Below are 72,089 nucleotides of genomic sequence, written 5' to 3' on the forward strand. Positions count from 1 at the left end.
TATTTACAGTAGCATGAGTTCTTGTGTGAGGGACTAGAGAGAGAGAAAATTCATGCGAAATTTCATCATCAAACCCTCTAAATTTCTCAAAGAAATTCATCCATTTTTCCCTTGTAAATATTTCCACCACTTGAGGATGTGCATGGAGTCTAGTGGAGTTAGTGGGCTCTTTTCTCATAAACCCCCTATGACACTGCCTACACTTCTTTTGAAAAACCAAATATGGAGGTGGAGACAAAGAATTTTGAGTGAAATCGAAAAAAAAAGGGGACTCTGTTTTAAAAAAAAGAAAGCAATTTTTTTTTTTTTATGTATTTCTACCCTCTTAAAGACTCATTTTATCTTCAACTTGAGACCAACTCTTTCAGATTTTGATATTCAATAGAGATCATTCATGAACCCTACCTCTTCATACTTAAATTCATGCTAGCAATTACATTTCCTCCCTTCAAAATGACTCACTGCCCCTCCTGTAGAAGCCCAGTATCCCTCCTGTAGATTTCCTATAGGCGCTCCTGTACAAAATTTCAAGACAAAAAATATGGAGGAAATCGATGGAGGATGGTGGATATGAGGCTGTGGGGGCATAAGAAGAAAATTGTGTGGCTGAGTTATGAGGAGAAACTGAACAAAAGGTGACGAGAATGCGTGGAGAGGAGTGTTCATTACCTTTTATGGCTGTTTTTGGTTATGAGTGCTAAGCTAGCAAGGTGTACGTTGCCCAGATTAGGACCGTTGGTCCCCAATTGCTTGATCAACATGACCCTCCTTGTAATCATCCCCTCATTATTGCATCCAAGTTAACTCTTCCTCCCACTACCTGTCCTTCACATCTTTTGCTTGAGTTGACTGTGCGCACATGTGGGTGATATCTCGGTTAAGTGGAGTCAACTAAATGAAGGTAGCCAAGTTAACTGGACATCTTTCCCTCTTTCAATTTTAACCATCTCATTGCCTTCGTATGATTTCTAATTAGATAAATGTAGATAGAGGAGTGACTTAGCTATTTTCCTGTAATCCAAGTGTATTTGCTGCCATCGACTGTGAGGTGTTGTGGCTTTCTCTGCTGCATGCCTTCATTTTCCTTCTTGCATGTTGTCTCTGCTTGCTGATGTGTTGTTGTGTGTTTTTGCAGGTTCCTCTTTTTCTAGAGCTGAGATGCATGTGTCTTTTCAACCTTTAGAGGTGTTGTCCCTTGCTGTTGGTGCTGGACTTCAATGGGATCAGCGGCTACAGGAATTCCTACAAGAGCTCCTGTAGCTACTTCTCCCCCTAAAACATAAGCTATTTCCTTGTGATTGGAGCTCAAGAATGATGCCAGAGGTGGAGATTAATGATGGAGGGATAGTAGGTAAGATTCAGGTAAGGTTAATGGTTCCCTTTTCCTCCTTTTATTTTTGTATTTTTTCAAAACTGAAAAACTATTTTTCTGTTATTTTTCTTGGAAAGGCAAAAAATAATAATGATGTTTGGAGTGTGATTCAGGCTTGGAAATGATGGAAAGGAGGTTTGAAGATAGTAAGAGGGATTATGGGTTCCTTATGAAGCCTTTATTGTCCCTCAAACTACCTCATGTAGACACTTTTGGCTCTCTGTAATTCTTACAGGATCCTCCTATAGAAAAAACAAAGCCTCTTGTAGAAAATACAATTTTGGAAGAAGAGGTATAGTGGGGTGAAAGAGATGCCGAAAATGATGGAGGAAGGAAAATGATGCCCTTGGCACCTTCTTTTGCTCCCTGTAGTCCTCCTGCAAACCTGCAATGCAATAAAAATTCATTTTTTCTTTCTCTTCTTCCTTTTTCTTTTTTTTCGAAAACAACTAGGTTGCCTCAGAAGGTTTTCACCTTAATTTCCTGCCGTGGGTGCCTCCAAGGGAGGATTTCACCTAGGGATCTTATTCTTTTCCCCTTTTTTTTTTGACATCACTGGGCCACCTCAGGAGAGGTTTTCAACCCAATGATGGGACTCAAGCACCTCATGGAGGTTTGCACTTGAGTCCTTATTTTTCTCTTTTTTCATCAGTGAGTGGGTGAAGTGGAAGCTAAGACATGCTCCACTACCATCACCGTTTTATTCAAATCTTCAATAAACTCTCGTTTGGAGAGGGGTTTCTTGTAGACTTTCAACCGATGTCAATTTACAAGCATGGGGATGGCTTCATCATCAATGGTTCTGATCAGAACTGAACCATTTTCATTACATTTCTCCATAGTGTAGGGTCCCAACCATCTTGTCCTTAGCTTGCCTTTGAAATCCTTGTCTCTTGAATCATAGAGTAGTGCCCAATCTCCCTCTTGGAATTGCTTCTCCCTGATATTTCTATCATGCCATATCTTTCTTTGAAGCTGAACTACCTCTGTATGGAGAAGGGCTTGCAATCTGTATTCATCTAATCCATTGAGCTAAAGTAATCTCTCCTTCTATGCATGGCTAAGGTCTAGGTCTAGCTAAGCTGCCATCATTAGGGTATTGAATTCAAACTATATTGACAACAAAGCCTTCTTCCCATAGACTAGTTCATAGGGTGTGAACCCGGTGGTGGTCTTCCATGCTGTGTTGTAGGCCCATGTGGCCTCAACTAATCTATCCACCCAGTCTCTTCTGCTACTACTCACTACCTTGGTTAGGATCCCTTCCAATGCTCTGTTAGTGACCTCCACTTTCCCATTGGCTTGTGGATGGTAAGCGGTGGAAGTCCTGTGCTTGATCTTATTATGTGTGAACAGGTCTTCAATCAGGTTGGAAGTGAAGCGATTGCCTTGATCTGTGACCAACTCTCTTGGATACCCGAACTTGTAGAATATGTTTTCCTTCAAAAACTCAACCACTTTTCCCTCTGTTGCTGGTTTGATTGCTTTTGTCTCCGCCCACTTTGTCAGGTAGACAGTGCACACAATGATGTACTGCTTCTTCTTTGAAGGGGGGTTGACAGGCCCCACAAAGTCCATGCCCCACTTTTCCAATGGCTCAAACGTGACTTGAGGTTGCATGGGCATTTCATCCTTTGGAGTGGGTTTCCCCATCCTCTGACACTGATCACACTTGCTCGTGTATCTCCTCACATCCCGATAAAGAGTGGGACAGTAGTAGCCTACTTGCAATATCTTGAAGGCAGTTCTTTTTGCTGCAAAATGACTTCCACAGGGCTCGTCATGACATGACAGGAGGATTTCAAAGACTTCCTCCTCCCTTACACATCTTCTCAAGATCATTTGGGCCATGTTTGAAGAGATTTCCTCCAATCCAGGTGAAAGGGGTACTCTTCCTTACTATCTTACTCTTCTCTTTTGAGGATAGGTGTGGTGCGAACTTTGTTGAAACCGGGTAGTTTCCTATATCAACAAGCCATGGAGAGAGTATTGATATAGCAAATATGTGTTCATCTAGAATTTGGGCATCCACCATTCCTTCTTCACCTACAGACAAATTTACTCTAGACAAAAAGTCAGCAACAACATTCTCTTTACCAGGCTTATCAATAATGGTCAGATCAAATTGTTGCAGTAAAAGTAACCATCTAATAATGCGAGCATTTACATCTAGTTTGTTCATTAAATATCTAATTGCAGCATGATCAGTGCGCAAAAAGGTTTGAAAGCCTATGATATAATGTCTGAATTTGTTTAAGGAATGCACAATAGCTAGGAGTTCCTTCTTGGTCACTGTATAGTTTAACTCTTCCTTTGACAAGTTTTTGCTTATAAAGTATATGGAATAAGGTAACTTTTCATCAATTTGTCCTAAGCCTGCTCCTATAGCTTTGTTTGAGGCATCTATGTGAATGTGAAAGGGTAGGGCCTAGTTTGGGCCTCTAAGAATTGGGACAGTCACTAGCTTGCTCTTCATGGTATCTAGGGCTACTTAACAGTTTTCAAACCATATGAACTCAACATCTTTTCCTACGAGGCCAAAAAAAGGAGAGGCTAACTTGCTGGAGTATTTAATGAATCTCCTGTAGTATCCAGCTAAGCCTAGGAAGCTTCTAACATCTCTCACATTTCGAGGAGGTGGGACCCTTTGGATGATGGCAATTTTGTTGGGGTCCACCTACAGTCATTGTTGACCATCACATCTTCCACAATCCCCTCTGGGGTCACTATGGAGCAGTCTGCTAGCTACATCACTGTCATGGTCTTCATTAAGGAACCTTGGAGGCTAAGGTTGAGCATTGTGTTCTTTGTCATCACATTAATGGTAGCTCCCAGATCAATCAAGGTATGTGGGACCAACATTCCATTGATGTGGATATCAACTATTGGGCTTCTAGGGTCGAAATATTTTGGACAGATTATCTACCCCAACATTAGGTCAGACAGTTGTCTTATGACATTGATGGTAGGGGCATTTCTCTTGCGCCTTCCTGGATGCCTAAAGCACTTCTCTCTAATCAACCTATTGTAGATAAGCACATCTTTTATGTCTTGGAGAAATGGTATCTTCACACATAAATGTTTCAATTCTCCCAGGAGTTCAGTCTCCTCTGGGGTAGGCTAGATTGTCATGGATAGTCTCTCAGAAATGAATGGATTTGCTTTAGGTTCGCTTTCCTCTTTATCTTCCTCAACTTCTCTATGTGGAGGCTAGCTATCTGGGAGAACTTTCCTAGATCGCAAGTTAATTTCTTGAATCTCCACAGCATAAGTTGGGCATGATGGTTCCCCACTATACTCTTGTTGAGCCTATTTTTTGTTCCGGTTTAGATTTGGCCGGACAAGAAATTGGGTTGCCTTGGTGGAGCAGATGGTGACAGTTGTGGTTGGGTAGGTGGTGGAGGCAAAAGAGCGGGAAGATAGTTGTATTGGGCCCTCCATCCCTGATGAGATGCATTCCACTGAGGTTGTAGCTGAGCATAGGATTGAAATGAATGGGTGGCTGGTTGGGCATGATATTGAGTTGTGAAGGACAAAGGAGGAGGCATGGACCAGGAAGGATGAGTCGGGGGGGCCCAAGAAGGTACAGAGGTGACTTGGGTTGGGTTGTGGTATGCCTGAGATGTCCCTTACATCCCCTGCTGGTATGGTCTAGGTACATGCGACCTCCTTTGGTTTATGTAACAGATCTGTTCAGTGACTCCTTCAGCCACTTGGTATATAGCTTTAAGTCTGGGAAAGGAAGGGCACTTATCTGTAAAATGATCTTCTTCATAGACTAAACAAACCCCTATAGAGTTAAATGCGCATTCATTCCTAGGATGCCTCTTGGTGCATCTAGGGAAAAAAATGGCCAAAGCCCTCTCTATTTCCTTTTTTTTCTTTTGATATATAAGGTATCCATTTGCATGGAAAGAGTTTGCAGCATCTCACTCTTGAAGTCTTCCAACATGTTTCCAATTTCACCTTTAAGGGATGAATTGGAAGAAAAGGTACTGGTTATGGGTTGACTCCCCCTCCCTTTCTTTCTGGCAGCCCTAGAATGGTTTCTAAAAATAATCTTTACGTCCTCATAAGATAGTTGGTAGATGTCTCCCCCGACCAGTAGATGGAGGGTGTCTAAAAGGTATTCTTGAATTCCCCTAAGTAGGACCAACTTCAGAGACTCAAGGTCAAACATACACCTAGCCCTTTTATAACTGAGTTGGAACCTCTCTTCATAGTCTTCCAGGGACTCATCATTTCCTATGGTCATTCGAAAGATTTATTCTTTAGTATATTTTAACCTACAATACTCTTGATACTTGTCGTTAATGGCCTGTTGCATCTAAGCCCAAGTTGTGATACTATTGCTAGGTAATCCCATCAACCAGCATAGTGTTACATCGTTGAGAGTAGAAGGGAGAAGTTTCAACTTTTGCTCATCTTTTGCATAGTCATAAGTTCGAAAGATGATAACAAAATTGAACAGGAAGGTGTCAGGATCTTCTGTAGTCAGACCATGGAAGTGAGGTAGGGCTGAGGGACTGATATTCTTCATTTTGGTGTCCCCATTGATCTCCTAAATGGGGAAGGTAGCCTCTATTCTCTCTCCATTTCCCCTAGCATTTCTATTTTCAGCCATTGGCTCCAGTGGAATGTTTTCTTCTTCTTCTTCCCCTATAGGTTCTTCAAATATGTCTGGATGTTCACCTGAGGGTTCTTCTTGATTGTAGCCACCGAAGAGGAGAGAAGGTTAGCTATGTGAAGTAGTGGGGGCGTTGGGAAATTTTTTCCTAAGTTATCTCTACTCCTATGAGGCATGAAAGGGAATATTTTTGGTTGGTATTTTGTTTTTTTTCCCCACAGTGAGAGTACCTACAGAAACTAAAATTGTGATTGAACAAGACAAATTGCAACTAGCTGAAATGAGCTTGCTGAATGGAAATTTACAGAATTGAAAAGGAGAGCAAGGAAATGTAGAACCAATTGAAAATAAATGACTAGTCTACTTTTGCGAAATAAACTATTAGCATAATGTTGTAATAGGAAATAGAAGAAAGCAGTAATCACCAAAATAATCTGACGCTTCCCCGGCAACGACGCCAAAAAGAGGTGAGTGCCAGTATTGTAGCAAGAATGCTACAACTCCTGTGCCGCGAACTTTACTTCTATCAACCCAATAATTCATAACAAACTTGGAAGCGTCGGTGCTATATGCACAAGTACTAGTTCCCATTACAGGTTGTCACTTGGTCAGCCGGCGCGAGATCACTAGGAGCTCAAGCCAACTTCTATAGATTTCAGAAGAAGCTTTATGTGTGATAAAAGGAAAGGAAGATCACTCTATAGATGCTATTCTAACTGCAGAAAGGAGAAATATTGGAATGTAAAGCAAAACCCAGTAAACCCTAATTAACAAGCTAATTCTACTTTTGTTAGAAACATTATGAAAACCATGAAAGAAATGCCATTACCTACTCAAGGAAGTAAACAACATCTAACCATGCTATTTCTATAAGTAAATAAGAAAAAAAACTTATTTTTGGATTTTTATGTGAATTTAATATGCATCTAATTTATTGTGTGTGAGTGTGGCAGTGAATATTTGGCATTAGAGGGTGGTTTTGGAGCTTGGGAGGATGTAGGATGGTGTGGATGGATCCTAGGAGGTCTTAGGTAGCCTTCTAGAGGCTTTTCCCACATTTGGACTTCAAAAGAAAGCCTACAGGAAAAACTACATGAGGCCTACAAGAGGATGTTGAGAGAAATTTCGATGTTTTTAGGGTGTGACAGTGGCTGGAAAAGGTGGATGAAGGTTGGAATGAGGTGTTAGGGCTCCTAAGGTCTACCATGAATCACCAAGAGAGAGAAAGATGATTGGGTTTGCTCAAGGAGAGAGGAATAAGTTCTATGAAATATGAAGGAAACTAGGGAAGAATTGAGGTTTGGGAGACCTATAGGGCATGGATCAGATGGAGGGTGTGATTTCTGGTAAGCTGGCCTACTTTTGGAAGAGATCTATTGCATAGAAACTGATAGTCAACCAAGAAAATCAAGCAACCAATGAAATGAGTGCATCCTAGGAAAAACAGAGTTTTGCATTAAAATGGCCTAAACTATGATGTATAGAAGGAAATGCTGGGAAATGCTGTAAGAAAGGAAAGCATGCAAGATGACTATTGCAAATCAAGAAGTGAACATGATAAAGAAGCTCTAAAGGAAAGAAAAACTGGACTATCAACCTACTAAAGAGCCGCAAACACTAGAAGTCCTAGGAATGAGGAAAATCTGTGTTGTTGGGGAAGCAAGAGAGTCTTTGCCTCAAATCATGGTCCCAGAAGGAGAAAGAGAGGCTAAGGAATTGTTTCTAGCCTTTTGAATCTTCTTTGATGACTGCATAACCTGCTACATAAAGCACAAATGGACGCAAGCTACTAAATCATCAAAAGCAACCTATTCTTAACCATAAGACAAATACATCTAACAACAAACTAATCTACAAACTGAAGTAAAGCATACAAATACAAGTAAAGAGAAGCTTGGCTGCTTGGATTGGGCCTTAACCCAAGAGCTTCAGCCCTCTAAGGTAACTCAATGCTAGCTCAAAAAGGATTCCATCTTCATTATCAAGAAATAGCTAGATTACATAAAACTCTCATAAAATAGTAAGCTCGAAATTTGAGTAGAGTTTACACAACAAAAAATTCGACCGTAGTGAGGCCCTAGGCCTCTCTACTTATACATCTGAAGCTACCAACAACTTCCTTAAAATCAGGGAGGCTTGGTTCCCAAAACTCAAGATAACTATCAATCATCTTCCACTTGCTCGACTGCCATCTAATGCATGATTCGGTTGCTTGTACTCCGAGTTGAATGAAGGGGAATTCGAAGTGAGCAGAAATAAATGAGGGAGATTCCCTCTAATAAGTCCTCTCCTCTGTCTACTTTGAGTAATTGTTGTAGTTTGACCACTAGATCGTTGACTTTGACCTCGAAATCCATCAATAATGTACATTAAATACATGTTAGACCACATGGCATAATAACTAGCTCAACTCACCCTATAAGCATAAACATAATCAGAAAATCATAGATAAGCTAAGAGAACGGTTGATTTGACTAGGTTAGGAGGTAAAATGAGCCCATATAATTACCAATTTATGAGGCTCATCACTATGCACATGTTAATTGAATGAAAATGAAGATGATATTGTTATATTTCAATCAGAAATTGAAGAGGTAAAACATGCTATTGTTGTGGGCAACCATTCCTCTTTTTATGTAGTTGATTTTTATTTACTAGTTTTAGGATTTTCTATTCTAGATTTAAATGTATCATATCCTAATTTGGAGAAATCTTTATTTGAGGAGGAAGGGAATTCTCCTACATCATTGTAATAATGACATGGAAGCTTTTTTATATCTGGTGTTTGGGGCCTTTTTCTCTGTATATAGTATGTCAATCTATAGTGTATTATTTTTGTTTTTAATCCTATGCTAGTACTATTGGAATTATGTGAAATTGGTAGCTAATTGGTCAATACGACAATTTTTGTATCTTTGATGTAATGTTATGCCCCCAATGCATAACTTATCAACATAATATTTTTAGTTACGATTAAGAGAAAATAATAGCCATATATCTGTATCACAATCCCAAATGAGATATAGCCTCTTCACTCTACATGCATCCTAAACTATTGAACAACTATATATTTTCCTTTTCATCCCCCTTCACTTCAATCATTTCTTCCCCTCAAAACATGGAATTGTACCTAAAATAGTCTATCCCATTATGATATTCTTAACATGTTCGCTCAAAATTATCTTAGGTATCCAACCACATGGTGACATACATGGAACATAAGCTCTTTTCTAAGTGACAAAAACTATGGTCAACTACTTCAATTCCTAAAACAAATTTAATAATAGAGATGGAAATTATCGTCATCCATACAACTCTACTCTACCTAACCTATCTGATGTGTTCTACACCTACATGAATCAAATATCACATGCCTTTAATAATACACCGAAATGACATTGTAGAAATAACAATTTTATAAGCATACGTTTTATTAAAATACTCTCTTATTTACAATACGTAACTAGGCACAAGAATGAGTTATCTACAGTTCAGATCTATCTCTAGATATGAGCTGTTACATTCATGGAATGGACCATTATTGTTCAATGCACCCTCTTAATGCTATGAATCTAAAATTCAATTCACTTAAACATAACATGATTTCACTGAAAACAATAAAACACTGCAAATCTATTTGAAAACATTTTCTCACCAACAAAAACCTTTGAAATGTTCTCTTTGTTGTTATCAAAGTTAATGGTATAATTTGACAACATTTGGACATGAAATGTGTCATAGATCTCTTATAAGTACAATGTTAAACTAGAATTTCGTAAATCTCCCCTCAATTAATTATTGGATAGAAACACTGACATGCATAGGGATCATGGCTTCAATGGATGTTAGTATGCTTTGGAGGAAAAAATAAAATTATCCTACTTGTGCAGGTTGGAAAGGGCTTCCAATAACTCGATGGAAGGTTATGCTCTCCTCAAAGGTGCTTTCCAAGGAATCTCACTACACATCCAAAAGATGATCATAGTCAATAATTTTAAGGTTATAGTTTGAAACATCCGTTTTGGCACATAATCATTTCATTTAAAACTATAGAATCTCCTTAAATGTATTATTTTGCATATATATTTGATGTAAGAGATTAAAATGCATATTTTTTTTCGGAAAAATAATGTTGAAGTAGATTTATTGGTAAGAAAATTATTAATATATGAAGGAAACACCATCTCTCTTGATGATAGGGTGACTGACAACCTAATCCTTTCATAGAAACAAGTGGCAGTGATTGTTAGGGGAAACTAGAAGGTGCATTAGTTATATGAATATGTTCAAGCATGAACTTTGTGTGAGCTATGTTATTTTCAATTTTTGATACGAGGAAAATAGACTTAATTTGTAACGAACATTAGGGCATGGTACCTTCCTATGTAAAGTTTGTTAGGGGAGGTTTTTAATTGCGATGATGCAAGCTAGATGGAATCCCTCCCTCATGGAAAATTGTAGTAAATTTTAGCTCTCAAGGGTGAAATCTAGATATTCCCCATGCAAGGATAACGACTCTCTAAGGCTTGGGACATAGTGTGTGAAATTGTATAAGGGCTCCATCCTTCGATGATGATTTGTGTTCGAGGTTTTCCATGGTGAGTTGACAAATTTTCTCTAGTAATTTTGGTTCTTTGTTAGGCAAGGACATTGGAACTCGATGGACAAGAAGGTGCTAGAGTCAATGGCTCAAGGGAAAGGGTGGTAAGGAATTATTTTCTCTCTACCAGAATGAAGTATTTACTTTTTCTATCTCATTTTTCTTATTATGTTGGAGCTTACACTCTTTCCTCCCTACTATTGGTAGGGGTGACATTCATGGTACTAATGAAGAGCCACCTCTATTTGTATGTGGTACTATTTTGGGGCTTATAAGGGAAATTATTATGAGTGTAGGTGAATTTTTTTTTAAGATATAGGGATGTGAATTAGGGGTTATTGTCATATCTTCGCGCGATAACTTTTCCTCATATCTCTTTATTCAATCTCTTTATATGTCTCTCATGCTCAGCTGAAGAAACTTTTATAGGTGCACCTCTTTGATAGGGGTTTAGGGAAGTGAGCTTCTACTAAAAGTATGCTTTTAAAAGTATCTTCCCATCCTATAGAACAAAAAATTTAAGAAACTTATTACATGTATTACTTCCACTATGGACATGTTAATTAACTAGAAGATAAAAATTTAGAGAGTGGAAGACGAGATAAGTATCTTTCAATAAAAAATTGAAAAGCTACAACATGATACTACTATGGGTAACCATTGTATTTCTATAGTTTGTTTCCATAATGATTTTGGGTTTTTTCTTTCTAGATTTAAATGTATCATCTTCTACTTTAGATCAAGTAGCCTCCAAAGAGGAATGGTATTCTTCGACATCATTATAATCATTGTAAGGAAGTTCTACTCTATTTGATGTTAAGGGTCTTTTTGTTATGTATTCACTATGCATACCTATAGTGTATTCTTTTTTTGTTTAAATCTATGTAAACATTATTGGCACTATGTATAATTGGTAGTTGATGGGTCTATAGGCTGATTTTTGTAATTCTAATGTAAGGCAATTGCCCGAGATGCAAAATTTATTAGTATACTATTTTAAGTTAGGATTAAGAAAAAAAAATAGCAACATGTATGTATCGTAATCCCAAATGAGGTATATCCTCTTTACTCTACATGTGTCATAGGCTACTAGATAACTATCTATTTTCCATTTCATCCATCTGCACTTTAATGATTCCCGCAGGCTGAAAAAAAGCTAATCTACTATGATATTCTTCACATGTTCTCTCCAAATTATCTTAGTTGAAAACTACATGGTGGTGGCTAAGGAACATAAGTTCTTTTCTATATGAGGACAACTTTGGTTTAACTACAATCCCTATAACAAATTCATTAATATAGATAGAAATTACCATCCTCCTTACAACTATACTCGACTTAAGTTATTTAATCATTATACACCTATAAAAAAAAAGCTCACATAATTTTCATGCATGGTGTAATGAAGATAAGAGAAAAATTAGTAATTTATTATGGTGATATTTTTATTTTATTTTTTATAATTTATTTACTAAAATGTAAGTTATGGAAAATATTAGTATTTTGTTAATTGAGATTATCCCACGTTGTTGGATGAATGAATGAAACCTCTAGACCCAAATTCAATTCCCATAAATGACAATGACAAATTTTGATATAATAAATGTAATGTGTATACATGAGTAATTTCAAAAAATAGAAGGAAATAAAAATAATTACTAAATAAATTATATATATAATTTATTTACTTTTAAATAAAATATTTTATAAGCAAACAACCACATCTTCTATATTATAAAATAGTCTTCTAGGAAAGCTCAACAAAGTGATATGAAGTTTGTGAAGTGTGTAGTTGGAGGTTCAAATCCTCCTCATTAGTTGTGTGGATTGAGTTGGGATACATGTTAAAAATGTAGTTATAAATGTGATCGGAGGTTCAAATCATCGTATTAGTTATGTAGATGGTGTTGAGATACACATAAATTCTCTTAAAAATATAATTATAACTATAAAAATTAACTCTATATCAAACCATTAATCTAAATTAAAATAAATAAATTGCAAAATAAATTTGGGTTACATATATTTATATATATAATTATAATTTAAAAAATAAATACATGAATCGTAATCTTACAAATTGTGACATTCACTCAAATGGGCCTACTCATGACATGAAATACGTCAACCGACATGAAATGCGCCAACCTACGCTTGATATTATATATACATAATTTGATTCCCGGGGAGTTACGGAATGTTTATGTTACTTCAAATTGTTCTAATGATATGTTAATTTTGTTTTTTTTAAGATATTTAAAATTATTATTATTATTATTATTTTTTTCTTGAATATAAGTTTGTGTCATCTATATTACATGAAGAAGAGTTTTTCTTTATAAAATTCATATACGACAAAATTTTGTGGAGGCATTTCGAACGAGCTAATATGGTTCATCATTATGAGATGCATAACTAGTGTGGTTCATCATCACTAGATGCAAATTTAGATCATTGTCTAGGCTTAAATAGAGGGTGACATAGAGACCAAAAGCTCATATAACGACTAATTTATGAAAATTAATATTTTAATAATGATAATATTCCTATAACGACTAATATAACATCTAGTTTAAGAATAATAATATTATAATATTTTAATAATAATTATTAAGATCAAATAATGTTCCTATAACAACTAATATAATGGCTAGTTTAAGAATAATAATATTGCTTGATTTTAGACTTTCGTGATCCATATTGATTTTAATAAATTCTTTCGGATTAATCACATCATGAATTTTTGGTCGACGAACCATCTAATGTGGTTCATCATCATCACCTTTGTCTTGATAATGAACCACATTAGATAGTTCAAAACATCAACCAAAAACTCATGATGTGATTAATCCGAAAGAATTTATCAATAATAATATTATAAATTAAGATAAATAATAATAAAAATAACAATAATTAAGAAAGGTCTAAAAACGTAAACATAAATAAGAAACAAACAATCTAAGTCAACCAAATAATAGAGTCAAAAGTAAAAGTAAATAAATAACAAAAATAATAATTAAAGCAGACTAAAATTAAAACAAAGCAACCAAAAAGGGAGGGTAAAATATATATATATATATATATATATATATATATATATATATATATATATATATAAACATCAATATTTTAATAATGATTAATAAGATCAAATAATATTTCTATAATGACTAATTTAATAATAATAATATATAATTTATAATAATTATTAAGAAAATAAAAGATATAAATTAAAAGAAATAATATATATATATATATATATATATATATATATATATAAAGGATGAAAAACATAAACAATAATAAGAAAAAAAAAAATCCAAGTCAACAAAACAAAAGATAGGGAATAGAGTTTATATATATATGATCCAAGCCATGATTAATGAGTCAATATCCTATAACAAAAATAATAATTGAATGAGCCTAAAATTAAAAAAAACAATCGAAAGAGAGAGATTTTTTTCGTAACTTTTTCGTTCTGTACATCACTCTCTATTAACCCTGTGCCATGATCTGCATCACACTGCAAAATTTTCTCCTATATGATTTCTACCAAAAGAAATTTTGTTAATTAAATTATTTATTTATAATTTAAAAATTCAAAAATATTACTGAAATAGGAAATGAAAAATTAAGATGATTCATCTGATTTTGATATGAGAGGGAGGACGGTGGAGAGAGGTAGGGCTTGCAGCAGAAATTAAGCATTGGTGACCATGGAGAGGCGAGAGCGGGGGAGTTCCACTCCCTCCTACAGTCAGGCAATCTCCAATCGATTCAAGAAACATCTGGAGGCTGAAACCAGAATTTTAGGAGGAGGGAAATAGGAAAACAAAGGTACATGGGGGCAGGAAAATACACAGGAAGAAGTCAGAAAAGAAGAAGGAATAGAAGGAGAAAATGAAAATGCGGATACTAGAAATTGAGCTGGACCGTGTAAGCCTAGGGCAACTATGGCACCCAAAGTGGTGTTAGGTGACCTAGCGCTACAGGCGCATAGGGAACACATGGCGACTTACGCAGTCATTTGTAAATTCATGGGGTTATGGCCAATGGAGAAAGCTTTACAGGCATGGGTAAAGAATCATTGGAAACCTAAGGGGGATATAAATATGCACCTTGGATCAAAGGGTTTCTTCACTATAGTTTTTACGAACTTTGAAGATAAAGACAAGGTGTTTGAAGGAGGGCCCTACTTCTATGCTACTGCAGGCCTCTATATGCAGACTTGGGTAATGAATTTTGTCCCGGTTTGGTTAAGTCTCTACTCCTTACCACTGGATTATTGGCAGCCAGAATCACTAAAAGCAATAGGAAATAAACTAGGGCGCTTTGCTAAAATATCAGAGGCCATTAGGCGGGGAAAGTATACCTCCTTTGCCCGAATTTGTGTAGATATGGACCTATGTGGAGCTCTACCGAATGAAGAGATTTTGGAAGTTTTTTATGAAGAATGGGTACAAGTGGCAGACTATGAGCATGTTCCTTTTAGATGTCGCAAGTGCCATGAACATGGGCATCTATTCAGGGACTGCACCTTAAACAAAATGGAAAGCAGAACTAAAGCAACCTCATGGAAAGAAACTGCAAGCTTTAGCAAAGTGGGAAACAGAGGTAAAGGAGGGAGAAAGTACCAAAATAAAATCAATGAGGAAAAGCATCCAAGTTAGTATAGGTACAAGGTATTAGAAGAAGAACAAGAGCATGATAACACAAATCAAACTCTGGAGGTAAGCCCTATGGAGAAGGAAAAGGAAGAGAGTATGGAGGACAGACATGACAACAACCAACAAAAGGAGGATATGCTTAACACTATGGAACTTGATAGGGACCAAGAGATGACCTCGAGCGAGGTTGGAACAAAGGATCATGAACTGCAGGATATTATTGATAGGAAGCATCTAGATATGGAAAAGTTCCTGGAGCAGGGAAACACCAAAGGAATAGATTCGCTACCACAAGAGGCATTCAACATACTAAAATAGTTGTTCCTATGGAGAACTTAGGCAAAAGGTTTGGGAGTCAAAAGAAACCATGATAGTCACGACAATGAACGATTGACAATGAAGGCAGCATCGGGACTAGCTCCTGGGAACCCAGGCAGGAAAAGAGGTAGGAAAAAATAGAACGAGTTGCTGATAGAGTGTGGAAAACGCATGATCGATTCAGGTAAGATGAAAGACCTAACCAGTTACTCATTTACAAATATTTCTTAATGAAGCTCACAACATGGAATATTAGGGATCTAGGGAGTAAAAGGAAGCAACAAAATCTTAGCAATAGAATGAAAGAAGAAAAACAATATATGATTTTTATCCAAGAAACAAAATGTAGAAAAAATAAGAGAAATTCATAGCAAATGGTTGACTAAATATGAATATCTAGAAGTCAAAGTAGAAAAAATAGCAAGAGGAATTCTCACACTTTGGAACCCTCAGAAAATAGGAATCCTATATGTTGAAGCCTCTAGGAACTACTTATCAGTGGTTATTCAAGCTTTGGGGGACGAGGAAGTTTATTTAATCACAAATGTTTATGGTCCACATAAAGCCTGAAGACAAACTAATACTTCTTACTTCACTCGAGGATCTAAGAGACAGACATTTGGGCATCCCCTGGATTTTGGGAGGGGACTTTAATATGATTAGGTCACTGTAAAAAAAAGAAAGGTGGAACCAAATCACTAGGCAGAGACTCCATATCATTTCAGAATTTTATAAACAATATGAGGCTAGTAGACACAGATACAAGTAATGGCATCTTTACCTGGAATAACAAAAGGGGAGGAGAGTCTCAGGTGGCCTTAAAGCTAGATAGATTTATTATCTCAGAGGACCTTATCCTAACGGGCCTTGAATTGTCAGCGATGATACTCTCTTTTGGTGGTTCGGATCATTGACCTATTCAACTTGAAGCGTCCTTTATAGGATCTCGAAATAGACCTTTCAGGTTTGAAAACATTTGGCTCACCCATCCGAATTTATCAGCAATATTGAAAATGGTGGATAGAGGATATGCATGTACAAGGCACTAAAATGTTCCTCCTGCATAAAATATTGAAAGATATCAAAATCAGGCTTGAAGATTGGAATAAGAATGAGTTTGGAGACAATTTTGAAGCCAAAAAAGTGGCAGAATGAAAGCTACATGAAATTAACCAGATCCTCATTACACATGGCTTCAACGGGGAAAGAAAGGAACAAGCTAACTACCATCAACAAGAATGGGAAGAATTATCGAAACAAGAGCAGATATTCTGGAAATAGAAATCAAGGGTAGAATGGTTAAAAGAAGGAGGAAGGAACACAAGGTTTTTTCACAAATCTACCATGGATCACAGGTCTCATAATAGGATCTCAAAAATAAAATATTCTCAAGGGAATCAACTTGATACTCACAAAGATATAGAAGTTGAGCTGGTTAAACATTTCCAAGGCATGGCAGAGGAACCTCTCTTAGATAGATCACAATTTATTAGTGACTTTACAAAACACATTCCTAAGCTTGTGACACGAGAAGACAATTACAATCTAAACAGGTCTGTGAATGAAGAGGAGGTCAACAAAACCATCAAAGAAATGCAAAATGTGAAGGCACCAGGTTCGGATGGTTTTAATATTGACTTCTTTAAAGCATGATGGGGAATAATCAAGCAGGATATCCTCGATGTGGTGGAGGACTCGAGGAAAAATAGAACTATTTTGAAGGCGCTCAATACCTCTTTCATATCCTTAATTCCAAAATAGGATAATGCTATGACATGTGACAGATTTAGACCAATATCATTATGCAATGTGGTTTATAAAATAATTTCCAAAATTATTGCCAACAGGCTTAAACCCCTTCCCCCAACTCTTGTATTTGAGGAACAAACTAGGTTTGTGGAAGGCAGACAAATTCTAAACAATATCATTCAAGCACACGAGGTGGTTCACTCACTTATAAGTAATAGGGAGGCGGGAATGATTATGCAACTTGACCTAGAAAAGGCTTATGATAAGATAAGTTGGGCTTACATAAGGAGAGTTCTTATAGCATATTGATTTGGCCATAACTAGGTAATATGGGTGATGACCCTTGTAACTACCTATGGCTTTTCAATCCTGGTAAATGGTTTACCATCTAGGCCCTTTAATCCGACGAGAGGTCTCAGATAAGGAGATCCTCTCTCACCCTTCCTCTTTATTCTCATGATGGAAGGGTTAGGCAAAGCTATCAAATTTTCCAAAGAGGAAGGAAAAATCCAAGGTCTCAAACTCACCATGAACGGAGATGTTTTGACCCATCAACAATTTGTGGATGATACTATGCTACAGGGAACACCTACAGACAAGGAAGCTCTAGCCTATAAACAAATCCTAAAAGAGTTTGCAATGGCTTCGGGCACAGAGGTAAGCCTTACCAAAACAAAGATTTGTGTTTTAATACTGACATTGTTATTCAGAGAAATATATCCAAGATTCCAAGCTTTTAAAGAGATATGCTACCCTCCAAATATATAGGAGTACCGCTAACTGATAAACCTCTGAGCAAGACTATTTGGGAGCCTGTGATTAATAAGATACAAGACAAAATATGGAAATGGACAAGTAGGTCTTTGAACTTAGCATGATGACTAGTGCTCACGAAATCAGTCCTACAAATTGTCCCCATATTTATGTTTTCAGCACTTCCAACTCCTAAAGGAGTCATGCAACTATGCAGAAATATCCAAAGAGATTTTATTTGGGGCAAAGGGGAAGAAAAAAAGATGGGGCATGGTAGCCTGGGAAAAGATCTGTAGACCTAAGTCACATGGAGGTTTGGGACTGGATGATCCTCAAGGGCTAAGCAAAGTTTTGGGGGCAAAACTATGGTGGAGATGGCTAAAAGATTCAGCTTCCCCTTGGGCCCAAATTTCGAACTAGAAATATGCAAACAATTGGCAAGACAAGGATCACATTAGAATATCTGGGATCATCAAAGGCTCCCACATTTGGAACAAAGCTTGGGAGAATAGAGACATTGTTCAGAAACATAGTTTCTGGGAAATTAGAGATGGAAACCTTGCATGGTTTTGGGAGGATAAGTGGCAACAGGAACCCAAATTATTAAGAGAAGAATTTTCAAATCTCAGGAACGGTACTGACAACAAAAGGTTACTCATAGTAAATGACTTCTGTGATCAGGAAAAAAGTGAGGGAAAGTGGAGGATATGGAAGAACTCGAAATATAGTGATGACTTCCCCTTGAAGGCACAAGCAGAAGCTCTAAGAACTATCATGGAATAGAGAAAGATTATGATATCAATAGATTCATACCAGCTAAGATGGGACAATAATAGTGAAGGAAACTTTAACCTCAAAGAGGCTAAGTTCATAGCCATTGGGCTTGAATTTCCAAACCTTGATTGGGTATGGAAGGACCTATGGCAGAACCAATGTTGGATGAAGATCAAACTGTTCATGTTGTTAGTACAACATAAAAAAATTCTATCCTGGGAAAACCTGAGGAAAAGAGGGGTAGATGGTCCATCTAAATGCCAACTATTTGAAGTACAAGAAGAAACTATGGATCACCTTTTCAACCTCTGTCCATTCACATCCACATTGTGGAATTGGATTGCCTCAATGTTCACAGAAATAGACAGAGACATGGGGAGCATTACCAATACCTTAAAGAAGTGGAGGAAAAATTTCTCTGATAATGAAAAAGTAAAAAAAGCATGGGATTTAGCTCCAAGATTTCTAATCTGGGATGTCTGGAAAGAACGCAACAACAGAATATTCAAAAACAAGAATGGCTCTTCCCATAGCATCATGGAACAGATTTTAAGACAGCTCATTGAGACAGTAGGAACTCATCAAAAACCGCCCTAAGAACCAACCTAAAGATAATGATGTGTAGATAGTAATTCAGTTGGGTATGTAGGGGCTCACCCCAAAGGGAAAAAACGAAATGCAAATCATAGAATTGCTGATAAGGATTTCTAGCAACCTCTCCCTCAAGGTTTTCTTAAATGTAATATCGATGGGGCCTCAAAAGGAAATCCGGGCATGGCTGGTTATGGAGGAGTAAAAAGGGATGAAAAGGGTTGTATAAAAATCATCTTTTATAGTAATTTGGGGAAAGCCACAAACAATACAGCAGATCTCATGGCCTTGGAGCAATGCTTAGAAATCCCGAGGGACTCAAATCTTCATAACGTTATAATTGTACCCGATTCTAAATTGATTATCAATTCGATCAAGAGAATTTTCTATGGCTCAGCTCCGGAAAAAGTTTCGAGACATTGGAGGCTTCTGCAAGTCTATCAAAGGATTCAATCCCACTTGCAGAACATGCGAACCTTGAGTTTCATTATTGTGTGCCGAAGAACCAACAACTTTTTTGACATCTTAGCTAATGAAGGCGTACTCTATGCTAAAAGCAACAATAAATAAAAATGGATAGAGATCCCCGAGGGTAGATTATGGGAAGAGTGTCTCAGACAGGTGAACGTGGACCAAGAGCTCTATCAGAGTAGGGGATACTAGCAGGTTGTAGTCTTCTGGAAATAGTTGAAGGTTAGTCCACATGAAACAACAGTTCAGGGATAGAAACGAAAAGAATGGTCTGTCCTTAGGTCGGAATATGTGCCCAGAATTCTACAATCCCAAGGTTTGTGGGCAGGTGTCAATTAACATCACAAGTATTTACATGAATTTGAATCATATTACAGAAAGCCTTTTCATTGGCTATGCAGGGAGCTTGGGTAAAGTGCGATCAAGTAGGAGAAATAGCAGCAATCATATCAATTCCACGTTGCAAATAGCAATATGGTTACTAAGCCAATCAGACCCGAAGTCAACTTTAACAGTAGCTTTATTAGGCTTTGGGTCCGAAAGAAATGTTAAACAACGAGAAAGTTACAGAGACTGGCGGGAATCATATGCATCTGGTGGATTTCGGGTAGATTTCATGTGCAAGGGTTATCAGCCAAATCGGACCCAAAATTTTTATAGAGCGGTCTCTAAAGGCTTATCGGGTCCGATTCAAGAGTTAAAGGGCTTGTTAGCGGCCCGATACTGTTAATAACTGTTATATCTCTGATGATTGATCAAACGGTCTGGGATTCCGATTATCTTTTGTGGTTGCGGCGTCATGTTTTTGCGGGCCCTGGGCCCGGATAGTGGGCCTTAGGTTTGGTTTCCTAGGCTATAGTAGGCCCACATCTATTTGTACATTTGTAATATGGTTGTATTATCAATTTGAATAGAAGGTCCAATGCTTAATTCAACAAGAAAAGAAATGAAAAATTAAGAAAAGTTTAATACAGAAAGAAATGCAATTTAATTAAAATTTACATCTACGTATTAATAATATAAAATTGAATACACATTACATAAAGTAAAAGTCATTGTTCTAATGAATACGTTGCATTTGTTAATTTATTATTTTTTCACATATTTAAAATTAAATTATTTATTTATAATTTGAAAATATAAAATATTAATGAAGAAGGAAATGATAAATTAGGAATAGCTTTGATATCGAAAGACTACAATTTAATCAAAATTTACGTCTTCTTATTAATAATCTAAAGTTAAATCCAGATTATATTAAATAAAAATCAAATTATAATTTATTTTTATTTATAGATTATATACAATTGAATTTGAGTTACAATTTTTTAATAATTTTTAATAATGGTAATAACATTAGATTTAAGGCATGTGGTTTTTTGTAAGGTGATGATTAAGGTTTGGGGCTATTTATTACTACAGGATAAATTTTGGCAAAATTTATGCCTTGGACATGTTTAGTTTGGTATGTAGAGTTTCAAGTTCATTTATGAGCGTGACAAAATAAACAAAATTGGCTTTTATACGTAATTTAATTGCTCTCATAAAAGTTTTATTCTAGTTTAAATTAATTTTATTTGGGATATAGAATCATTATATTTAAATATTATTTTGGTTTTATATTTTCAATGAAATAATATTTTATAAAATAAAACTACACTCCTCTCCCACTCATTCTCTTATATATTTGCCTCATATATTACCTATATTCATCTTACCTTATCCTATACTCCACCTTATCTTTTTCCATTTGCACCTTGCGATTAAAATTACCATATCCATTAAATTCCCACTTCATAAAGTTTCTTGATGTCTTATTAAAATATCCACCCTACTTGTTTCATTTAAACTCTAAGTAACTCCATGCATGCAACTGACATGGTTTAGGGGTAGAAAAATCACTTTTATTATTCAATTTTGTTGATCGAGTGGGCCTTGCATTTACTTCCCTGTGCAATCATTATTCCTTCCTCGCTTCATTACTAGACAGAGAGGTAACTAGTCAACATCTTCTTATTTCTTTCCCTTTATTAATCTAAAAATCCTGCGATCCTACTTCTCATCTTACTAAGAGCATTCACAAGGAGAGGTCAGTAGTAGTACACGGTTGATCTTTACATCCAGCCTTAGGACTATGTTTATGAACCTATCAATTTAAAGAAAGCATGTGTGGAGAACCAAAGCATTCAAAAATCACTGAGAATAATGAAGATAATTGAAAATTTACACTTGTTGGGGTAAGAACTGAAAAAAATGAAGGAAACTCAAAATTGTTTCTTGATTCTCCTTAAAATACCTGCCAATATTAACATGATTGTTGAAGATAATGTAGAATATCCTAGAATAGGTTGAGTTGGTTCACGTAACCTGAGGATAGGAATTAGTTTCTATTTCTTACGATGTTGTTCTAACTTCCCTAAAACCATGTTTCTATTTAATGTGTAATGTGCATGAACAATGTAGAGTGTTCTGCAGAGCCAGACTCTCCTGGTTCAGACTCTCTTTCGTAGAGCTAACCAGTGGGTTTTATTTTATTAATCCAAACATTGCCATTTTTATCATGGTATCAGAGTGTCAGGGTTGAGGAACCTGTACACTGGCTGGTGGGTGGTTGTTTGAACTAGGATCACTGCAGTTGTGAGGAGGATAACTGTGATAGATTCAAAATCGTCGCTGGTTGTGAGTGTACCTCTGTGATGAGTGCACTGTAGCTCCTTCACGCATATTTTAACCTTTTTTGTCACAGGTATTTTGTGTACAACTGTGACAACATCGCAGAAAAGACAGACATATCTGCGACGATTATGTAAATCAGAGAAGCTGCATGGGGAAGTCAAGAACAAGGTTGTAGCTATTAGAGAAGCTACGTGGGGAAGCCAAGAACAAGGTTGTAGCTAACAAAAGAAGGTTTTTTGGAGGTTGAGAAGGAAGCCACGATGATCTGCGAGTGTGTTGCGAAGAACAATGATCGGTCTCTGTCACAGATCTGGGGTAAATTTAACATCTTTTACCAGTCGATTTTTTTTTTTAAAGCACCAAGATGAATACAAATATGTTTGAAGCATGCTTTAATTAGCATAACAAGCTCGATGGTTCCAATTATGAAAATTGGAAATTCAAGATGCAGACTCTGCTAGAAGTGCAAAGTGCTTAGATGATCGCGAATGGGGATGAGTCAAAGCCTGTGACAGGATCAACATCAATCCCAGATTGGGAGAAGAGAGAAGGTACAACAAGGCCGTTGTTGAAGATGTCAGTGAAAGACTGCATCATACGTCACATTAGAGAATGTAAGACTACTAACTAGATCTGGGGAATTATGAAGGAGTTGTATGAGATCAGGAATTCAAATCGTCTTCTATTCCTCAAGAGTAAGATCATATCCCTGATGATGGAGGAGAATGAAACAATTTCTTCATTCGTAGCAAGGATCAAGGATCTAAAGAAAAAATTAGTAGACATTGGTCATATAGTTGACGATACAGATCTTGTAACCATTACAATGAATGGTGTCACTGATGATTACCAAATGTTCATCACTGGGATAAACGCCAGAGAGAAGGTCTCAAAATTTAAAGAGTTGATAGGAATACTGATGCAGGAAGAAGAAAGAAGATCGACTCGGAAGCCGTAGAGTACCGATCTTGCATTAATGGTGAAGAAAAACTTCTTCAAAGGGAAAGGAAGTTCACAACAGCAAAATGGACCAAGTTCATAGAAATGACCAAATCAGACCCAAGGTATGCATCCCAATAGAAACTACACTAAAAATAAATGTTTTTATTGTAGAAAATTGGGTCATATTACCAGGGAGTGTACGAAAAAGAAATATCATGAAGAACAGCAGAAGCAGAAAAGACATGCAGGTCATCTCGTGAATGGTGATATGGTGCAGAATTTCAGATTGTTCATGGCAGATCGTGACGAAAACGTTGATGCAGACATCTAGTATGTAGATTCAGGAGTGTCAACGCACATGACAGGGAATAAGCATTAGCTCGAATATTTTAAAGAAATCAACGAAGGCGCGCAGATTTGCCTAGGTGATGACAGTAGTCATCAAATCAAAGGATGTGGGAAAGTTTATGTCATTCTACCTAATGGGAATATCATACAAAATTATAATATTATGTATGTGCTTGGTATAACAAAGGACTTGATTTCTGTATCCATGATTACATATCAAGGCCTGAAAGTTGAATTCTTTAAATATAACTGTTATATTAAATATTTTCTATATGACATGAAGACATTTGCTACAAGAATCTGAATAGGAGGTCTGTACAAGCTGGATGTGAGACCTGCACCAATTCAAGCATTGACAGTAGCAAGCCTGACTACAGAACAACTTTGGCATCAGAGATTTGGCCACATCAACTACAGTGATTTGCTGTTACTACAAAAGAAAGAAATGGTAAGAGATATTCCTATGCTAATGCAAGTACATAATGATTGTGATGCCTGTACATTAGGAAAAATGAATAGAGAAGAATTCCCTGTTCAAGTAGAAAAGAAACAAAGGGATATACTAGAATTAGTGCACACAGATCTTTATGGACTCATGCAGACAAAATCATTAGGAGGTGCACTGTATTTCCTACTGTTTATTGATGACTATAAGAAGTTTTCTTGGATGTATTTCTTAAGTAAGAAGAGCCATACATTCGAATACTTTAAGCAGTTTAAAAATATGATTGAAAGACAAACAGGGAAATAGATAAAAATTCTCTGTTCTGATCAAGCCTAGGGAGAATACAGGAAGGATCAGCTTATCAGATATTTTAAAGATCATGGAATGATGCAACAGTTCACAATACCCCATACTCCACAGCAGAATGGAGTAACAGAAAGAAAGAATAGAACACTGGTGGAATGTGTTAGAAGTATGCTAAATGGTAAGAATGTTTCGAATGGTTTTTAGGCTTAAGCAGTGAATATTGCAGTTTATTTGAAAAATAGGAGTCCTACAAAAAGTCTTGAGTCTAAAACTCCTTTTGAAGCATTATATGGATATAAGCTTGCAGTAAAACACTTAAGAATATTTGGATCTAAAGAATTTTCCCACATTGCAAAGGAAGATAGAAGAAAATTATATTCAAAATCCATTAATTGTACGTTTATAGGGTATTGTTCATCATATAATGCATACAGATTATTTAGTCCCTCTACTCACAAGATTTTTGTTAGTAGAGATGTTAAATTCCATGAGCAGGATCATGAAGAACCTGATGAGCATAATAAGGAATGGGACATTCCGTACTTTGTGGAAGAAGAAGCATAGAAAAATTAGGGTCAACAACAAACAAAGGCAGAGGATGAACAACGACAACAAAAATAGCAATAATAGCAGCAACATGAAGAAATAAATGATGATCAAATAAGGTTTGAAACCACCACCACACCACTCACGAGATCAGGTAGGAAAGCTCAAATGCCTGTAAGATATAGGGAAAATGCTTTTATAACTAGTATGATGAATGTTGTTGAACTGTCTAGTTATAAATAAGCAAATGAATGTAGTGAGTGGAAAATAGCCATGGAACAAGAATATGATTCAATAATCAGAAATAACACTTGGGAATTGGTTGAACTTCCTAGAGCAAAACAGATCATAGGTTGTAAATGGTTATATTAACTAAAGATTAATGCTGATGGAACCATAGAAAAACTAAAATCTAGATTGGTAGCGAAGGTGTACTCAAAAAAAGAAGGGATACACTGTGTAGAAACCTTCAACCCTATAGCTAAATTGAATACTATCAGAATGTTAATTGCTCTAGCAACTAAGAAACATTGGATGATGGACCAACTAGATGGAAAGTCTGCATTTTTGAATGGAGAACTAAAAGAAGAGGTTTATCTAGAGAAACCAGAAGGTTTTGTCGAGAAAGGAAAATAAAATTTAGTGTGTAGATTGAAGAAAGATGGACTAAAACAAGCTCTCAAGTCGTGGTATGAAAATATTGATTCATTTTTTCTACAAGTTGGCTATAATAGAAGTAAGAATGACCCTAATCTTTACACCATGAAAGATGAACAAGTGTGTGTAGTGTTGATTTCATTATATGTAGATGATTTGATAATTACAGGTGATGCTACATATCTAATCGATGAAATCAAGCAACAGATGTCACAAGTGTTTGAAATGAAGCACCTCGGTGAACTCATATATTGTTTAGGTCTTGAGATCTAGAGAGATTCAGGTCAAACATTTATGTCCCAAGCAAAGTATGTTAAAAGCTTGTTAGAAAAGTTTAGAATGGATTAGTGTAAGCCTGATGTGGTACCATTATAGTAGAACATCAAATTGTAGTGTAAGGATGGCTTAAAAGCGGTGGATGCAACACTTTAGACATAGCTGGTTGGGAGTCTAATCTACCTAACCACCACTAGACCTGATTTGGCTTATGCAGTCAGTGTGCTAAGCCAATTTATGTCTAAGCCACTTGAAAGCCACTGGAATGCAACGAAGAGTGTTTTGAGGTATCTACAAGGTACTGCAAATTATAGTATTATTTACACTGACTCTTCTGATGTTAGATTTGCAGGATTTGCAGATTTAGATTGGGGCTGGAAATGTAGATGATCATAGATCTATAACAGGTTATGTATTCAGCCTTGGATCCAGGGTGATCACATGGAGCAACAAGAAGTAGAACACAATTTCCTTGTCCTCAGCGGAGGTAGAGTATCAAGTCATGTGTGCAGCAATGTGTGAGGCAATTTGGTTGTAGAGACTTCTCCAGGATGTTGGGGAATAACAGACAGATGCAACAACAATCAGATCCGACAATTGGAGTTCAATCAAACTCACCAATAATCTGGTGTTTCACAAAAACACTAAACATATTGATACACAATTCCACTTTGTCAAGGAGAAAGTGCAATCTAAAGAAATCCATTTGGAATATTGTAATACATGTGATAATGTTGCAGAAATTTTCACTAAGCCTCTTGGAAAAATTAAGTTTCAAATGTTTAGGGAGATGTTAGGCATATTTGTGAACCCATTCTCCATTAAGGGGGAGTGTTGAAGATAATGGAGAATATCCTAGAATAGGTTGAGTTGGTTCATGTAACCTTAGGATAGGAATTAGTTTCTATTTCTTAGGATGTTGTTCTAACTTCCCTAAAACCATGTTTTCTATTTAATTTGTAATGTGCATGAGAAATGTAGAGCGTTCTGTAGAGACAGACTCTCCCGGTTCAGACTCTCTTTCATATAGCTAACCAATGGGTTTTATTTTATTAATACAAACATTACCATTTTTATCACTGATTAGATTTAAGAAATTTATTGAAGAAGATCACTCAACGATTGATGAGATTAGTTTCTGGTATGGACGTGAAAATGGTTCCAAGCATATGGGTTTAGAGCATAGGACTCCTATGATGATTTCCACCCTTTTTAGTAGCCTGGATACATTGAATTATATATTATCAACTTATGCCAACACCTCCATTTAAAATTCACTGGACACATGTAAGATCGATGACTTATATTCAATTTTAGACCCCTTAGGATTTTTTACATTTGACGGAGGAAGGGGGATCAAAATAAGTTGTTTTAGAAAAAACCAAGTCATGATTAGGTAGAAATCGGTGGCTAATTTCGATACCCCCACGTGAAATATCAATTAGCGTTCAGACCCCCTCCTGAAATCTAGTTTTGGTTTCAAATGATAGCGCAGGGTTTAAGGTGGCAGCAAAGTTGTTAAAGTGGAATTTGTGTAGCTCTGCAATTGTTACACCAAATCAAACTTTCATGGAAATCCAACAATTTATATCTGATATCAAGGGGGAAACAAGACCTTTTTACCAGATGCTCCATTGAAACTTCCATATTGTATGATCTCTGTTATAGAAACATTGAATTCATTGTACATTTGTCTCAGTAGAATTTTTATTCTTGAGCATCGGAATCTAAAAGGATTGAATAGGCATATTCTCAGTAGTGAGACATCAAAAAACCTTTTCAATCCTCATGATGATTTGGGTTTCAAAATGCAATATGTTTACCCTTATTTTGACGGTGTTCGAGATCCTCTGAATCACATTTTTCGTGCAAGTTGTTCTAATAATAGGAAATTGAGCCCTATATTTACTCATGGGATAGGGTTTGAAGAGGTTCCTATAGCGTGGGTTAATCAAGCAGGCTTCAAAGTAAATATAATAGAGAATATTACCTCACAAAATAAACTCACATGTGGAGTGGTCATGGAAGAAATCACAACTTATGATCAAATTAGTATTGTATTCACCTATGGGGTTCAAGTTTTGCCAAATGGGGAATGAATATAGAGGCTTACCAATCTTAGCAAGAATGGATATGGAATAGTTTGTAGCTATATTAGATGTTGTTATGTTTAATTATATACTAGATTCCAATTGATCCCATATCAGATTTTGTAATTGATCCGAGTGTACTTCTGATACCTGCTCGCAACTTGAGTTTTGGTGCTAATGTACAACTAAAAAATGCAGTTGTGAACTGGTTTGGATAGTTGACAGACATGGTTAATATTGATGCAGAAGATTCAATTCAAGTAGGTGGTGACCATTAGTATGATAATAATGAGGATGTGGAAGAAACATTCAGATCTTTCTCTCTTCTCTCTTCTCAATGCAACGAGTGATTTATTGATGCTTCCTAAGGATATGCTTCTGGACAAGTCAATTAGAAAAGAGGGTGAGGTAGATTCAACCTACAATTTTCTATTGTTTACTCTTTCCATTCAGTGTTCTTCACCTCCTACAACATCTGTTAAAGATAAGATTGGAGATGTAAGCAACCATATCCACCTTGGAAGAAATGCATTGAATATACTAAGAAAAGGGTACACTAGTGATGATGAATTCGATGAACTAGAGTCCTCCCTCCTTTCCTTAGATGAAACTATGCATGGACATGCACCACAAAAAATCTCGTTATAGAGTAATGGAAAATATAGAAACTACAAAGTAGTCAACTCGCAAAGAAGGGACAAACAATATTTAGAGAAACAATTCAAGAGAATCGTGTTCCAGAAGAAGACCTGAGGAGGTTTTTCTAGGGCGAAGTTTCAAGAGTCCTTTTACAATTTAAATTTGATCAAGAAAAACCTCATCCTTTGAGACATTTTCTCTTTGTGAATAATCTTTGAGGTTAGGAGCATAGGTGGGAAAATTGTCTCCCATTCCCTAGATACAAAATCACGTTTACAGATAAAGGAATATCTCAATTTCCAAATCTTTAAGCACAACACAACAGGGCACCTGTCAACAATTTAGTTTCTTATTCCAAAATTTTAGGATTATAAAATCAAGCATTCGAGGGCATGTTTCTCACATTTCTAGATCCAAAATTTTAGAGATTCAATCAACGTTTGGAGGCATATCATGTGCATTCAAATCAGGAGTCAAAATTATCAACACATGAAGAAAACTTGAATGAGCTGGTAGTTAAAGGTTGGAGGAAAATCAAGGATGGAAGTCCCATATTTAGACAGATTTGTTTCAACAGTTTCAGGTAGAGAGTCCATTTCAGATATGAGATTACAAATGTTCCTAATTTAGCAGGGCAGTCAAAAGTTGAGGCAAAAACTCAACATTTACAAATTTTCAAGGCATAGTTGGTAGCATTAATGACGTAACCAACAACCTCCAACCAATTTGAACTAGTTTTCAATCAATGAAAAATAATCGATTGTTATTTTTATCATTTTATTTAATTTTATTTTCTAGCAAAATGAGGAAGTAGTTTAAGATTATTTTTGTTATAAAGCATGTATTTTTTTAATAAGAAGGGTTGTAGAGTGTGGAGAAAAGGAAATATTTTTCTCATTTGAAAAATCATGGAGTTTAAATACAAGCGATCAATACATAAGTAGAGAGCTTTTTTTCCCAAGGATTCATGTGTCATTAACTACTGGTGATGTTCTTCGTTCAAGTGTTTATGTGTTCTTATCTAAGTTATCCATGAAATGTTTTATTTTTCCATTATTTGAATGAAGATTATATGTGCAAGATTCATCCAATATAGATGCTTTGTTTTATTCATTTCAGATAATTTGAATGTTCTTCTTCTAAAATTAAGCATATCATTCATCCGTGAGATGCTTTATGTTTAATGGGATGTGATCCTTAATTCCTCTACCATATGCCACAAAAGATTCAAAGGTCCAAAAGTATCACTACCTTGCCCTTATCATAAAATTGCTCTATAAACAGTGATTGTTCACTTTCATCAAACAGACTCCAGGCCTAATGAAACTCTCGTTTACCCTACAACCAAAAGTTTAAAACCAATTTCTTGATTGTCATACCTAGCTTAAAAGCCTAAATTGTGATTGATTGAAAATCGAATAGAGAGATCCCTCCCTAAATCTCAAAAGGTTAGATCGGAGATTTGCAAGTAGTTTTGTGGGTACCTTTGGGTTTCTCTCACAACGTTGAGAAATTACGAAGCGATAAAACTATCTATTCACAACCATAACCAATTGTACCAATGGTTTCTTTTCTAAATTCATCAAACCTCTCTATTCAATCCCTTAAGGGAAGTGTTGTCATTTATATAAGTTCCTTGCCATTGAATACTACAACGGTGGTTGCGCTTCTTGGATCTCTTAGAATTGTCACTCTTCTAAATGTTTCAAATAAGCTCGGCTCATACCATTTTATTCCCAAATATGTTCATAAAAGGGTATCTTAATGGAATCCAAATATCCATGGTCAACATGATCCATGAATTTTAATGGCCTTAGTGTATCTTTCTAATTTTTTGATAGATCCCAATAAATAAGTAATGATTATATATATATATATATATATATATATATATATATATATATATATATATATATGTATATATATATATATATATATATATATATATAATTTTGGATTGTTTTAATTATATTTTTGAATGTTATATAGAACCAATAAATGTTTATTTATTTATTTTATTTGAGGGAAAATAGATAGTAAAAATATGTTTAAAAATGGACCAAAATGTATAATAGTAAGACTATTTCAAAATATTAAACCACAATTTTTTTTTTCATTTCCTCTATCTATCTATATATATATATATATATATATATATATATATATATATATATATATATATGACATCAAAATATTTTACATAACATGTACAATGAGATATTTTATGTATCCATTCTACATTAAAAATGGGTTTTCTTGCTATTAATATATTTTAAGTATACATCAATATTACTTAATCCTCCATATTGAAAAATTCGATTGATAACCAACATTTTATATTTTTTTTATTTTTACGAGTATTTTAAATATCACATATTAGTAATATATTAATAATTGAATGAATTATAAATCTACGTCATATTACTCTTATTAAGCAATACTTTATAATTTTTATTTTATTTTTTAACTCTCAAATACTTGCTTTGTTTGTATATTAAATATTTTATTATATACAACATTACAATTTTTTCTTTTAATATTTTCTTTCTATATATGGATATAAATGAAGTTAATATGAACATAAATTAGTTAACATAGATCTTCAAATAGTTTATTGAAATAATGTGTTCAAATATTTTTGAAAAGTATAATCTTTAAACATATTACTCACACTTTTTTTTACTTTTAATTTTTTTATCTATGTTTAAAGTTGATATGAAATTATATTACGTCATATAAATATGAGATGGATATCGAAATAAATACTTTTATTATATTTAGATGCAATATCAACAACAAATTAAACTACAATATTAAAATTACGATTATTCATTTTTTATAATGTTTTTAATTAAACTAACTAAATATACATATTCATTTTTATTTTTTATTATGAACAACATTATTTTTCTACTTAAAAAAATATTTTATTTTTATTTCAAAAATAACATGTATCCCACCCCGTACTATTGGATAAAATGTGCTTATTAACACAACCAGAAATAAAAATTATGTTCTTAACTTAGACCTTGCTTTTTTAGAAATTCCAATTTCTACATTAAACCGTGCATATTAAGCCTTACATTTCATCATTTCAATCTTGAAAGTTGCGTTAGATTCCCTACATATTAAGCCTTACATTTCAATCTTGAGAGTTGCGTTAGATTCCCTTTCTATTGCTCTCATCAATTAGACTTCCTAATTTATCTCTACATTTGTAGGTTTCTGCTCCACTTTATAACATTCAAAAGATTTTAGATATATTTCATTTTAGAAATAAAAACCCCATATTGTCACATTACAATATATGCATGTATTTATCTAAACATAAACTCTAACAATGGTTTTTTAAACAAATTACTCATATCAAAGGTAATACATTCAAATAAATCCCATTAAGCCCTATAGTTCTAAATGGAGTGATGAAAGAAAATCATTCGCTCAAGCTTATTAAAGGTTATGAAAACATCGCCTTTGTATAATTTTTGAAACATAACTTTGTAACATTTATAAAATAAGTTTTTTTAATGGATGCTATGATGCCTCTTCATGATTTCAGTCTTTGGTTTGTTATATCAATATAATTATAATTATATATATTTATTTTCTTATTTTAAAATATAATATATTATATTATATGTATGGAAAAATGTAAAGAGGGAAGTCTATCATATAATTTAATTTAATTTTATGAATTTTATTAATTTATAGCATGTAAATTGTAAAATGTTTCGTGATATTTTTTAGAAATATTTATCATTTTAATAATTTTGTCTTAGTTTATATAAAATTTTGGTGATTTTGGGTTTGTTAAAGTAAGATAATTTTGTATTTTAAAATCAGCCCCGTGCCAATATTAACCTCTAAAGTTTTCCTTGATTATAAGTTTTTTATAATAAATTATTAAGAGAGAGTACATTATTATTTATAAAAGTTTTCTTTTTCTCAATTGTGGTTTAGGGACACTAAGTAACCACTACATCCACCTGCTAACTTATCTCGTCGAGCCTAACTCCAAAGGAATAGAAGATATTTGACCCAGTGACCTACCAATTGACAAAATACTTAACAACAAAAACTAGAACAACTAAACTAACCCTTTAAACAATTATTTATAAAAATTAAAATAATTTTGTAAATAATTATTCTATAATGTATATATATAGAGTAAGTTTATATTTATATTTATATCTAAAATATTTTATTATTAGAAAGGAATTTGGATTGAAATAAATTCAACCTTTTCATTTATATAAAATATAGTGTATTAAAAATGATAGAAATATATAAATACACATGTATAGAGTAAATCATATTTTTTAATATAAAGTTGAAACATCACTATATCAATTGAAATCTATACAAATTAACATGTTTATATTATTTGACACTTTAATAACACTCGTTATTTCAAATAAATAATGTAAATAAATTCTTAAACGTAAAACATGTTATTGCTATTAGAATTGAATGAATGCTTACCTTTAAAATTTATTGTGAGTTTATGTTGATTTTAATGTGAATGGATATTTAGTTTTTTTTATAAGCCTTTATCTTATAGATAATTTTTATAATTTTTATATTTTTGTGGTTGAAATTGATGATTAAAGGAAGAAAATCTATATATTTAAGGATTTTGGTAGAGTTATTAGGCGGCTTTATCATTAATACGTGAGGAAAGCTGAAGAAAACACCAGAAAATAAATAGTATGAACTGCATTTTAAATGTGTAATTCAAAACCCCAAAAAACCATTTAAATAAATAATTAAAATTATATAAAAGTATTCATATATTAATTTTATAAACTATATTGGATAACGAATAATATATTTGTTTTTTTAAATATGATTTTTTTTTTTAAATTGTAGTCACTCTTGTTATCTTATAAGGATGTGAGGATTGGGGTTGCAACATCTCTAGAGAATCATGGAGAAAGATTGAGCAAATCCAGAAGCGTTTTATAATGTATAATGTAAAAATTAAAAGCGATACACCATATCCTATTCTCCTTACAGAAGTGGGTCTTTCCCCTATCGAGAGTCTAGCTATGACTAGGCTTCTGTTGTACAAGCACAAACTCAATAATATAGGTGACCATAAATTTCCTAACCTCGCTTTAAATTCCAGCCAAAACCACCTAAGGACCAAATGAGGTTGGTATAAAGAAACGAGGTCCGCGTTAAACCATTGGGAGATTGATGGGAATGTTGCATTGCAAAACATTAATAACATTAAAAATATTGTTACTTCTAAGTTCAAAGAAAAAATGTGGTGTGAGAAAGATTTAGCAGCTAAAACAAAATTAAGATTTTATAAGGAGGTCATCAACGCCACCTTAGAAGATCAAAAGTATCTCTATGTTTTAACTATCTCAAAGAAGAAAATTAATATAACCAAGAGTAGAATGAACTCTCATGAGCTCCATAGTGAAATGGGTTGTTGGGCAGTTCCTAAAACACCATGGATGGAAAGGATCTGCCATCTCTGTGAGAATATGAACATTGAGAATGAAAACCACTTCTCCTTAGAGTGCCCCACATAAAACCACATTAGATCTCAGTTTCATAATCTTTGTTGCAACACTGACCTTCCTAACCTTTTATGTTGTCAAAATTATAGTGAGCTCGGGAGACTTCTCTCCAAGCATTTTGAGCATAGGGATAAAATCTTAAATCAAACTAAATAATTCATTTCTTTAGGTCCAATAGAATAAAGTTTCGTCTCAATGGACGTTAACCATCATCATCATCAATAAAGTGTGTATATATATATATATATATATATATATATATATATATATATATATATATATATATATATATATATATATATATATATCTAACATACACACACACACATAAGTATTATATTATATTATCTGTTAGATCTATATATTTTAGCAGTTTATTTTAAAGTTAGAAAGAAAATGGAACAACTTTTGAATAATCAATTATAAATGTTATTTTATTTTAACTTACGTGAGTATCATTATTAGTTTTTTTGGATAAGTATGAGACGAACCTTCTATTTATCTGAAAATATTACATAATTTACATAGAGCCCCAAATAGTAGGGGTGACACAGCCAACAAAAATGGGGACGAAGCCCTTAGATAACTAGCAAGAACCACATAGTGTCGATTAGTACAAGCCTCGACCTATTCGCCAATAAGCAATAAGACCGATCAATCTGAGCCGTTGAAATTAGAGTCCCTATCCGATGACCATCCTGGATATCGTGCGGACAAGAAGCAAGGGGGTTAACTGCGCAATGAGAGCAGTTTTCCACCACCTCTCCTTGCCACATGTTGCCTTCTCTATGAATCACGTGCAATTGCTCCAAAACCTAATACCGCCCGTGTCCCACGCGATAAACCACTTGTGGTTTTTGGGTTTTGTGGATCCCACCTTGGTGCCGCTCTGAAACCCATTAGGCTTATACGATCTGTGAACATGGTCTTGTGGGGTGCTGGCCCCGCAGATGGTCCCACCAAGGGCCATGTGGCTCCTGGTGGACATGCCTAGGGAAAAGATATGAGATTTTATGAACAGAGACAGACGAAAAATTAGGCACTGTCTTGCCCCTCTTTGTTACCAGTATCAGCACTGCTCAACCATGAATCCCAGTTTGCATTTGCTAGAGTGCAACAATCCTTCCGTAGTTGCCCGGCAGGAATAAACTCCCGTGGATGCCGAGAATCCCTATCCTTGTTGACCACCCCTTCATTGGCCAACCTGTCTACAAGCATGTTTTCCTTTCTTCTAATGTGCACAAATCTTATTGTTTTAAGGATTTGTAAGTGTAATTGGATACGGTGGAACACCTGCAGTAGCCTCCAGTTCTTTGACACTTTGTCTGGCGAGGTTCCATTTTGAATCTTCTCGGTAGCTTTGACGATCAATTCCAAGTCAGCATCGATTATGACATTCTGTAAGTTTGCCTCTGCTAGGATCTCCATACATTGATCTAATGCCAGAATTTCTGCCATGTTGTTGGTGCCCTTTTCCAGGTGTCCATGGAAGATGTATTTTATGTGTCCCTCAAGATCCCTAATGGCTCCACCAAAGCCAGCTTCCCCGGGATTACCCTTGCTGGATCCATCAGTATTGACTTTAGAAAAACCCTGAGGAGGGGGCTGCCAACACCTCTCCCTTGTGTTCAAGGTTCTCAGATCCCTCTTCACAGCCTAAGGGTTGATGGCTTGAAGATCCAAATTAATAAGAATTTGTATCTCTTGAGGTAAAGGAGGATTCGTCGGTTTCGTTCTCAGAATGCTTCTGACTGTTTCCTTGAGCTGTTTCAAAATCTGATTGATGATAAGCTGGGGTTCTCTAGTTTTTTTTTTTTTAAATTCTTTTGTTTCATTCTTTCCAAATATTCCAGATGACAAAGCCTGGAATTAGCATCCTGGCTTTGTTGATGATTTAATTTTCTGAGAAGGTTTTCCTCCATTTTGATAAAGTATTGGATATGCTAAGCCTGTCCTTGTCAGTCTGTCTGAAGCTTGAGGCCACTTAATCCCGAATTTTGGCAGAAAAGGAGCACAGATTAAGCAGGTGTTCAATCATTTTCTCCCACAAGCCGCAAAGCTAACATTAGAGGGGCCAATGAAACCTTTCTTCATAAGGTTTTCCCAAGTTAGGATTTTCTTTTGATGAGCAAGCCAGATAAATAATTCTATTTTCATCCATCGAGAGGTCTGCCATAGCTCCTGCCAGCCTTTCTGAGCTTTTACCAAGTTAAATCCAGTGATTTCTTGTTTAGCCTATTTGATATTGTAGCTACCTTCATTGTTATTGCCCAATCTTAATTGGTCAGGAGAAGAGGAGACCAGAATCCTTCTTTGCTCTATGTTCTTAGCAAGAGCCTCTGCCATGCCCTTCAAAGGGCTTTCTTCATTGTAACTTATATTCTTCCATTTCCTCCATTTATCCTTGTTCCTCCCATGATCCCAAAAGTCTTTTACTAATAAGAGACATTTGTTGTCTGTGTCCCTTTTGAGGTCTGCTAGTTCATTCCTGTTCAGGATGGGTTCCTGTTGCCAGTTGTCCTCCCATAAGCAAGCCTGATCCCCAACTCTAATTTCCCAAAAACAATGCTTCTCGACAATTCTTTTGTTCTCCCATGCAAGGTTACAGATGTAGGAGCCCCTAATTTGTCTTGTCATTCTAATGTGATCCTGTTCCTGCTAGTGCTTGGTGTACTTTTGAGTCCAAAGCTTGGCCCATGGTGCTTTCAACTCCTTGATCCATTGTTACCACAGCTTAGCTCCTAAAGCCTTACTCAAAGTCTCTGGATCTTCTAGACCCAAACCACCATGGCTTTTGGGTTTGTAGAGTTTGTCACAGGAAACTAGAGCCCACTTATTTTTCCTTTCCCCTCTACCCCAAAAAAATTTCCTTTCAATGTTTCTTATTTGTTGCTTTATGCCCTGACAAGCTAGTATAGCTGCAAACAAAAAAATGGGAATGGCTTGCAATACCGCCTTGGTGAGCACCTGATGCCCTGCAAAGTTTAAAGCTCTGTATGTCAAATTGCTGATTTTATCCTAAAGCTTGTTTAAAATTGGTTCCCATATATGCTTACATAGGGGTTTGTCAGTAAGAGGAATGCCTAGATATTTGAAAGGTAAGTGTTCCCTTTGAAAACCCAGAATCCTGGTGATATTTCTCTGTATTGCAATATTAGTGTTAAAGAAAAAAACCTTGGACTTGCTTTGGCTTACCTCTGTGCCTGCTGCCATAGTGAAGTCGTTTAAGATATCTTTGATTTCTTTTGCCTCCCTAACTGTGGGTACACCCTGCAGAATTGTGTCATCCACAAATTGTTGATGAGTGTTGGCCTCTCCATCCAAGGTGTGCATGATTCCCTGAATTCTACCTTCAGCATTTCCCATTTTGATTGCTCTACCAAGCCCTTCCATCATGAGTACAAAGAGAAAGGGAGAGAGCGGATCACCTTGTCTGAGTCCCCTGGAAGGTGTAAAAGTATTGGAGGGAGCTCCATTAAGCAGAATGGAGAAATTGGTCGAGGTGACTAAAGCCATAACCCATATTATCCAGTCTTGGTTAAAGCCATAGGCTTTAAGAATGGCTCTGATGTAAGACCAACTGAGTTTGTCATAGGCCTTCACAAGATCTAATTGATGATCATACCTACTTTCTTGTTTTGTTTCAGAGAATGTACCACCTCATGGGCTTGGATAATGTTTCTAAGAATCAGCCTTCCCTCCACATAGTCTGTTTACTCCTCTGATATGAGCAGAGGTAGCAGTGGCTTGAGTCTGTTGGCTATCACTTTGGAGACGATTTTGTAAACCACATTACATAAGGCTATTGGTCCAAACCCATCCGGTGTGACACTATTTTCATTTTTGAGGATTAGAGCTATAAATTTTGCATTTAGTTCTTTTAGAACCTTTTTGTGTTGCCTTGAGTCTTCAACTACCTCAAGAATGTCTTGTTTGATTGTATCCTAGCAGGTTTTGAAGAAACTGACATTGAAGCCATCTGGTCCTAGTGCTTTTCCATTTTGCATTTCCTTGATCACCTCACAAACCTATTCTTCCGAGACTGGCCTGTTGAGATTGCAGTTGTCCTCATTGGTGACCAACCTAGGAATGTACTAAGTGATCTCCACAATGAATCTAGATCTGTCTTCCATTGGCTCCTTTACAATGTTCGAGAAGTGTTGTACTAGGGTCAACTCCATGTGCTTGTGAGTTACAAGTTCAAAACCTTGAGAGTCTTTTAGCTTGTTGATTCTGTTATGTGTTGTATGAGCCACAGTAGATTTGTGAAAGAAATTAGTGTTCCTTTCACCCTCCTTGATCCACTCGATCCGGGATTTTTGTCTCCAAAACGTTTCCTCTTGTAGACAACATTTCTCCCATTCTTCCTGCAGAGAATCAGTCAGTTTCTGTCTTTCCTCATTGAAGCCCTCTGTGATATTGATCATATTGACCTCCTGGAGTTTCTGTTCGATACTCATTTTAGTCTTGATGATATCACCAAAATATTTTTTGTTCCAATCCTTGAGTTTGGATTTAATGTATTTTAGTCTCTGTTGGAGCATGTACATCTTAGTACCCTGGATGTTCAAATACTCCTTCCACCATTGGCAATGTTTCTGGTGAAGTTGGGGTTAGAGAGCCAAGCATTTTTGAATCTAAAAGGCATGTTCTTTGGTGTGCCCGTAAAGGAAGCTTCTAGCTATACAGGCCAATGATCCGAGCCACCAAAGGGAAAAAAAGACACTGATATGGCTACTCCGGTGAGGATGAGATCCTCAGAGACAATAAACCTATCTAGTTTTGATGCCACTTGGGAAACTCCACCTCTTTTGTTATTCCAAGGGAATGTCCCATTTGTATTTTTGGTGTCCACTAGTCCCATGTTCATGAGGAGATTTCGGAAGGCTTCAGAGTCTCTACCCAGCTGTTTGGTACCTCCTTTTTTTCCGAGAGATATCTTATAATGTTGAAATAACCTGTTAGTATCCAGGGTGTGTTGTGATAACATGCTTTTGAGACCTTCCAAGGAGTTAAGAAGTTTAAGTTTCTCTACATGCTATTGAGGGACATACACATTAGTTATCATGTAGGTCTCCTTGTCCCCTATAGGCTGGCACACTAAAGGAAGATAGTTCTTGGACGCCTCAACATCCATTATTCTTAGCTTCCATGGATCCCATAGCATGAGGATCCCTCCTGCATAGTTAATGGCTTTCACCTCTAAATAATCATACCTAATTAACCATTTATTATGGATTTCTCTTATTTTTTCCATTGAGCGTTTTGTTTCTTGAATAAAGATCATGTCTGGTTTTTCCTCTTTTAATATGTTGCTGAGATTTCTCTGTTTTCTTCTACTCCCTAAACCTCTAATACTCTAAGTTCTGAGCTTCATTAAGGAAGGTTAGTAAAATAGTAGCTGGTAAGATCTTTCATCTTACCTGAGTTAATCATCAGTTTCCCACATTCCGTTAGTAGCTCATTCTGTCTTTTCCTTCCTGAGTCTTTTGGAGATGATGTCTATAGGTTCTCCATCACTCTGATCCCACTCTGTTCTTGGCTTTTGTGGTTTTTTTTTACTCCAGTTCCCTTTTATTGCGCCCTCCATAGATAGACTTGTTGGACTCGCTCATAATCTTCTTTAGGCAGTGAGTCCACACCTTTGTTCTTCCCCTGTTCCAAAAGTTGCTCTAGATCTAGATTTTCTCTATCTAGTATCTCCTACAGTTCATGATCCTCTGTACCTGCCTCACTTGGGGTCATTTCCTAGTCCTTGCAGATCTCCATGAAACTTTTTAGTTCCTCTATTTACCGATTCTTTACTGGGATATTCTCCATTTCAGCTTCAATATCCTGCTCCTTAGGGATGTTATCCTTGACTGGGTCTATTTCCACGTTCTTCTCCACTTCCTTGAGGATTTTGAAGCTATTGTGTCTTGTCTGTTTGTCTTCGCTTGTCTTCTTATGTGATCTTTTTCCCCCTTTCCCTTTGCCTCCAACCTTGGTAAAACCCTCATGATCTTTGTCCCTGGGTGTATTTCCACTATTTTCCATACTGTTTGTGGGGAAATCTCTAAATAGATGGCCATGTTCATGACATTTCCAGCATCTGAAAGGTATGTGCTCATAGTCTACCATTTGCATCCATTCCTCATCATATACCTCTAATATTATTGCATCCGGAAGGGCTCCAGATATATCCATTTCCACACATATTCTAGCAAAGGAGGTATATTTACCTTTGGGAGTTGCTTATGATATTTTTACAAAATGCCCCAACTTGTTGCCTATGGTTTCCAGTCACCCTAGTTGCCAGTAGTCCAGAGGTAGTGAGTACACTCTGATCCAAATCGATATAGATGTGAATATTTCTCGTTCCAAGACAAATTTCATCGTCCATGGCCGGATGTAAAGTCCTGCTGCAGCATAGAAGTACGGTCCCCCTTCAAACACACTATCCTTGTCCTCTAGGCTCGCAAACACTACAGTGAAGAAGCCCTTTCAACCCAGATGCACATGTATCTCTCCTTTGGGCTTCCAGTGGCTCCTGATCTAGATGTGTAAGGCTATCTCCGTTGGCCATATTCCCATAAACTTGCAGATGATCGCAAGTTCTCTCATATGGTCCCCATGCACTTGAATCGTTGGATCACTTAATATGACCCTGGGGATGATGCTCAATTTGGGCTTGCATGCTCCCGTGGTTTTCATTTGAGGCCTTTTCTTGCTACTGCTTCCCTTCTCCCTTTCTAGGATTGAGTCTTGTTACTCTTCTTCCTGATTCGAGATCTCATTTTGTCCCGCTATTTCCTTTCCTCTTGTTTTTGCAGTCTTTCCCATTAGTATTTTGAACTGTTTCCATCCTGCTTCCCTACCTCCCTCTTGACTGTAGGAGGGAGTAGTGCTCCCTCCTGTGTGACCCACCATGAAACCCTGAAACCAAAACTGGTGCCAACTTGAAGTTTCCCCCAAGTTGCAGAGCGTTTTCCCCTTGCTGGAAGAAACATATCATGAGTATCATTATTAGTTATTAATTTCATATTATTTTTAGTTAAAATTAACAAGCAAGTATTATTTTAAATTGTATTAATTTTATATTATATTTTATTAAAATTACTTATATAAATCTTTATTTTAAATTTATTTTAATTTAATTTTACATTTTGTTATTTTAAACAAAATTTTCACATTATTAAAATTACGTAATGTTAAATATACATAAATGAAATTTTACAAATAAAGATGTTATAAGCATGAGTTTTGAAAACTCAAGGACTCTATTTTTTACTCCAACTAACTAACCACAATCATGAGTTCTCTACACTTCACTTAAATGTCTAAATATTACCTATTACATCTATCTGATGGGGAATTATTGTCCAACATACCTTCATAATGCTATGATACTCAAATCAAAATAACTTGAACATAACATGCTTTGACTGTAAACAATAGAACACTACAAATCCCTTTGAAAAATTAGTTCGACCAACAAAAGTCTTTGAAATAGCATCTTTCTTGTTATTGAAGTTACTATCATCATTGCACACCATTTACACACAGAATGTCTCATAGCTCTCATAAAAGTGCAATTTCAAATTCCCATTTCCTAAATATCCCCTTAATTAATTTGTTGACAACAGTAAATACACGTATAAGTATGGTAGGTAAAGAGGTGTTAATATGATTTGGAGGAAAAATAAGATTATCCTATTTGTGGAGGTTGTGGAAGGCTTCTAATATCTAAGTGGAAATTTATGCGCACCTCCAAGTGGATTTACAAGCAATCACACTACACATCCATTTAGGAACATCTTCATTGTAACACCCATGCTAATGTAAATAACTCTCATTTGTTTTTACTATGCAAAGACTCAGTAAATTGTTTTGGTAAAGACTAGTAAAATAACTTGGACTATAAAATTTGATTGTTTTTATTTTTCTTTAAGTAGCCATGCTGAGTTAGAGAAAATATGGGAAAGACTTAAAGAAAAGGAAAACTAATCTTGAGTTTCCACACAGTTAGACAATTACTTCCTTCATTGAAGACATTAAAAGAAAATATCTCAGTTGGGAAAGGGCATGAGAGGATGAGGGAGGAAGTACTAGGAAATAACTTGTGCTAGGACACTGCCAAAAGGAAGTAGTAGTATTGTTGGAGGGTATTCTTGAGTTGGTCATAGCCATTGGAAACCCTAAAAAGAAATTTTGGACTCGACTAGCAGCCTTGAGGTTTCAAAATGATTATTGTCTTAACCTTCACTAGAAACTAACATGCTTGGGGGGAGATATGAACATAATTTCTAGTCTTATAGGTTGGGTGGTTAAATGAGTCTCTTTCTGTTATAATTTCACTGATAGAGTTAGATAGGACAAATAAGTACTTTATTTAATTTATGAAAGACTATTTAATATATGTAGTGTGTCGACTTGTATGGAGGAACATAAATTTATGATTTTCAAATACATACAAGGATTTTCTATTAGACTCGTATTGTGTAAATCCAAGTAACTTGACACACAGACACACACACACATATATGTATTGGAATTCAGTTATACATCACCTAATTAATAAGAATATGACATACATAGTAAGGATGTATGCGTGACACATTTGTTGGTATTAACATCTAGGAGAAAGTATCGTTTCTATGTTGATTAAAGAAAAAATTCATAGGGATAAATACCAATATGTTTCTTGCAAAAAATATTGAATTCAAACACTAGACAATTCATTACTTTTATTTGATGCATGTGACTTTGGGTACCACACGTGAAGTAGTGTAACTGAGTAAAATAGAGGGTGGATGCCAATAGACCATAATATAAACTAAAAGAAAAATGGTTGTCGTATCTCTCACTATAGTGGGAAGGAAGTTGGTTAGTCACTGTAATCAAACGAAGAGCTCAGACGGGGGACAATCCTTATTGTACTAACCAAAAATTTAAGCCATGATATGGAAGGAATCATATTAGGGTTTGAACTCCATCCTTCAGGTGGTTTAAAACAATTACATCAGAACAAAAGTTTAAAAACACAAATAAATCCATTGATTATGCCTAAGTAAATAACAAGATAAACATAATTCATGCCTCCTTACACCAAAAAAAACTAAAAAATACACATGAAAATATAATTATTTGAATCATGCCTGGTAGGTATTGGACAACTAAACAATAGTACATTTACAAAGACAAGAATTGGAAAAGAGACACCCGCACAAAGTAAGGAAAATATACAAAATATTTTTGAATGAGAATCCCCATTTAAATTACACAATCCTAGTAAAAAAAAATTCAATTCATATGTTCCAAACACTAGTGGAGAATTTCATTCAAAATTTATAACTAAATCGAGAGGAGGGTCTCGATATTATAGCTATATAGCAATTCCAAAAAAGGAAGAGTAACCCAGGTATTGAAGCCATAACATAATTTAACAATGTTACAATTCCCTTAAAGGAGCTTGTTGACTCAGTACCCATTTCACCTTTAAAACAAATCTATAGACTATACATTTAGATTAACTCTAATGTGTAGCCATAAATTTGCAGGCACTCCAAAGTGAGGGTGAAATAACCCAAAAATTGCAAATAGTAAAAACTATGAGAAGATTAGTTGTTGTAGCGACTCATGGCCTGAGGAGAAAGGGGACCATGAGCTAATGCGAGAAAAATCACTTGTAGCATAAGATTTCAATAAGAAAGAATCACGAGTAACATAGATAAAATGTCGTGCCTTGATGAAAACTATATATATATATATATATATATATATATATATATATATATATATATATATATATATATATATATATATATATATATATATATATATATAATAATGATAAGATATAAACCCTTATTGGGAACCCTTATTGGGATAGAAAGTCCCACCTTAAAAAATACACTTAGAAAATGACATACAACCAAAGGAAATCTGGGTACCTGCATAATAGGTGGAATGAGAAACATAAGTGTTTGATGTGAACACAAGAGAGGAAAATAGATAGCCAGGCACATTTAAAAAAAAATGCAAATTGCCTGACAAGACGAGGGTTTGGCCAAATGCTGAAACATGAGAAAAAAAGTCTCGAACAAGCTCTCATGCTATCTTACCTCAACACTAGATAACCTATATTCAAATCTGCCTTAGAATAATGGAGGGAGGAATCAAACTAGCATTTGACTAATGTTAATAGCCTTGAGATTCTAACTGACTTGTGAATGATTGTTAGGAAAATGTTGAAAAACCCTTGGCACCACGAGTTTCATAGTAGCTTGACTGAGTAGAAAAATGATGGTGCTCGATGGGAGCAGGATGCAAGAGCAGTTACGACAACTACCTTGAATGATTTAAACTCTTTGATTAGAACCGTAGTGATGATTGGTACATATTCAACCATGTGTTGAGAAGATAATTAATGCAGTAATGACCATATCTAGAATGTTTTCTCTATATCATAATGTTAATAAAAGATTTAGCAAAGCTCCCTAAGCCTTAACTCTTGGTAATACAGTTGAGATTCAACTTCCTTAAATGATGCTTCACCTAATAAGATATAGTGTTGTATATATGATAATGTATAATGACATGACAATGTCAAGTTTTAAAAACCATGTGCGCTAATGTATTGAAACTTTTCTCGAAAAGATGATGTGTAAACTATTGAAAAGTTAAAATGAATGTTGACCGAGGATGTGTATATTGTCCCAAAATGGTATTTTAATAAAAAAATTTCTTTGTAGTGAGTGTTACAAGTGGTATCATAGCGAGGTTGCAATATTATGGCCTATTTGGGCAATTGATTAGCAAATATATGTTGTGATGATAGAGGAAGCATGATGAGAAAAGGGGTTGGAAGTACACAACTGATAAGATATTACGGGGAATCTGGTTCCATAACCATCTCAAGAGTTAATTCGAAGGTGTGTTTTCAACTAGAGGGAGGCCACCAAAACCCAATTGTGATACTATTGGAAACTATTCACCAGCTAACACCTGAGATGGCTAGTTTTAGGGTAGATAACAAGAGACTCATGCAGGATCAAGAACAGATACCAAAAATCCTATCTAACCATCAAAATCACAGAAACTCTTCATGTAGTTCTACCAATGAAGATAGATAATAGGAGCAAAGGCAGGCCGGTGAAAATGTTCTTGAAGGAAGTCATACCTAGCAGATAGAAGGGGATAAGGGTGGAAATGAGGAATAATATGAAAATGTGTCAAACCATCTGAAAAATAGAAAGCAAAAGGAAAAGATAAAAGATAAGTTCAAGAAACTTAAACCCCCAACTTTTGATGGGGAAGTGGAAGAAGTTGTTTAGGCATGGTTGATTAACATTAATAAATACTTCCAAATTTATGATTACGATGATAATTTGAAGGAAATATTAACCATATATCGGCTACAAGGGAAGGCTACATTGTAGTGGTAGGAGGTTAAGGTCGTTCATGCTGTTGATGAAGAGGGGGTGACTTGGGGAGACTTTTAGAAACATTTTAACGAAAATTATTTGACTCAATGGTTCTATGATGATAAGTTAAAGGAGTTCCATGATCTTTGACTCGGACAACTAGATGGATGAGTTTGTGACCAAGTTTACATTGTTGTTGAGATATGTACTTGATATACGAGCGGAGAAGGCCAAGGTACAACGTTTTATGAGAATTCTACAAATTTTTATGAAAGAACGATTATAATTTGATAATCCAAAAACTATGGTTGAGGTCATCAGGATCTGTTACCTACAAATGAAACAGATAGGAGAATGCAACAAGGGATGGGGTAGTAAAAAGGATAGAAACCATTCGAGAATATTAAATATAATAAAAGTGTAAATACCAAAAACGTACACAAAATCTAGCTCAAGAGATCTCCTGGAAAGTATCAGCAAAAATATAAATCACAAAATGAATCTAGAAAAGTGGAAGTATCTTGTAAACCATAGGTCATCCAATCACAAATACCTCCATTACAGTGTTGGGGCTATGGGAAACCTCATTATTATAAAATTTTCTCTCATCATACTAGAGCAGAGTAGACTGCTAACATTTAGGAGGCTTCTACAGTTGGAGAGGTGGCACAAAGTATACCTAGGATTAATGATGCCTTGGATGATCATCAATCTGAATATCAACCTATAATGATTTAATTTGAAGATAAGATGCATCATCATGCTGTGTCAATTTGAATAAACCTAGAAGCCAACTTAAGCTATGTCAGTCCTAGAATTGTGGAAATGTGTCATTTTCAAACCTATAAATTTAAAGAGTGTTGGTTAGTGGAGCTAGCCATGGGGGAAAAATGGAGGGTGATCGCCAAAATATATGACCATGCTCTTGAGATAGCAAGCTAGTTAATTAGTGTAAACCTGAATTTATTACCCTTAGGATATTATGATGTACAAATTTGGATGGACTAGTTGGAAAGGCATTTGTCGTTAGTAAACTATAAGGAGAAAACTATCTGTTACCTTACCAAGGAGTGGGTCAGGTAAGAAATTCAAGGGGTAAAAGGATATATTAAGCTCCGACCAATTATAGCATCCTAGTCGGGTAAGTGTATTAGGAAGGGATGTCATATCTACACAGTTCAAGTGGCTTTTACTAATTCAAAAGATAAGTCAACCTCCTTGGGAAGTCTACCAATTATTCAAGATTTTTCTAATGTGTTTCTAGAACAAATTCCATGGCTACCTCCAAAGAAAGATATCAACTTTACTCTAGAGCTAATTCTGGGGGATGCACCTGTGTCAAAAACACCTTATCAAATGACTATTCCTAAATTAACTAAGCTAAATATGTAGCTACAAGAATTATTAGACAAAGACTACGTTCGCCTAAGTGTGTCGTTGTGGGGGGCGCCTATTTTGTTTGTCAGAAAGAAATATGGTACTATGAGACTATCTATTGATTATAGACAACATAATAAGCTGACAATTAAGAATAATTATATATTCCAAAGAATTGATGATTTATTCAACTAAGTCAAAGGGGCTATAATGTTCTCTATGATATCTTTATGATCTAGATACCATCAAATAAGATTTAGAGAGGAATACATTCCTCAAGGAACTTTCGAGACCCATTATGGCCACTATGAGTTCGGGTTCTGCTCTTTGGCCTTACCAACGCCCCCACAACATTCATCACTCTTATGAATAGTGTGTTTCACCACTACCTTGATAAGTTTGTCCTAATTATTATTTGTGATATCCTTAGATATTCAAAGAATTTGGAATGACATAAGAATTACTTACATATAGTTTCAAAAACATTACGGAAACACCAACTGTACACCAAGTACAATAAGTGTGATTTTTACAAGGACCAAATTCAATATTTAGGAAACATAATTTCTACAAAGGGTATAGTTGTGGATCTAGAAAAGATCAAAGCTATTATGGAATGTCCTGTCCTTGCCAATGTGGTCAATATTCCATATTTCATGGGTTTGGCAAGGTATTAATATTGGTTCATTGAAGGATTTTCCACAATAGCTTATCCTATAACTTCTTTGAATAAGAAAGGAAATTCCTTCAAATGGAGCATTGATGATCATTGTAGTTTAGAGCTATTGAAACAAATATTAACCACATCATCAATGTTGAAATTTGGAGATCCTAAAAGGGAACTTCTTGTCTACACTCATGCATGTGAGGAAGGAGAGGGATGAGTGTTCATGCAAGAGGGAAATGTTATTGCTTATGAATCCCAGAAAACAAAATAACATGAACAACGATATTCAACTTATGATATAGAATTGATTGTAATAGTACATGCTCTGAAGTTATGGAGGCATTACCTCTTAGGTAAAACGTTTGTACTAATGATCGATCATAGTAGCCTAACTAGCTTATTTAAACAACCTAGTCTTAATGCACGAAAAGCTAGGCGGACACCATTTTTTAGAGAATTTGATTTTGACATTAAGCATCTGAAATGGAAGGAAAATTGTGTAGCAGATTAATTAAGTAGAAAATTTCATCACATATATGAGATTTCATATAGTCAAGTAGAATTCAATTTTTCTAATTTAATTAAAGAGGTTGCGAACAAGGATCGAGAGCATCTCTTTCTGTGCTAGGAAACTAAAGATACAAACCTCTCTAAACAACAAGTTGATTATGACATAAATAAAGATAGTTTATTTAATTTTAAGGAGATAATATATGTCCCCAATTAGATAATTGTCAAACAGTTAATATTAGATGAATTTCATAAGAGACCCTATGCTACCCATCCTGGTTATTAAAGACCATTCATCATTGTTAAGAAAAAAAATTTATGGCCTCATATGAGAAATATATCATTGAATATTTGGCCAAATTCTTGGAATTTCAATCGTTTAAGGCATAACATGAACACCACGATGGATTTCCTCACCCTTTACCCATCATAGAATGGAAATGGAAAGTAATTACTCTATATTTTATCATAGGCTTGCCTAAAACTAAAAAATAGAATGACGCAATTTTGGTGGTAGTGGATAGGTTGAGTAAGGTATCTCATTTCATCCCTGTTCAATCTACCTTTAAAACCATGTAAATTTCATACGTATTTATGCAGGAAATCTTCCGACTACATGGGATGCTAAAAGTTGTGATCTCTCACAGAGATGTGAAATTCACATCAACATTCTAGAAAGCTCTCTTTACTTGTTTAGGGACTCAGTTTCAATTTAGCACTACCTATCACCCACATACTAATGGGAACATGGAGCAATTGAACCAGGTGTTAGACAATATGTTAATAATGTATGTAATGTAATAACCTAGTAAATGGGAAGAATGCCTACACCTAGTGGAATTCACATACAACGATGGTACCATGAATCATCGGAGATGAGAGATTTTGAAGTCTTGTATAGAAGAATATGTCAAACACGTATTACTGGAACAACCCAAAATACAAGTTCTTGCTAGGTCCTGATATGCTGGCAGATATGAATCTAACTGTGAAAAAAGTATGACGGAATTTGAAGGCTACCAAGGATAGGAAAAAAACTTATGCAGATAGGAAAATAACTTAAAAGGAGTTTCCAGTAGGGTAGCATGTATATGCTTGAGTGAAACCTAATAAAAAACCATATAGTGGAAAGGGTGTTCAAAACTCGTCCTTCGATATAGGGGCTTCACTCAATGAACCTCTGACATATCACGTGCATTCGTGGCATACTAAACAATGCCCCTAAATTGACTACATATTGGAAAAGACATATAAAAATAACATTATTTAACCCTCTACCAATACAAACCCAACACACCTTCCCAATTTCAAAAACCTCTTCTTTCATAAGATATCATAGATATCCTTTTTTTCATTAGCCTTTTTAACACCCCTGTATAATTTTTCATTAACTTTGAGCTCCATTTTTTATACATGTGAATATAAATACCCTTTTCCCCCTATTATATGATCAATACAATATGTAATTTTTTCCTCAATATACCCCCAATATCAATGCACGTTGTATGGTATTTCTCCCCCAGTGAATCCCCCGTGCCCCTCGGTATTTCAGACCCTTCCAAATTCTATAAAGCATTGGACATGTTGCATACTAACTTGCATTACCCATCTATAACCAGGTCCATAATGTGTTTCACGTATCCTTTTTAAATAAATATATAAATGACTCTAAACATATTATTAATGGGCAAAAGGTGCACATAACAATATTAATAAATAATTGTTTTGTGATAATTGATGGTGTTTATTAAATATTCCTAATTTAATGACATTTTATGATGTGGTAAAGGTAGAACCAGATAGATAGTTCCTAGTAGAGCCTCTACTTATCCTCAGTCAGAGATAAAAAATTCTATGGAGGTGAGCCATAACCCATGTTAAACTTAAGTGGAAGCACTTAAACCTTGAAGATGTCACCTAGGAGGATGAAATATTGATGCGGGAATCATATCCTGATATGTTTAAATGACATAAATAAACATTGAGGACTTTTTTTTCTCTTATGGGGAGATGTAAGATCCTTGGGCATGTAAATAGTTGTCATTTATTTTTGCTAAGTGAAGACTCGGTAACCTGGCTTGCTAAAGAATGGTAAAATAAATTGGACTATAAAATTTAACTATTTTCATTTTGCTTTAAGTAGTCATGCTCAGTTAGAGAAATTACTTGAAAGACTTCGAGAAAAGGAAAAAAACTCTTGAGTTTCCAGACAGTTATAAAGTTACTTCCTATCATGTAGAGATTAAAGGAAAAAATCTCAGTTGGGAGAGGGCACCAATGGCTTAGGGAGGAAGTAATAGGAAATAACTTGTGACACAATGATATAAAAAGAAAGAAATAATATTTCTCAAGGATCTTCTCGAGATGGTAATAACTAGTTGAAACCCTTGAAAAGAAATTGATGACTGGAATGGAGGTCTTCAAGTTCCATAATGATTGTTGCCTTAACCTTCTCTAGAAACTAAGAGGATCAGGGGGAGATATGGATGTAATTTCTAGTCTCATAAGTTGGGTCGTTAAAGGAGTCTCTTCCTACTATAATTTCTCTAACAAAGCTAGCTAGTACATATAAATACTTTATTTAATTTCTAAAACACTATTTAATATTTGCAGTGTGTCGACTTGTATGGTGGAACATAAATTTATTATTTTAAAATAAATTAAAGGATTTCCTATTAGACTGGTATTGGGTAAATGCAAGTAACATCTGTATATATGTACTGGAATTAAGCTATAAAAAACCTAATTAGGGAGAATAGGATGTACATAGCAAGGATGTATGCCTCAAACATTTGTTGGTATGAACATCTAGGAGAAAGTATTTATCCTAGCTTAATTAAAGAAAAATGTCATAGGGCTAAATAAAAATATGTTGTTTGGACTAAATATTGAATTAAAACACAGGACAATGTATTACTTCTATTTGTTGCATGTGACCTTGGGTACCATAGATGAACAATTGTAACCTAGGAAAATAGAGCGTGGGTGCCAATAGACCCTAATATCAACTAGAAGAAAAATGGTTTTTGTAGATATAAATATGGAGGGAAGGAATCTGGCTAGCCACTTTAATTGAAGGAAGGGCTCAGAAGAGGGACAAACCTTCTTCTAATAACCAAAAATTTAATCCATGGTATGGAAGGAATCATGTTAGGGTTTGAACTCCATTCTTCAGACGCTTTGAAAAAATTACATCAAAACTAAAGTTCAATCGCACAAATAAATTAATTGATAATTCCTAAGTAAATAACAAGATAAACAAAATTGACAACTCCTTGGAGCGAAGAAAACCGAATAATACACATGAATTGGAGAAGAACCACCCGTGCACAGTAACGAAAATGGAAAAAAGATTATTGAAAGAAAAGCCCCATTTAAATTACATGATCCTAGTATACAAAAATTACAATTCATATGTTGCAAACCCCAGTTGCGAATTTAATTCAAAATTTATACTCAAATTGACAGGAGGGTCTCAATATTATAGCTATATAGGAATTCCAAATAAGGAAGAGTAACCCGTCTATTGAAGCCATCACAAAATTTAACAATGTTGTAACTCCCTTACTCTAGAGTGAGGGTGAAAGAATCTAGAACCTCAGAAGAGAAAAAAAAACTGAGAAAAATAGCTTTTGCAGTCACACACAACCTGAGGAAAAAGGGTACAATGAACCAATGCTAGAAAACTCACATGTAGCATAATATTTCAACATGAAATAATCATGAGTAACATAGATAAAATGTCACATTGTGATAAAAACTATATATATATATATATATATATATATATATATATATATATATATATATATATATATATATATATATATATAACCTGAGAATATTAGTTTCTATAGTCACACACGACCTGAGGAAAAAGGGTACAATGAACCAATGCTAAAAACTCACTTGTAGCGTAGGATTTCAAGAAATAATCATGAGTAGCATAAATAAAATGTCACGTTGTGATGAAAAATATATATATATATATATATATATATATATATATATATATATATATATATATATAGATATAGATATAGATATATATATCTTTGTGTGTGTGTACAAAACAATAACATGCAAGAATGCATAGATAGAAACCCTGGCTGGGATAGAAAGTCACAACTTAAAAAAGACACTTATAAAATGGTAGAGAACCAAAGGAACTACGGGTACCTACATAACAAATAGAAGGGGAAACATAAGGGTTTGATGGGAACACAAGAGAGGAAAATCGATAGATAGGAACATTTAACAAAGTGCATATTACCTTGCAACACGAGGGTTTGTCTGAATGGTGGAACATGAGAAAAAATTCTTGAACATGCTCTCATGCTACCTTGCCTTAACACTACATAGACCTAATTCAAAACTTTGTTAAAATAATTAAGGGAGGAATCGAACAAGAGTTTGAATATTGTTAATACCCATGAGGTTCTAATATACCCATGAATTATTGTTAGTAAAAGGTTGTAAATCCCTTGGAACCACCGATTATAGAGTAGCGTGATTGAGGGGTATAATGGCAGTGCCAGATTGGGGTCGGAGCCGAGAACTGTTACCACAAATACCCCAAATGGTTTACATCGTTCGATTAGAACCCTAGTGATGATTGGTAGGGATTTAGCCATATGTCGAGGAGATAATTAATGCAGCTGTTCAAAGGACCATATCTAGAATGTTCGCTCCATGTGATAATATTAATCAAATATTTAACAAATCTCCCTAAGTGTTAACTCTTTGTATGACCTTCAATATTTAGCCTCCTTAAATGATTCTTCACCCATGAACATATAGTTTTCTATATATGATAATGTATAATGTCATGCCAATGTTTGTGTAAACTATTGAAAAATTAACTTGAATGCTAACTGAGGATGTGTTTATTGTGCCCAAGTAGTATTTTGATAAAAATAAAAATAAAAATTGTGGTGAGTTTCACATTCATTTTATTTAAAACTCTACAATCTCCTTAAATGGATTATATTGCATATAGATTTGATATAAGATATGAAACTATTCCATGTTCTTAGGAAAATTAATATTGAATTAAATCTACGGGTAAAGAAGAAATACTGTATGAGGCAAGAACCCTCTCTCTTACTGATATTGTGACTTATCGCCTAATCCCTTGATGAAGTCAAGTGGTGGTGATAGTTAGGGGTTATTAAGGGGTGAATTAGTTATACACTTATGGCCAAAGATGATATTTGTGATGAGCCACTTGAGTTTCAATCTACTATATGAGGTAAATATACTTCAAGTTATAATGAAAATGAGGGCACGGTACCTTGCTATGAAAATTTATTTAGGGGGAATTTTTGTTTGGATATTGCAAGATAAGTGGAATACCTCCATCATGGAGAATAATAGTAAAATAGAGCTCCCAAGGATGAAACTTCCATTTTCTCGATCGGTGGATAGTGACTTTCTAAGACATGGGACTCAGTGCATGGAAATATAGAAGGTATCTATCCTAACATGTTGGTGTGTGTTCAATATTTTACATGGTGGGTTGACTACAAAGATATAGTATTTTGGACTTCATTTTTGGAAAGGATATGGGAACTCGATAAGGGAGAAGGTGCTAGAATTAGTGGATTAAAGGAAAAGGTGTTAAGGAAGTATTTTCCATCTATTTGAATTAAGTACTTAAAATTTCCATGTCATTTTCATTACATTATTAGAGTAACCATTATTTCCACCTTGCTATTGGTAGGGGTAACTTTCATGATGTCTCATTAAGAGCCACATCTAGTTTTCTAGGGTACCATCTAGGTTCTTATAAGGAAATTAATATGGGTACAAGAGGCTATGAATTAAGGGTTGTCATCCCCTCTTCCTAGGGTAGGATTTTTTCCTCATTTTTCCTTATTCGATCCCTCTTTATGTCCCTAATACTAATTTCAAGAAAATTCTTTATGTGCACCTCCTTGAAAGGGGCTTACGGAAGTGACTTTCTGCTGCAAGTATGTTTCAAAAAAAACTATTCCATTCCCCTGGAATAAAAAAATTAGGATATGTACAATGTTATGATGCAATTCTGACCCAAGAATAAATAATTAGTTGGATGCATTACTTATACTATGGGCATGTTAATTGACTAGAGAATGCAGCTTCAGAGAGTGGAGAATAATATTACTGTCTTTCAATCACAAATTTAAGAGCTTCAACATGCTACTACCATTGGTAACCATTCCTATTTTTCTGTAGCTAATTGTTGTAATTATTTTATGCTTTTCCTTTCTATATATATACATATATCATGTCCTACTTTGGAGCAAGTTTCATCCCAAGATAAAGGGAAGTTTTTTATGTCATTGTCTTCATTGCATGGGATTTCTATTCTATGTGATGTTAGAGGTGTTTTTTTATGTATACTACGCGGATCTATATCTATACTGTAGTGTTTTTATTTTTAAATATATGTCAATATTATTGTAACTATGTACAATTAATATCTAATGGTCTACAATCCAAATTTTAGAACTTTAATGTAATGTTATGCCCTGAACACAAAATTTATCAAGATAATATTTAGCTATGATTATGAATAGAAATATCCACATCTATGTATCATAATCCCAAATTAGGTATAGCCTCTTCGCTCTATGTGCATCCTAGACAATTGAGCAAATTTCTATTTTCCATTTCATCTCTCTTCACTTCAATTATTACCCCCCTCAAAATATTTGATTCAGCATCAAAGCCATCTATCTGATTACGATATCCTTCACATGTCTCATAATTATCTTAGGTGTGAAACTACATGGTGGTATATAAGGAACACAAACTCTTTTCTAAATGAGGACAACTATGCTCAACTACTTCAACCCTATGACAAATTCATTAATATTGATTTAAATTATCATCCTCCTTACAAATCTACTCTACCGAACCTATCTTAAATATTCAATAGCTACAAAAATCAATTGTCACATGATTGTAGGAATACATACAAATGAGATTGTAGAGATAAGGATTTTACAAGAATGAGTTTTATTGGAAGATTTTATATTTGGAATAGCTAGCTAACCATAGGCATGAGATATCTAAACTTAAGTAGAATCTCTAAATATTAGCTATTACGTTTATGTGATGGACCGTTATTGTCGAACAAACCCTCTTAATTCTAGGATACTAATATTAAAGTCAATTAAACATAAGATACTTGGACTAAAAACAATAAAATACAAAAATTATATTTGAAAACCTTTTTAGACCAACAAAACTCTTTGAAATAGTCTCTTTGAAATGTCTTGTACCTATCGGAAAAGTACAATGTCAAACTCTCATTTCCTAAATCTCCCCTTAATTAAGTATTGGAGAACAATACCTACATAAAAGGGACAATAGGTCCAAGGGGCTGTTAGTATGCACTCGCGGAAAAAAGTTATCCTATTTGTGGAATTTGGGAAAGGCTTCCAATAACTATGTGGAAGATGATGCTCTCCTCCAAGTAGTTTTCAAAGAAATCTCCCTGCACATCTAAAAAATGAGCATAGTCAGGGATTCTAAGGCTAATATTTCACACATCTATTTTGAAAATATTCATTTTACTTAAAACTCTACACTCTCCTTAAATGGATTCTATTGAATATATTTTTGATTTATGAGATTAAATTGTGCAATGTTCTTAATACAAATAGTGTTGAAGTACATCTATTGGTAAACAAAACAATAGCGTAGGTGGAAAGTACCATCTCTCTTAATGATACGGTGAATCATCACATATTCCCTTGAAGGAGACAAATGGTTGTGGTAGTTAGGGGTAGTTGGGAGGTGAAATAGTTATATGCAAGTGTTGAAGGTTGAAATTCATGATGAGCCATGTGAGTTTCAATTTGCTATACGAGGTAAATAGTGTACAATTTGCAATGGAACTAAGGGTATGTCACCTTTTTGTGTAGAGTGTTTTAGGGAATTTTTTTGATTGGGATGTTGCAAGTTAGATGTAATCCTTCCCTCATGGAAACTGATAGTAAAATTGAGCTCACAATGTTGAAGTTGTCATTTTCTCCTTGGTGGATAGCGAGCCTCTAAAACTTAGGACTTACTGCGTGGAATTTTATAAGTGCTTTACCTTGAGATGTTTTTCTGTATTTGATATTTTTCATATTTTTTTAGGATTGTGCTCTAATACATTGGGGTCTCTATTTGGAAAGCATAGTGTAAATAAATGGGGGAGAACGTGGTAGAAGTGATGGCTCAAGACAAGAGTTGGCAAAGAATTATTTTATATATATTTGAATGAAGTATTTACTTTCTTTTTTATCTTCATTTCATTATTCTGTTCAATTTTCCACTCTTCGCACCATACTATTTGTAGGGGTAACTTCAATTGTATCTCATGAACATAAACCACTAATTGTGTACAACATTATTCAGGTGCTTATAAGGGAATTTTATACTAGTGCATCTAATTTTTGTAGAATTTGTAGGGATTGTGAATCAGGGGATATCATCCCTTCTTCCTAACTCATGACATTTTCCACATTTCTCTTTATTCGAGCTCGTTATATGTGTTTGATTCTCACTGTAAGAAATTTCTCTAGGTCCATCTCATTGAAAGGGGATTATGGAAGTGACCTTTTGCTACAAGTATGCTTTTAACAAAATTTTCACTTTCTGTAGAATAAAAGGCTCAGGATATACAGAATGCTATGATGAAATTGCGATCCAAAAAAAGAAACGGTTTGCATATATCACTTCCAATATGGATGTGATAATGGGATAGAAACTACAACTTTAGAGAGTGGAAGATGATATTTGTATCTTTAGATTAGAAAAATGAAGAGTTGCAACATGCTACTGTTGTGGGTAACCTTTCCTCATTTTTTGTTAATGAATTCTTAAATTTGTTTGGGATTTTCCACTCTAAATTTAAATTTATCAGCTCCTACTTTGTCTGGGTTTCCTCCCAAGAGGAAGGGAAGTCTTCTACATCATTATATTCATTGAATGGAAGTTTTATTCTATCTTATGCTAGGGCTATTTCACTTTGTACTATATGTAGATCTATAGTGTAGTCATTTTGTTTTCAAATCTGTGTTATTACAATTGGCACTATGTATAATTTGAAATTGGTGGATCTTGTTACTTTTCAAACTAGTAGGGGTCATAAATGGCGATCCTTAAAGGGATATTACCATGTTAAGGGAAATAATGGAGAAATAACCCATTGTCACCTCAGCTAAGTCTCCCTACTCTTTATATAATTTCACTAATGGGAGGAGACCCATTATGATAAGGATCACAATATTGATCGATCAATGATAGGGTGAGAGTGATCCCAAAATCTTATTCACAAGAGAGGCTAAAATATGTGGCTTCCTTTCTTCAAAGTGCATGTTTGAAAGGCTCTGTAGGAAGGGCTTAGGATAATTATAAGAAATGGGGTTTTCTTATATGACTTGTAAAGGAGCTTCCTAGCCCCTAAAACCTTTGTGGAAACTCAGATTCCAAGTGGTCTTTGTGAAATTGGCTTCAATAAGTTGGGGGGCCACACGGACCAAGCGAACCTAGAATTAAGTCAAGGGGATGGAATTGATAAACTGAGGATGTTCTTGCCCTAATTGAGGGGGATACATGGATTAAAGGATAAATTTTCTTTGAATTTGATGCAATAATCACAATGAGGCCACTAGCTAAGGGAATCCTGGGACAAGAAACAATCCTCAAGCTAGGGATTGCAATATCTTGAGATCCCACTCTTGGGCTCACTTCAAATTTGGAGGGTCTCTAGAGAAAATTGCAGCGCAATTGTGAACCAAAAATTGAATTAATTGGATGGCTAGATAGTGTTATAAGTAATTCCCTAGGTGACCTATGTAGGCTAGGCCTAGAAAGAGAGAAATAAGGGAAATAAGTTTAAGGTGATCACCTTTATCGTCGACTAGTGCCTAACCCTTTGGAGAGATTTGGAGTCAAGAGTAATAGTTACTATGGACATTGAAGTTGTATGTCAAGGAGGCCTCAAAGACAACTTCACATAACATTAGGACAACAACGAAAATATCTAAAAGAAATTTATACTTCATTTTGAAAAATTGATGTCTTATCAAGATGAATTTCAATGAATAAGCATCTCTAGGAACATCCATTCATAATACATGGCCCATACATGAAGCATCACTATCTAGAAATTGAATTTCCACGACTTTGCATAAATGGATGTAGTAAATTAGCCCTAGTATAGAGAAATCCTAACAACAATGTATGTGATAAAAATAGGAAAGAAGATAACATTAAATCATACTTACGTGTATTAAGAGTATATCCAGCCATCAAGAACTTTCCAATCAAGAAGCTCCAAGGAAAGAGAAAATAATGCAAACATCAAAATTCATTCCATGCTCCAAAATTCATCCTCTAAGAAGGATATTGAAATTCTTAAGAGAGATACAAGTCCAATCCAAGTGATGTTGCTAAAAGGAATTCAAATCAATTTTATTTACACTTATAATGAGTTTGATTTAGCTAATTAGGCATAGATTAACCCTGACAATAAAATAATGTGACAAATAACTAACTTTTGGTGACAATCCCACCAAACTAGTTCATAAACAAAAGAATAAGCCTCTCAAGATGTTGAATGATAAATAATACATGTAGTTGAGCCTTATAATAAGCCTGTTGAAGTCCACAAGTTCCATAATGATGAATAGGACTCCCAAAAGTACTGGACAAGGGGTTGTTCCTTGTTGTCCAAATGATAAACTTGTGGTGCTCCCAATGGGTGTGGGGGCACACAAGTAACCTCATGGGTCTCAAAGTAGATAGAATATGTATGTATACCATTTGTGAGGGATCAAATGGTGGCATAATTGATGGAAAATCATCATATAAGTCCTGGACCATCTGCCAAGTGCATGGTACAATTGTGGTGTCGATTGAGCTTGGTGAACCAGGTGCATATTCCTCATCCAATAGGTGAATCTCCAGCAATACTTGCGTATCCCTGGGGATCTAAGGAGTGGTTCTACTGTCGTGAAGGCCCATAGCTCTCTACACACACCCTACATGTGCCAATGTATCCCTCCGAATAGTTAGGACCATACATAGGGAGACCAAACCCATAATGGATACCTTCTGTAATCCTGCATAAGATCCAATGTGTCCCCTAACCTTCTAGTACAACAAGTAATTTAAGGAAATCAAGTCAAATAGCTTACAAACCATAGACAATAGGTGGGCACTTCACAATGGGATTCCCTTCCATAGTGGGCTTTAGCGTGTTCTAATGTCTTCAAGCTCCAAAGGGGGTTAAACAAGTACCCTATTAAGTGGTTTCTACCTTTAAAGGAGATAGTATGTCTAAGGTACATCCTTCAAATTGTGGTGGCAAGTGATAAATAGATGAATGGAATATGGAATGAAAGGGGCAATCATTGGCCACATGTCAGGGTACAAGGGTGGCTAGCAAAGGGAAGACAACACTTGGGTATATAATATATAGGAGGGAGCAATTGTGGTGCATGAGGTGCCACGACATTGATTTTTTCACTCTTCTTTATATCCCTTTTTTCTATTATGAGTTTTCCTTGACTAACTCCTCAGGGCTCAAAGGATAAGAGCATGATGTGTAAGGAATAACAATGGATACCGCTTTTAAAGTAGGGTAGTTCATTTTGCACTAGGGTTTGGGAAAATCATGGATTCGTAAATGATAAAAGAGCCTCATCTAGGGCATATAGAAACCAGGGTGATGGCCATGGGGATGGAGTAGACCTCATGCATTAGGTTTTTCCCACATGCTAAATGTGTTTGTCCCAACCATCTTTCACATTTTGTGGTACATTTTACTATAGAATATAGCCAATTATGTTTTTACTTTTCCTTTCAGCTACATCAACTTCCAAGGCATCATTTCAGGCCTAACCCAAGGTGTGTGTAAGCGGAAGGGTGGGCCTACCCTATGTGAACCCAAATGGGAGAAATAATGAATGAGGTTGTAATGTATCGAAACAGAGTAATTTATGTGGATGAGGGAGTGGGACCATGCAACCAAAATTTGGGTTTCCCACGTAGTACCACCCTAAAATAAAAATTTCACTAAAGGAGATCCCACAGGACTAAGACCCAGTGGTAACATCCAAAAGGTAACATTCAAAATAGGTCTAGGGGACAGAAGCGTAGACCTAGCCCACTCTTTCTACCAAATCCCCCTATTAATATATGTCGAGAAGTGTCCATGATACAAAAGCTACAATACTCAATTACCAAATGTCGAGGCATATCTTTAGGTTCATGAGGCTCACCTTCACACATACGATCATGACAAATGGGTGAGGGACAACATGGCTAGCTCAGGTAGCAGAAAAATGGCACAACAAGCTAGTTGGTGGTTATAAGGGGCTGATAGCTACCAACTAAGGACCATCTTAGAGAAAACATTCTCCTAGGCATATCACCTAGAAAATGGTGGGTAACATCTGGTTCCTGTTGGTATGTGATCTCTCAAAAAAGTGCTTGAAGCTACTCGAATGGGAGGTCACGAGAACAACAACAAAACCTTGGTTATCATAGACCTGTTAGCTTCACATAAAAAAGACTAAACCCATGGAGTAGCATGTTTTTACAGTGTCTTATGATCATGCATACTAAATGTTAGGTCGTAAAATCAACAAATAATAAAAGTTTCAAATTTTAATCTAAATGAAACTAATGTACAATGATAAATATCATATGAAATTAATTTTAGTGTGAAAATTGACATGAAATGCATCCTACCCTAACATGCATATGGTACAAAACTAATACTAAGTGTAATCATAAAGCCAGTGCAACCAACTTATCATCAAATCAATATAAATATACTAGCCTAAATGACTAATCATGCAGCGAATGCCAAAGTGAATGTGGATAGAATCACATGGATCATAAGGCTGGTGGGAGGTAGGAAAATAAAATACCCACACATGGATGATCATGTGAGAAGAGGTAAGAAAAGGATGTAATATAGTCCGTGAGATCCTCTCTTCTAACCAGAATATAGAGAAGTCAATGATTAGGCCCATAAACTTTTGATGCATGGAAACGTTGGCCATATGATGGTCCTTATCATTTATGTCATATTTTATGGCCTCTACAGGGTTATTATTAGTAGGAATGAGAGATTGATGAGATGGAGAAACACAAGTAGGTTTCCCATGATGATCACACTCAAAAGGGGAGGTTATATATTGGTCATGATCGTGAGGGGGCGCCCAACGAGATAAAGAATATTAAATGAGGGGTTCTTCCTTGACACTATACACAGAAAGGGGAAAGGGATCAAAATAATATGGGAACAAGCATGGGAATCAGTCTCAAAATAATGAACAAGAGAAGAAGGCAAAGGGGAGGGTGGAGTGTTATATCCCATAGGTTTCTCTTCCCCAAAATCATAAACTAAAGGCTCAGGTGATTTCAATGTAGAATCATAAGGAGAAGCCTTATCAATTTCCTTAATATGATGCATTGGGCCTCTCCTAATAGGAAAATTGATCACTTCCAATTGTCCCTCCTTATGCAATGAAAAATAAAATTTCTCCTTCCCAAGGGCATCAATGGATATGTCATCATAAATAATACCTGAGATAAAGGGAGGACCAATTTTAGCCTCATCCTTCTTGTTGGTGTCGTAAATGGGAGAAAAATCAAATTCAGGACCAACAATTTCCCATTTCCCCTTTTCAATATGGAAGTAATCTCCAATTTCATCTTCTAAGGGGAAAATGGGATCACCTTCTTCAAGGTTCTCAAAAGAAGATTCATCAAGAGTAATATCCTCAAGAAAGGTAAGGCTAGTCTCAACTTCATACTGCCCAACACATGTGTTCTGTCATATGGACTCAAGGAGGACTCGTCTTCCTGCCAATTACTTAGATTCTCAATGTCTTGATGATGGTCAATGAAGGCTTCCTCTTGGATGCTTAATGTGGGGTATATGTGAAAATGTCTATGAAAGCCATCAATAAACTCCTCAATAGATTATATGCTCATAGGTTCATGATCATGCAACCATGATTTATGAACACTGCAAGATCCTGTAAATAGTAACATAAGGACATGTTGGTGAACAACCTCCTCTCTTGAAGCACTTGCATTAAACATTTCTACGTGGCCAATCACAAAGAGTGCATCAGCATCAAACAAAGGCACCCCACATACCATCCTTCTCATGAAATGATTAGGGTACCCAGGGATGTGAACTAATTGAGGGGGAGAAGGGATTAAAGGAGAAATTTTCTTTGAATTTGATGCAATAATCCCAATGAGGTCATTACCCAAGGGAAACCTCTGGCAAGAAATGGTCCTTAATCTAAGGCTTGAAATATCTCGAGATCTCACCGTTAGATTCTCTTCAAATTTGGAGGGCCTTTAGAGAAAATGAAAACAAAATTTTGGACTAAAAATCTAATTAATTCGATGGTTATATTGTTAGATAAAATATGCCATAGGTGACCTATGTAGGATAGGCCTAGAAAGAGAGAAATAAAGAAAAATAATTTTAAGGTGATCACCTTTATGGTGGACCAATGCCTAATACTTTGGGGATATTTGGATTCAAGAGTAATAATGACTATAGCCATTGAATTTTCTATGCCAAGGAGGCCTCAAAGACAACTTCACATAACATTAGGGCAGTAGCAAAAGCAACTTCAACAAATTTATACTTCGTTTTACAAAATTGATGAATTATCAAGATGAGTTTCAATGAAGAATCATCTCTAGAAAAATTCATTCCTAATACATGGCCTATACATGAAGCATCACTATTTAGAAACTGAATTTCCACAACTTCGAATGAATGGATATAGTAAATTAGCCCTAGTATAGTGAAATCCCATAAGAAATGTAAGTGAAAAAAATAGGAAATAAAATAGCATTAAATTATACTTAAATATATTAATATTATATTGAACCATCAATAATTTTCCGATCAAGATGCTTCAAGGAAAGAGAAAATGTTCCAAACATCAAAATTCATTCCATGCTCCAAAATTCATCCTCCAAGAAGGATAATGAAATTCTCAAGAGAGATACAAGTCAAATCCAAGTGATGATGCTAAAATGAATTCAAATCACTTGTATTTATACACTTCTAATGAGTTGTATTTAGCTAATTAGGGCTACATTAGCCTCCACAATAAAATAATGTGCAAAATAACTAACTTTTTACAACAAGCCCACCAAACTAGCTCATAAACAAAAGAATAAGCATATCAAGAGGTCAAATGATCAATAATACATGTCATTGGGCATTCTAAGAAGCCTGATGAAGTCCATAATTGCCATAATGATGAATATGAGTCCTAGAAGTAGTGGAAAATGCGTTGGCCCCTTGTTCTCTAAATAATAAACTTGTGGTGCTCTCAATGGGTGTGGGGACACACAAGTAACAACATGGGTCTCCAAGTAGATTGGAGATGCCTATAGAACATCTGTAAGGGCTTAGAGGATGGTTTAATTGATGCCACATAATTATACAAGTCTTGATTCATCTAGAAAGTGCATGGTGAAACTATGGCGTCGATTGGGCATGGTGAAACAAGTGCATCTTCCTCGCCCAATAGGAAAATCATGTGTTAGGCGTGTGTTATATTCTTTCCACAATTAGACCCACATGCGAATCCAGGGGGTTGGGGGGGGGGGGGGGGGGGGCAACCCCCCGGTTGCATTGGGCAGATTGGGGGGGTTACAAGGGTGGAGGTTTCCCCTGTGTTAGGGGGTTTGAGGGGGTTGGCAGCCCCCCTGTTGGGGGATTCAAGGGGGCAGTAGCCCTTGTCTACAGGGTCCGAGATCGGGCCCTGGGAAATTTTTTTCTAGACCCTATATTAGGTGGTAAAACCTATATATGGTTTTTTTGATGGGTTTTGCACATGCTTTTGGGCATAATGGTTTTCTTCCCATGGTATCTTCTAAGTCTGGTCAAGGGAAATACGATTATGTTCTAATACACGGTTAATGGATTTTTGTTTATGGATGCTTCGACATGTATAAATATGTGTTGTAACATTGAAAGGAATATAATGAAAAATCAATTTGGTAGTCTCAGTTTTCGGATTGAGGGGAAAATCTCTGTGTATATCTATTTTATGTTTTATGCTCTCCCCATTGTTTATTTTCTGTTTTTAGAATTTGTATGGAGGTAATTTTTGTATAGGGTTAAAACCAACATCGAGGGGAATATTTGAACATCTCTAGGTATACGTTGAGTGTTATCTACTATTGTGGAGGCCCATGTCTCTTTACACACACCCTATATGTTCCAATGTAGTCCTTGAAAGTGTTAGAACCATATATACAGAGACCAAACCCATAATGGAGACCATTTGCAATCCTCCATAAGATCCAATGTATCCCCTAGCCTTCTAGTCTAATAATTCATTTAAGGAAGTCAAGTTGAAGAGCTTAAAAACCAAGGAGAATAGGTGGGCACCTCATAATGACATGCCCTTCTATAATGGGCTTTGCCATGTGCTAATGTCTCCAAGCTCCAAAGGGGGTTAAATAAGTACCCTATTAGGTTTTTTCTACCTTTAGAGGGGATAGTATGTCCAAGGTACATATTTTAAATGGTGGTGGCATGTGATAAAGAGATGAATGGAATAGGGAATGAAAGGGGCAATCATGTGGCACATGTCGGGGTACAAGGGTAGTTAGCAAAGGGAATCCCACACTTTGGTAATTAATCTATAGGAGGGAGAAATCATGGTGAATAAGGTGCCTCAGCCTTGTTTTTTCTACCCTTCTTTATATCCCTTTTTCCTATTATGATTTTTCTTTGATTGGCTAGTCGGGGCTCAAAGGATAAGAGGATGATGTGTACGGTATAGCAGTGGATACCCCTTTCAAGGTAGGGTGGTTCATTTCCCACCAGGGGTTGGGACATTCATGGATTATTTAATGATAAAAGAGGCTCATCTATGGCCTATAGGAACTAAGATGATGGACATGGGGATGGGTAGAACTCATGCATTGTATTTTTCCCATGCGCTAAATATGTTTGTCCCCACCATCTTTTTCATTTTGTTGTACATTTTCCAGCTGATTCCACCCAATTATCCTTTTAGTTTTTGTTTTAGCTAAAAAAACCTTCGGGGCATCATTTCAGGCCCAACATAAGGGGTGGGAAAGGGGAAGGTGAGTCTCACCCTATGTGGACATGGTGCAGGGATGTGGACCTAGGTGGGAGAAATGATGAATGGGGTTGAAATGAATGAAATGGGAGTAGTGTATGTGGATGAGGGAGTGGGACCACACGACCAAAATTGGGGTTTCCCATGTAGTACGACCCTAAAACCCAAAGGTTAGTAAAGGAGATCCCATGGGACTAAGATCCAAGTTTGACATCCAAGGGTACCATAAAAAATAGGTCTACGGGACAAAAGAAGTTACTTATCCCTCTCCTTCTGTTGAATCCCCCCATTAATCCATGCCCATAAGTGTCCATGATAAGAAAACTACAATACTCAATCACCAAATGTCAAGGCATACATTTAGGTTTGGGAGGCCCACCTTCAAACATATGATCATTACAGATGGGTGAGGGACCACATTGCTGGCTCAACTGGCAGAAAAATGGAAAAATGAGTTAGTTGTTGGCTACAAGGGGCTTCTTGCTACCGACTGAGGATGTATTGGAGAAAATTTTCACCTAGGGATATAACCGACAAAATTGTGGGTAATAGGTCTAATAGCCAATTCTTCTAACTCCAATGCAATACTATTCCCCCATCACATAATTTATCAATATAATATTTTTAGTTATGATTATGAAAAACATAATAACCACATGTATCTATCATAATGCCAGATGAGGTATAGCCGCTTCACTTTGCAAGAATCGTAGATTATTAAACAACTATCTATTTTTCTTTCCATCCCTCTTCACTTCAACGATTCCCCCCCTCAAATCGTAAAATTATCCCTAAAGTCAATGTATTCCATTATGATATTCTTCGCATATTATGTCAAAAATTTCTTAGTGATGAAACAATATGGTGGTGGCTATTTAACATAAGTCCTTTTGCTAGGTTAACACAATTATGCTCAACTACTTCAACACCTACAACAAATTCATTAATACAAAGAGAAATTACCACCCTACCTGCAACTCTACTCCTCCTCACCTATTTTAATTATTATACACCTACAAAATTTAACTCACATGATTGTAGAAATGCATAAAAATTTGATTGTACAAATAGGGATTTTAAAACCATGAGTTTTATTAATGGACGTTGTTTTTTAGAATAACTAACCAACCATAGGCATTATATACTCTTCATAGAGTTCTCTAAATAATAGCTATTACATTTATGCCATATATTATTATTGTCCAACTTAGCTTCTTAATCCTATGATACTAAAATTAAAATCACTTAAATATAATATTCCCGGACTAAAAACAAATGAACACTACAAATCTCTCTAAACAAAAATTTTGTCCAACAAAACTCTTTGAAACAATCTCTTCATTATTATCAGAGTTACTAGCATAATTCGACACCATTTCCACATGAAACCTCTCATATCTCTGATAAAAGTACAATATCAAACACCCATTTCATGAATATCCACTCAATTAATTATTCGACAGCATTACCAACATGTATAATAATGGTAGGTGCAAAGGTTGTTAGTATGCTCCAGAGGAAACATAAAATTATCCTATTCAAGGAGGTTGGTAAAATGTTTCCAAAAACTAGGTGGAATGTTATGTTTTCCACCAAGGGGTTTCCTAAAAAGTCTCACTACACATCCAAAACATAATGGTAATGAGGGATTATAAGGTATAATTTAACACATCCATTTTTTAACATATTCATTATATTTAAACATCTAAACTCTCCTTAAAAGGATTATATTGCATAAATATTTGATGTAAGAGATTAAATGTGGCATGCTTTTAAGAAAAAAGTGTTGAAGTAGATATATTTGTAAATAAAGAAATAGTGGATTAGGTATGAACCCTCTCTTAATCATATGATGACCCATCACCTAATCCCTTGATGGAGTCATGAGGTAGTGATATTTAGGGCTGGTTGGAAGGTGCATTATTTATATGTGTGTACTCAAGGATAAACATCATGATGAGTGGCATGTGAGTTTCAATTTTCTATATGAGAAAATTAGTTTTCAATTCAAAATGAAAATGAGGGCATGGTACCTTCATATGAAAATTTTGTTAGGGGATTTTCTTTATTTCTATGTTGTATGTTAGATGAAATCCCTCCCCTGTGGAAACTAGTAGTAAAATTGAGCTCCTAGGGGTGCATTTTTTATTTTCTCCACAAGTGGTTAGTGACTCTCTAAGAATTGGGACACAATGCATCGAATTAAGGAAGGCATCTATCATGGTTTGTTATTTTGTTTTTGACTTTTTCCATTTTTAGTTTATTATTATTCTCTTATACTTTGGGCTCTCTACTTGGTAAGAGCACTGGAGCTAAAGGGGTGATAGGGTGCTATAACTGTTCACTGAAGGGAAAGGGTAGTAAATAATTATTGTCCCTCCGTAACCACCCCTCCCATATCTACCCACATTCACCATCCTGCCTAGGTAGACATGAGATAACGGATACTATGACATGAATCAGCCTCTTAGATCATGTTAAGGAAATGGAGTTGATAAAGAGAAACCTTACTGACATTCCTAAGGAGCTATAAGACCAACAAGAGCTAAACAACCTCTCTAGGTGCTCAAACCCTGAGTTATCTTCCTTTTTAGTAATATGGACTCCTAGTCGATTGCATAACAAGGAAAGCCAACGAATGTAACCCTTTAATTGCATGGATAACCCTACCTCCCATTGACTAGAATATAGATTTCTATAGAAAATCTTCTAGATTCACAATCTCATGTAATCTACTAAAACAAGAGACAAGAATCTACTTCTGCTCTTTACAACGGAAGCCCATAAATATTGAGCAAACAATAATCAATAGAGGCAGAGAATTAAAGGCACATAACACAATATCCAGGGAAATACACAACTCAAAGCCCCACTATCTTTTTTGTATTAATCCAAAAAATCAAGATGAAATTACAAAGCTTGTTCTCTCTAGAAAAATCCCATCACTCAAAAAATTCAATCTCCAACTCATAAGAAATCTCAAGGCCAAAGCTTAGCCTCTTCACATGCTCTCCATGTCTCTATTCCAATGTGTAATTCCTATGGAAGATAGCTTATTTTTAATGGGAAATAAAGCCTCTAAAAATAACGCAATCCCTCAATGATCAATTCTTGATTCCATGTGGTATCAGTGAAACTCAGAAAAATCTAAAACAAATAGTACATTGTCCCTACACTTTATTGTCAATTGGGTCTTTCTCATAATAGACATGCATGAGTTTTTGATGAGTAAATATTCAATTAAATATAGTAGCACTGGTGGAGTTAATTAGTGAAACGATTGACTATTAACTCACTATTATTTCTCTCAATTAGTTAGAGAACTAACTTAACTGAACTAACACATGAAACTGAGTCTTCTATTTTACAACTCTCAGTTAACTCATACTAGATTCCTACAAAGTAGGGAGAACATATACATGACTTCCGAAAGACTTCCAACTCGAATTTCCTAACTTAAGTAAGTTTAATAAACTTAATTTAACTATTTTAAGTTGCTATGATAATAGAATTCGAATCTAATTCACAGTTCAATTCAAGGGAAAATTAATCTGGAATTTATTGTTGCCATTTCTCAACACTCCCTCCCAACAAGAAAGAGATTATCAACTACCCTAATCCTATCTCTGTGAAACTCAAATTTACATCTTAACAATTCCTTTTTCAAGTTGTTAGCATATTGCTCCTTTGTGGTAATGTAACCTAACAACATGATCTGCATCAATACACAATCTCTGAGATGATGATACCGAATATCAATATGTTTGGACCAATCATGAAAGACTAGATTTTTAGAGAGTTTGATACAACACTGATTATCATAATAAATCACTATTGGATCCATTTTCTGACCAAACAAACCAAGGAGGATCTTCCTCATCTAGATAGCCTCACATTATTCTTTACTTGCAACCATGTACTCTTCCTTTGTCAAACTGAGTGCAACTGATCTTTGTTTCTTGTTATAACCAGAAACATCCGCAAACCCAATAATAAATGTCCCTCCTGATGTGCGCTTCGTATCGGATGGACACCCTAGCCAATCTACATCGGTGAAGCCTTAAAGCTTCTCTCCCTATGTCCATTTGTAGCATAACCCAAACTAAGTAGTGCCTCTAGATATCTCAATACATGCTTTGTCTCCTTCCAATACAACTTGGTAGGCCTAACCATCGCTTGACTAAGATGGTTAACTACATAGAACATATCCAGTCATGTGTTCACCAAGTGCATGTGTGAATCCACAAGCTACCTGTAAACAATAGCTTCCACTAGTTCCCTTGAAGTAGCATCCTCCTTCCTCCAGTTACCAGCTAGAGGATCCTCTATGGGTTTACTTCTCTCCATTCAGAATCTCTTGAGTATCTCATTGGCATACTTTCCCTCAAATACAAACAACAACCCATCTCCCTGCCACACCTCCATGCTAAGAATAGAATGCATGAGCCCGATGTCCTTCATCTCAAAGTCTCTTACAAGGTTCTCCTTGCAATATTTGATGAGCTTCTCATCACCTGTCAGTATAAGATCATCTAAATAATGCACAACGATAAAAAAATTACCTTCTACCGCTATTTGATATAGGTTTGCATCCACTACACTCTTTGAGAAGCCCAACCTAGTGAAGTAGCTATTTATCCTAGTGTACCAAGTGTGGGGTGCTTGCTTCAGCCCATACAATGCTCTCTTGAGTCAACACACATGCGACTCATGGTCCAATATTTCAAAACCTTCAGGATGCTCTATGTACACCTCTTCCTCAATCATTCCATTGAGGAAGGTAGTCTTCAGTCCATCTAATGGATCTTCCAACCCATTTGTTTTGATAGTGCCAAAATAGATCTGATTGTTGAGTACCTTGCGATAGGAGAAAAGGTCTCATCATAGTAAATCTCCTCTACCTATGAAAAGCCACGAGCCACAAATCTAGCCTTATGCTTCTGCACGCTAGCATATGTAGCTTTCTCTACCTTGTAAATCCAACATGATCTCACAACTGACTTGTCATCTGGTCTCGGGACCACATCCCAAACACTGTTTCAAACTATGGAGTCATACTCCTCTGCCATTGCATCAACCCAAACTAGTTGTTGCACTTCTTCCTGAAAGGGAGATGGCTCTGTCACAAAACACACACCCCTAAGTGCCATGTATCCAGTGTACCTATCTTGTGACCTCCTCTGGCTGAGCTGAGAAGAGGGTGCTCACACATTCTCATGTGCATCATTCAACAATCTTTTAGCCTTTCTAGTGCACTTTCTTCCCTCTCTGGAAGACTCTGCCCGAGTGGATGTCTCCACTCTCTGAACCTCTACATGTGGTTGCTCCACATAAATCTAAGGCCCCTCAACCTTAGGATCTTAAAACTTCTCATCCGCATGTAGCTCAAGCCCCCTCTCAAGGGAAACTCACATGGCCTTCTCCTCATTGAACCTGAAATTCCTACGAACCACTGTCATCTAACTAGTTGGAATGTACACCCGATAGTTGTGGGGTGTATCCGTTTACCCCACAAAGATCCCAAATTCTGGTGTTGGCTCAATCTTCTTTTGTGCATCTTTGGTCACATGGCAATAAATCAATGACCCAAAAATCCTGATGTGACCAACATCTACCCTCTTACCAAAATAAGCCTCCTCTAGTGTCTTCATCTCAAGTATCCTATGTGGGCTATGGTTATGAACATAAAACACTATGTTGCATGCCTCATCCCACAAGTGTAGTGCTAAGCTCTGATCATGCAAAATTGCCATTTCTGCCACTACTATGCTCTTGTTCTTCCTCCTGACAACCCCATTTTGTTGAGGGTTATGAGGTGCCATCAACTCTCGTTTAATCCCTTCTGCTACACATAAGTTCTTAAACTCATTGGAGACATACTCACCACCGTTATCACTCTATAGAGATTTAACTTTCTTGTCAGACTCATTCTCTACCAATGCTTTGAACTCAAAAAACCTTTTGAATGTTTGATCCTTTTTTTGCATAACAAATACCCAACATTTACGAGAATAGTCATCAAAAAATATAACATAATACTTGTATTTGATCATGGATGCTATCGAGAATGGTCCACACACATCTGAATGGAATCTCTCTAGAATAGACTCTGCTCGACTTTCTCTGTCTCCAAAGGAAGACTTGGTCTATTTTCCCAAAGTACAACCCTTGCATGTGTCAACTTTCTCAAGTGTGCCTTTGGGAAGACCGATAGATATTTGCTATAATACCTTCACAATACCATGATGCAAGTCGTCCAATCAACTGTGCCACAACATGCGAACATATCAGCTCAACATCTTCTCCAATTTTGAACTCAAAGAAACACAATCCTCAACCTCTATCTTATAGAGATTTTGAACTTGAATCCCTATGTTCTTTACTTGACTTGTTATGCACCTATACTACTATTGTAACCCGTTATTGTTATTAGTATAACCCCATTATTCTATTGTTGTACCCATGTAGTCCCCATATTGTTATTATTATGCCCCATAGAAGCCCATTATTTTGTTATTATGCCCTTACATTATTATTGTTATGTCGACTCTGATTATAGTATGACCCCTTAGACTCCTATATATAGAAAGGAGGTCTTGTCATTTGTATCATTCAAGAATTGT

The sequence above is a fragment of the Pinus tabuliformis genome, chromosome 7 (assembly GCF_031772625.1).
Source record: "Pinus tabuliformis cultivar Carrire ecotype Pingquan chromosome 7, CPIR1, whole genome shotgun sequence".
NCBI classification, from domain to species: domain Eukaryota; kingdom Viridiplantae; phylum Streptophyta; class Pinopsida; order Pinales; family Pinaceae; genus Pinus; species Pinus tabuliformis.